A 72,089-nucleotide genomic window follows, 5' to 3' on the forward strand; every position below is an offset into this window, starting at 1 on the left:
TTTTCAAGTTGTCATTTCAAACAATCTATGTAATGAGTCTGTTCAACAAAATGTGTCTATTTGTCAAAATGAGTGTGTTCACCGCCTTCGTGGGTGTCTTAACCTGTTCTGTCAGAACCTTGAGTTTCAGTACTCTTTCAGTACTACTCATGCTTGAAGTGCGTTGAAAGAGCTCTTGTCTTAACCAACACTAGAACCATCGCAGCGGTGGAATCAACTGGAATGACAAAAGGTTTCTAACTTGAGTTTTCTGCCTGATTTCCATACGTTCCACAGGTTGACAACCTTTTCGTGTACATTAAGCACGAGACTATGTCGACGTCAGAAACGTGTAAACAAAAACCAGTTTTTCGCATTTTCCAGGCGCAAGACGACAAAGCACCGTATTGTCTCGCTGGAAAATTTTTTGTTTCGACGTGTGGGATATATTCCTCACCTTCGGCTCGAAATACAACCTTCCCACACCACACGGCTCAACAAAAAATGTCTCAGCGAGAAATTGAAATTGAGACAGTAACACGTACTATATGTGGTGAGATATGAGATGCAATGTGTAATGATTGGAATGACTTGCATCGTCGATTGGTATGACCTGTTTACCATTGAAAATTGTGAAAATTATTTTTTATTCAATTTAAAAATTGTCGATTACAAGCCGCTTATTAGCTATTGCCATTGATCATTCAACCACAATTTATAATACTCAAACTACATTCAGCAACCCCGAAAATCAGCTGAATCAACTGAAAAGCAAACAGAGCATATTATTCAGTATTGTGCCAGCTCATACGTGTGTATTTATGTAAAAGCTTTTTGGTTAATTTAGATTTTAGTTTGGAATGGAATTAAAATTAATTTGCATAAATATAGCATTGATAATTACCGATTAATGTAAACAATTAATGTGCAATTAAACAACACGGAATATAATATTTTACGTTCCGAATCAAACCAACCAAATTACAAATCGCAGAAATATTCGCTAATTACCTTAATGCCAGCAATGCGTAATTTCATTCAACAGGGAAAAATAAAAATCAAAGCGAAATTTCCACTCATCTCTTTTTTTCCTGGGGGGTGTGTGTGTGTGTATAAACATCACGCGAATATTAATGTGCATTTATCCGTTCTCACGGTGAGTCACTTAATATGCGCGTATTTATGAGCGATACAACATGTATAGATGTGTCACAACGTATTACCCATAGTTGTATTAAATCTCTGCAATTTTCTTTTATAGTCTTCCCGCACATATTATCCGACCCTCCGCAGCCACCATGCAACATTTTAACATACATAACGATCAAAATAATATTTTACGCAGCTGTAGTTCCGCAATGCTTAGAAAAGGCATAAAATATTCTAATATTCATAGCGTAACATAGAACACGACATGGAAGAGTGTAAGGCAGCATATGGTGGCAAAAAGGATAATAAATATCTTCAAACAAAGTGGTTGTCTCAAGAAGACGAAATATTTCGTACCCATTGTGTGTACAAATGTTTATATATATATGGATGGTATGGCTCTCAGTTATGTATATAAATTAAATATAAATATTCGTACATACACACAATTATATATAAGCCACCATTCGTTTCATTCAAAAGAACAAGTTCCTCTTTTCCTTTTAATTAATTATCCTCTCGTACACTCTATGTGTCTTAAATGCTGTAACAGCAGGTTCTAAAGATAAATATAAAATATTGAGAGATTTTTCTTAATTTAAAGTTCATTTTGTCTCGTAAGAGCTGGTTCGCTTTTTTTAAACGACATGAGCAAACTAACTCATCCAGCTGAAGCCCAACGAAAAATGGGTTAAATTCATGCAGTTTACTGTTTACGGCCTACCAATTTTAACGACTTTCATTGGCATTTCCTGTGGGTCACGTTTATTGTGTTCACATTTTTTTAACCCTCTCTATATTTTACGCAAGCTTTTTTTTGTATGAATGAGTGTATTAGTGGAAAAAATAACCATCAAGCAAAAATGATTTCATTGTAAATTATCTTGGTGGTGAAGCTTACTGAAAATTGCAAAACCGAAAAAAAACGCATGAGTAATGTTCGTTTTAATTTGAACAACTTTTCAGACTGAAATTACATTGTGTTCGTAAACCTTTTGTACATCAAAAAGGCTGGTAATTACAGAACAATTGAATCGGATACAGGCATGACAAAAATTCAAATTAATTATTTAAATTAAGCGCAAAAAAATTCACAGGGTTTTCAATAGTGTAAGTATAAAGTAGGTTGTTCGAATTCATGAATTTTGACCGTAACTAACCGAATTTTTATCTACAAAATGAGTCCCAGAAGTACTCATTTCAATGAAACTTCTATGAAAGTTGTCTTATGTAGTACGTAACATGTACTATTTTGTTGACTAATAAGTGAAATAAAAGTGCAGGAAACTCTGCACTCGGCGTCGCCTCCAACTTCGCCAACGGACCGAAACCCTAAACTATTCAATTGCAACACGTAGGCTTTTGCTGCATGAATAACTATGGTAAAACTAACAATCGTACCAGGGCCTATTTTTCAGATTTTCTAATGAATTTTAAAGAATTTTGATGAATTTGATGAATTTGATGAATTTTAATGAATTTTAATGAATTTTCAAGAATTGTGATCACAGTGCTGTATATGAAAGTACTTCCAGCATTTCTCATTAATTACAAAATAAAATAAATAACTAAATTCTACGTTAGTTACAACTCGTTTATGACCCGTAAATAAAGATTCAATCTGTTTCCGAGCATCATCGGATCTCTAGACGTTCACACATTTGCTTAAATATTTTCTAGCCTTTAAAATCGGCATCAGGGAATCTGGCACACAGTGCTAAAAGAACGCACTTTTGAACTACGTAATCGACTTTATGATTCCTTTTACAAAATGTTGGTATTGAAAAATTGTGTGCGAGTTCACATTTTACGGAGTAGAAACTTCTATGAAAGTTGTCTTATGTAGTACGTAACATGTACTATTTTGTTGACTAATAAGTGAAATAAAAGTGCAGGAAACTCTGCACTCGGCGTCGCCTCCAACTTCGCCAACGGACCGAAACCCTAAACTATTCAATTGCAACACGTAGGCTTTTGCTGCATGAATAACTATGGTAAAACTAACAATCGTACCAGGGCCTATTTTTCAGATTTTCTAATGAATTTTAAAGAATTTTGATGAATTTGATGAATTTGATGAATTTTAATGAATTTTAATGAATTTTCAAGAATTGTGATCACAGTGCTGTATATGAAAGTACTTCCAGCATTTCTCATTAATTACAAAATAAAATAAATAACTAAATTCTACGTTAGTTACAACTCGTTTATGACCCGTAAATAAAGATTCAATCTGTTTCCGAGCATCATCGGATCTCTAGACGTTCACACATTTGCTTAAATATTTTCTAGCCTTTAAAATCGGCATCAGGGAATCTGGCACACAGTGCTAAAAGAACGCACTTTTGAACTACGTAATCGACTTTATGATTCCTTTTACAAAATGTTGGTATTGAAAAATTGTGTGCGAGTTCACATTTTACGGAGTAGAAAAATGCGTCGTTTTAGCACCGTGTGCTAGATTACCCCACGCCGTTGAAATCGTGAGTCGTATATTGTGCCGGAATGGCTACCAAAAGGCGCATCGGGCGGATTGGCTGAAAAAGGCTCAGGGGCGCATAAATAAACTTTATTGGTCTGAGGGGCGCCAAAAAAGCAAAAGGCGCATCAGGTATCGAACAGTATGGCCAGTCCAGGCCTGGTATAGTTCAGATGAGGCTATTGTATACGTTCTAAGCGGAAACTACTTTATGCGGACATGGTTGACGTGCTTTATGTCTGTATTCAAAAACCGCGTAAATACAATTTCATTATGTTATATTTTACATAAATCTCGATTTCCACTTATAATAGACAGTTTGCGCGAATGACGTATAATTTATAAGTCAACTTGTAAGTTGGAATTTTTCATAATTCCTCATTACACTTTGACGTAAAAAGTAGAAATTATAAGCTATAATAAGTCATACGATTTTACGTATTCCAGGTAGCTTGCGAATAGTATCTTTATCATTGCGGAAAACACCGTTGCTATTCTTAATCATATAAGAAAGACGAACGTGAAAGCCCAGCTAGCTCTAACTACTTAAAAAGCTTGAATTTGAAAAAAATTGTTACTGATAAAACTATAAATAATTAAAATCGATACATTGTAAACGAAATACATTCAAAAAAATTAAGTCTAGTGTTTCCAGGCCGAGCAAAGCTCACTTTAGCCCTGCGTAGACAATTTTTTGTTAAACTTTTTATTTTCCAACAAATTTGAAACGGAAACGAATTTTAATGAAGCCTAAAGAAATTTAATGAATTTTAATGAAAATCGATGAATTTCACGAATTTTCATGAATTTTAATGAATTTCGTGAATTTTCATGAATTTTCAAGAATTTTAATGAATTTCATGAATTTTCAAGAATTTGATGAATTTAATGAATTAAAAATAGGATTATCGTACTGATGATTATATATCAAAGTTGTACAATGGTCGTGTCCATAAAAGTAAGAAACTGAAACCATACCGCAATTTCCATTTGTCTCAACTACAATCCAATGAAAAAACAGCTACTTCAAAATAATTCACCGAAATGTGAATGGAGTTTTGAATACGAAGAGTGACAATGAGAGAAAAATGTTGAAAAATCATATCGAGATGAATAATGGTTATGGCTATGGTTATGGTAACAATGACTGTCGTTATGGTAGTTGTCACACGGTAGTGAAAAAGGTGGTCGTTATCGTTGTTAAATGATATTTATGATAATTGGGTGTTCCGTACCCTCTCAATCGTGTTCAGAAATTGATTGGTAATAGTTTCATGTTATGGAAGTCGAAGCAGAGAGAGAGTCAGGTCAAAACATTGACCTGTAACTATGGATTGCAAACCAATCTAAGAAAATGTACTCGTGTTCGTGACGAGCAAAACTTGAACAGCTAATTTTGAGTTAAAGTGTAATCAAAATTGGGAGTCAGTCCAGCGTCCATACCTGGACTGGCGTGTCGTGCATTCAACTTAAAGTAACGCTTAAACTTTGTAAAGGAAGAAAACTCCACCTGGATCGGGCTAAAATTTGGAAATTTTAAGCAAAACGAGGCAAGAGCGCATTAGCATTAGCCCATATGGCAAGTCCGGGCCGAGATTTTTATGTTTTTAGCCCCGTACGAAGTACAGGGGGCTTATAAGATTAATATGCCGTTTGTAACACGTCGAATTGGAAGCAGACAGTAAGGGCAAAGCTTTTGGTTATGTTCATAGATGACGAATCCGCAATAAAAAAAATGTCCGTCCGTCCGTCCGTGACCCCTCTAGCTTGAGCAAATCACAACCTTTTTTCAAAATTCTTTTTTTCCCCGATTGGTATCGACAAAAGTAAGGTCAAGTTCGAAAATGGGCATGGTAGGGTCGGCCCTTCCAGAGCTAGGGCCCTATAGGTGTTTTTCAGTCTTTCGACGATATCTACCGAAATACGCACGTAATAGCTGCTTGTGATATATCAAATGAAAGGTATTGACGAGTAGAACAAAGTTGCTGAACATTGTTTTTGTGTAGGATGCAACGGGAGCTTGTTGGGAGGGCTCAAAGGTCGTTACTCGGCCCTAAGTGTTTTTTCCACATAAATCGAGTAAATCTCATCCGATTTTGCCAGATTTAGCTTTTTATGGAAGGTAATTGAATACCGAAAAGAACGTGGCGAAAAAAGTTTCAAATTTGGGCCCTTGGACTAAGGCCGCTACTCGGCCCTAAGTGTTTTTTGCACATAAATCGAGTAAATCTCATCCGATTTTGCTAGATTTTGTTTTATTTGAGAGATAATTGAATACCGAATAGAATGATGGCAAAAAATGTTTCAAATTTGGGCCCTTGGACTAAGGCCGCTACTCGGCCCTAAGTGTTTTTTGCACATAAATCGAGTAAATCTCATCCGATTTTGCTAGATTTTGTTTCATTTGAGAGATAGTTGAATGCCGAATAGAATGATGGCAAAAAAAGTTTCAAATTTGGGCCCTTGGACTAAGGCCGCTACTCGGCCCTAAGTGTTTTTTGCACATAAATCGAGTAAATCTCATCCGATTTTGCTAGATTTAGTTTTTTATGGAAGGTAATTTAATACCGAAAAGAACGTGGCGAAAAAAGTTTAAAATTTGGGCCCTTGGACTAAGGCCGCTACTCGGCCCTAAGTGTTTTTTGCACATAAATCGAGTAAATCTCATCCGATTTTGCTAGATTTAGTTTTTTATGGAAGGTAATTGAATACCGAAAAGAACGTGGCGAAAAATTTTTCAAATTTGGGCCCTTGGACTAAGGCCGCTACTCGGCCCTAAGTGTTTTTTGCACATAAATCGAGTAAATCTCATCCGATTTTGCTAGTTTTTGTTTCATTTGAGAGATAATTGAATGCCGAATAGAATGATGGCAAATTTTTTTTCAAATTTGCGCCCTTGGACTAAGGCCGCTACTCGGCCCTAAGTGCTTTTTGCACATAAATCGAGTAAATCTCAACCGATTTTGCTAGTTTTTGTTTTATTTGAGAGGTAATTGAATACCCAATGGAAAGTTGGCAAAAAAATTTGGGTTTATAAAATAATGTCGTAAATTGTTGGTTTTATTTGAGAGGTACTTCGTACGGGCTTTCGTAATTGCGCTATGCGCAATTTTAAAAATGAACACTTTCAGTAAATTTGACCATGCCCAACTTGACTTGCATTTTGGTAACAGACGCATTAGAGGGTTGTAGACGTATTAGGGTTCCGGGCGTATTACGGCTACGGACGTATTATGGTTACGGACGAAATAGGATTACGGATCGTACGGGGCTAAGTCGCAGCAAACGCTCCGACTGTTCTGATGCCTTGTTTTTATAATTAAATTATTGAGACTTTTCCAAAATTTTATGGACCCGACAAAAAATTTCACGACGTGCCTTTTCGACATTACAGTGCCAGTTAGGCACTGTTCGGAGTTCCAAGGTCAAAGGTAAGGTAAGCTTTCGAAAAGGATTCTTTTCATGTGTTGTGCGAGATAAAATGTTATGGATATCGGCTGTAGCACTCCACCCCAAAGAGCTTTCCTTGTTTCAGTTTATATTCGACTGTTTCGTTGTATTTGTGAAAAAGTTATGTGTGCCACGTGTTTGTTCTTTTTTTCAACAAAAAAAGTCTTGCATCATTGTGCCGCCGTTGTTTATTATTACATAATGTTGAGTGTGTATCGTATTTACGTTGAATTTCAACGAATAACACCTGCAAATAAAAATACATTCCTCTCTGTCAAGTGAAACCCGGAAAACCATAAAGCATGCAGAAGTTTTTCTCTATTTTATTTTAAATTCAAACGGTTTTTCATTCGTTGTCAAAAAATCGCTTTTTTATTTGAAAAGTTTTTTTTTTGTTTTTGTTTTTACTTTTTTGTTAGAAAAGTACCTCATTTTCCATACTGATGGTTTGCATCGAGAACTCATATCGTTCCCGAACCACGCCAACCATCAAACATGTTTGAAGTGTAGCGTTAAATTGGAAAGTGAGCTTAAATTTCATTTTATATTTTTATTTTTTTGTTCTGGTGTACTTCACATATATATGGAGCAGCTTTCGACTCTTAAAAAACGCATGCACAATGGATTTTATTTGAAAATGAATTGTTGCCATAAAACCGAGAAAAAAAAGTGAAGTGTACAGTATATGTACGTTCGGTTTAATTACGGTTTGTGGATTGAATTTTGCAATAAATTATTTCTATTTATCCGCTTCGGATGATGGTTGCAACAAGTTAATATGAAAGTGTGAAGAGTGAGAAGCTAGCTGATTACGCGATTCTGGAAATTTTGTCATAAATAAACCTTTCAACAACAATGGCTTACATTGCGAAATCGTGGAAAACATCGGTAACGTCTCATTATATTGTTACTGATTATGGGGTATTTGTTACTCTTATGGGCTTATACACCAAAAAAAATGCAGATTTTGATGTACATTAAAATCGACCAATTTTAACGAGTACCTCGTAGAAAGTACGTTTTAAATGTACAATTTACGGATGAGTAAACCATTATCGTCTTATCGTGTTTTTGGGAGTTTTATCCGTACATCGATGTACACTTGATCCGTACACTGCTGTGCGATTAATCTGTACTTATTAGGTGACAGTTGTGATATCTGTATTTGACACGTGAGACGACTACGACACTGCATATCCTCAAACAAGTTAATTTTGATGTCGTTAGCCAATGCTTAGATTTGATAAGTAAAAACTATTTGCTGGCAGAAGACTGCCAAAACGAATCATAATGTCGTGTCAGTTATCAATATAAACGTTCCTTTTTATAGATTTGACCGGCCTCGATCGGTATAATTATATGTTTGTTGGGCAAAATTCAATTGCATAATAAAACTTTAATAAAATTTAATCGACAAACATTTTGAGAATTAGAAACTGAAACTTAAAAAACACAACCATGTTACTGGCCCAATCAATGGTTGACTTTGCTTTTCAACCGTACATTTTAAGCTGTTTGAAATTACATTCACTCTTCTCAGTACCCCGTTAATTCAGCTAGTACGTCTGAGCCCTGCAAGTAAGAGATGCCGGGTTCAAATCCAGTGCAAACTTTTTTTATTATTTATTTTTGCTTGTTTTCTCGTCAAAAACCGTAAAAGCAGATGATGTGATATGATTGTATCATTACTAATCATTAATTAAGTTGCATTTATTCTTAAATAAACATTTAAACGTCATTGCCTGTCTGGCATTTGCTGTACGTTTTAAATGTACATATAGCAAACCATTATCGTGTTTTTGGGCGATTGAAACGTAGAACTTTTTTTCGGGTGTAGATTTCCAGTGCTCAGAGCCCGCTAGGAGTTACAGCTACCGAGGAATTTTAAATCTCGGGCAGGGTAGCTCTCAACGGATGTTGACGTTGCTGCATGCAGATACTTTCATGTTTGCTTTGAGCAAATATTTCAGTGAAGAACACAAACATTTTCTCCACTGAGCACTACAAACAAAACAAATGCGATGAGCTCTAGCTTGTATTCGCTTACATGGTGTATTGAAACTAAATGAAGGCAAAGATCTACGAGAATAGCTTTCAAAGGCCTTTTCGAGTAAAATTTCTGTTCGCAATGAAATTTCAAGTAAAAGGAAATAATTGGACAGAAAAGACAAAACCACATTCCCTTTAAGCGGTAAATCAAGTGGAAATTGTAAATTTTCGTATAACCACAAATTGTTTTAAATTGTTTTGTTCAACTTAGGTAACATTACCAAGGTCAAGTCTCGTATGGCCAGTTAAATTTGTTTATACAGAAAGGCGTACAAAGTTCGCTTCAAGTTCAAAAACCTTCTTGACTTGAAAAAGAAATCAGTTGATGTCTGTGGAAGCGCGTTCGAAGGGGTAGATATATGGGTTTTACACCTTCATGGGTCGTAAACGAAAACCACACTTATCATGTTTCAAGTTGTTCTTTCGACGCACGTAGCGTTATATAACTGCAGATAAATATGAAAAGTCTCATTTTCGTTTGTTTATTGGCCTCTGCTTAGCCCCGGACCAAAACCATTTACACGAAAACTATTTCATCTTTCTGTAAATAATTATTACAGCGGACTCTACTTTTTGCATCTTAATGTTTTAGTAAAGCCCTGCAAAGAGGCATTAGTACTGAATTTTCGAAAGTGCTTCCATGGCGCCTGTGGTAAATTTTTCATACAAGTTTTAAGTTTTGAATGTTAATAGCAATAGTACAATAGCACTATTGAGGACATCAAGACCATCAGTAGTGACGTAATGAAAGGGTGGTATAAGTTCATTTATCAATGAGACAAATGATGGAAATGGTGTGTGAAGTTCGAGGCGACTATTACTACTTGTAGCAGCAGTAGTAATTACTACTTGTAGTAGTAGTAATTTTTGTTGTGTTGGTAAAACCCATGAGAGGCATTTCCATTATTTGCTGCATTGTCTAGTCTTATAAAGTATTTCGCACAAAAACTTGAGAATAAGTTTCCCATCCGTGAAGGAAAGTTCACTTTACCTCACGTTTTTGTTTTGAGTAAAACAAATTGAAACGTCTTACAGTCCTTCGTAACAGTCAGAGATTAGCGAACGTTGATTGGAACAATGGAAACAGTTAATTTGCATTATGGCGAAAGGAAAGATGCTAATTTCATCAAAATTTCAAATTATAACAAACATTGAAGTCAAACATTGTTCCATACAGAAACGTCTGAAAAATTTGTACAATTTCTGTTAATGTACCGAAAATTATCTCATAAAACATTAAATTTATTTGCCTAATGTACCTACCAAGCATGCTGTATTATGTTGAATGATCATAATAACCCTAAACCGTTTGTACATAGTCCTCTCTTTTATTATTTTGCGTTTTATTTGTTTTATTATGTAGAAATTTGTCAACATAACTACTCCGCAAATAACTTCCCACCCATCCAGCCGAACAATACAAAGTTTTCGTATCATAATTTCATATTATAAAATATAATGACGATAAGGATCTTTCAAAAACGTTCTCCTATTATGATACGGTTTAAAGTGGTGCTCGGAAATGAAGACGACCATATTTTCAAGATGTATATTCACAATGGGATTATTATACGAATTCCATTCATATTTTCATAAATACATACACAATCACGATTAATCACTGGGAATATTGCTCTACAGCTTTAACAGATCGATTAAAAGTCTAATCCGATTTGTATTAGATAAATGGAAATAGATTTTTCCTCTGACAATTTATATGAAATATCACAAAAAAAAATACATTTCGCCTGCATATTATGCAATTTATTTAGAAATGGGATGAACGATAGGACAGTACATATATACATAGCGAATAGGTTCGATGCATATATCAATGGCCATAAATAGCGTCTAGCGTTGGCACGGTTCCAATTTTCGCTTTAGAAAATATACAGACATAAAGCACATTTTGAGTGTAATAAAGAAAACTACTTAAGTGGCGTTCATTGTTACGATGAAAGGATAACTTAACGCTTGAAATTCCTTCAATATGTCTGGAAGTACATAAATGAACGGTTATTGTGCTTGGATACATTTTTTTTGATATATATTTAGTTATCGTGACACAGTTGTGAGCCGATGCAGTGTTAAATAATGTTGAAGAAGCAACCATTAAAACCATTAAGACAAAAGAAAATATTTGTTGGCTGTAATTATAAACTGTAGCGATGTGAATCGGAAGCGCAATGATTGGATTATTTGTTGGAACAGTGTTTATCATGGCAATATAGAAGTCGGTGAGTATTATATCGTCAAGATGAAAATGAGATCTGCTACTTCAATTGATTTAAATATTTTTGACAACTATTCGAGAATCCTTTACTTCATAGCTTGGGCCGAGGGGTAACTCACTTCTAGATTAAATGGATTAAATGGATTAAATGGATTAAATGGTATTAAATGGATTAAATGGATTAAATGGATTAAATGGATTTAATGGATTAAATGGAATAAAAATTGGATTAAATGGATTAAATAGGAAAAAAGTTCATTTTACCAAATACTGTAAAAGTCTTAAAAATTGTTGATTTTGATCGAACCACGTACTACAACTCATACTACAATGTTAAAAAGCGAAAAAATCCACTTTTAGGAGTTTTTGGTGTAAAGTGGATTAAATGGATTAAATAAATTTAATACCATTTTTCACAAAAAAATTTTTCCTATACCTCACGAGTACTTAAACGAGCTGGGGATCGTGCAAATCTATTTTTCGCAATTACTTTACAAATTTTTCAGGTGGGTAGCCTAATTATTTCGGTAAAACTAAAAAATTTTTTTTGGATTAAATGGATTAAATGGATTTAATGGATTAAATGGATTAAATGGAAGTGCGTCACCCCTCGGCTTGGGCGTTTGCCAATGGCAAGCATCAAACCAGTATTATTATCTGGTCTATTACTTCCATCGATCAAAGTTTTTTAATCAGTTGATTTCAAATCTTGTACTTCAATTTTTTTTAACATGCATTTTAGTACATACCCAGGACTTGTCATTATTTTTGTCGTCGTCATCGATACAGATAAATAGCCGTATGTGACAGGTTAAATTGAGAGCTTTTTAGAAAATTGAAGTGAGCTCTTTTCGAATTCTGCATAGTGGGCTTTATGCCATTTCCTAGATATATCTCAACATCTAGGTCAGGATTCACACGGTTCTGAGAACCGAGATTTTTTCATATTGCTTACTATTTTTTCTGAACAGAACTAATATTTAATTATGAATTTTGAAGAGGAGCCACCCAACAATGTATTAAAATTGAATCCTAGCCACTTAAAAGCTCAGGATGCTGTGGATGTCTTCGAGTCACTTTTAGTTCGATTAAGTCATTTTATTGTAGCGACAAAAAAGACTGCTCACAATAGTGGCGCAGCCAGTAAAAAGTCGATCTTTTCATATAAAAAAAAATAAAATTACAATAAATAAAAATCATCAATCTTCTTTTTCCCCAATGTTCCCAAAATGCAAGCGGCATTTCCACGTTGTATCGCGATTGAGATTCTTTGTAAAAGATAGTCTTTCGATTTAGCTTCACCAGTTGCTTTTTTCATTAAGGAACCCATTTGTCTATGAATTTCTTCGTTTCTGGGCCCATACAACCTAGAGTCTCGAAGGCGAGTGGTGTTAGTAAATAATTTTGTTTTAGAGAAATATAATGGTTATGCTTATGTCTCTCAGCTTTGTCTGCGATTGTGCGAGCTTTCTTTGAAGAATCATTAATATAAGAAGCAGCCATAGTATCCCTCACAGTCACATCCCACAAGAGTGATTTACCATGACTCCACGGTATCAACGTCATGCCGTCTGGTCTTTTACCATCATCTCTTGAAACACCTGGGGGCTGTATAATATTTGGGACACCTGCACTAGAGAAAGCATGAGCGAAGATGTTATTCATAATATCATGTCTAGCTAATTTTCCTTCTGCGCATTTAGCGCATGATAGACCATGCAAACCATCTCTCTATACCATTTTACCGCAAATAAATTTGTGTTCCTCACATAATTGTGAAGCAACTCTAAGTCCAACAGCAATTCTGGCAGAGTTGTTATCCAATAACAATTCTAATTGACTCGATGGGATCACTTGCAGCCACTTTGAAGATTCTTTAGTTGATGACGCAAGTAATCGGGCACGAATCTTAAGATCACCATTTTCAAACAACTCATCGAATTGATGTTTGATCTTCGGAAGATCCCAATTCCTTTGTTCTTTTTTAAGCATAATTGTAAAATCTGATCATTAATTATTTTTAAGTTAAACTTTTGGAGTATGACACCACATAATTCTGACGACGAATAAACAGACGATAAATAGGCTGGCACTGCCAAATCCTCAACTCTCCTAATACCTATACCATCACAAGACAAAGGGAGAGATGCCTGATCCCACGACAAACCTTCTATTCTCGTATTCGTAATAGCCTCCAATGTCGACCGAAACATCTCATCAACAGATCTAAGATGATCGGGTAACAAGTAGGCTCTAGAAGTACGCATCAAGTAATTAAATCTACAACCACTCAACGACCTCTTAAAAACACACAAAGCAGGATGGACATCCATCAGTTTAAGTCGGTCACACATCAACTTAACTGATTTGGTCTTAGAAGAAAACATCCTCTCTAAACCTGTCTCAAATACCGAGACCTAACAGTTCCTAACAGTTCTAAGGAAGATTCGTCAACCTTCTTAATACCCGGTAACAAAGCTGATATATCAGCATACATATGAACTTCTTCTTCAGCATTGATAAAGAAAACTTCACATTTCTTCGCATTTAGGCGTAGTCCTGAAACGTCATAGAATGATAACAATAGTTCGATGATTCAACGCCAGAAGCGTTTTTAACTAACTGAACGATAGACATTTCATTAGCGTTAAGTCATTGTCTGATATTTCGCCGTCTTCCCAGCTCTAAAACTGTAGATTTTATGTATTTTTAACGGATTCGTTCTTTTCTGAATGTAAGCGATTCTTGAGGTGACATGTGATAAAGAAACAAATTGAAAAACGAAAAGCGACTTAACGGGACTGTGCTGAGTAACTTTTTTCTTAGAATTCCGACCGATACTCGGTGAAATATTAAAAAATAATAAATGACCGATATAATCATTACCAATAGCATAGCAAAATAATAAATTAGAATTGGGATGTCCCTGAGTACCGATAAAAATAATCAAAAGTACCTCTTTAACCGATGTGATAATGTGATAAAATACAGATAAGCGTGAACATCATCAACCATTTATCGGTAATTTACAATTCAATAATGGTAGCAATGAATTAATGATAATACTTGTCAATCGCCATAATACTAAGGAAAAAGTTCTAAAGTTATCTGCTAGCGCAGTGACCAGCACCGGAAAACTCTAGATGTACCTAAAATTTCCACACTAACGCAGACCTCTAAGAGAAGGTCTCCCGTGACTAGGTGAAAGGACATTTACTTGGTCACATAGCGGTAGGTTCTCCTTAAAATGGTCCAAATATATCTGCTAGCGCAGAGACTAGCATCGGAAAACACTTGAAGTAAAACAACAACTCAAGTCCTAGTTAAATGTCTAAGTATCTTTGCCGAAAATTTCAAAAATTCCACCTTCCTTACCAAATAGTTAGGTGTGTCCTTTAAACTGAAATTGAATTTATGTTTTTCTTTAAAATACATTTCGGTACGTGATATTTGCAGCGAAAATTTTCAGAGCATTTCGAAAATAATTGATTTTATCTAAACCTATCCCAAAAGTAACTCAAATCGCTACTCACGTTCATTCTCGTATCATACCACTCTATCTCGACAAAGTCACCGATATATACTATAATATTGCATGAAAATCTTCACATTTCCTTCCCGTTACATCCGTTGCCCATCCATTGCAACGTCACGTCAACATGTATAACACCATACATTTCTGTCTTTTTCTTCGTCGTACTTTTTTCCCATCTGCCTTATAGCACAATATCCATCAAGAAATCCTTATAAATGATTCTTGTGCGAGTGATGTTATGTACTTTGGTTACGCTTTCATGGTCCAACCGTTATACGGGAGGAAAAAAAAAGGTACGAATGATTGGCACACGCAAAAATGAAATTATTCATGTCAAATTAATCTCGAAAATAATATGGAACGCTCAAAATGTGGTGTAATAATATCCAAAATGCGATGTTGATATTTGCGTTTGGGTTATTTATGCGTTTCGATAAAATTTTGTGCGCATTGAGAGAGTGCCAGTCTTTCCGTTATTAAATAAATGTAGAATCACTACGACCGAGAAAGTCTGTATTACTTTCTGTAGAAATGAAGACTGTATGTTATATGTATATGCAAACTGAAGAGTACGTGACAAGTTCACCGTATTTTTTTTAAATCAATTTTTGTGGACTCGAACTACTGATATTTCCTCGAAAAACCACTTTGAGATTATGCTACTTTGTACATTCACTAAAGTTATACATGTAGGTAGTAAGAAGTGCCACCATATATTGTGATTTTTACACATAGAAAGAGTAGACTCGTCATTTACTTAGAACAGCGCGTAGATGGCATGGGTATCTTATTCACCTTAAGGCCCGTCATTGGGAAATGACAGGACAGTTTCCCGAAAATGTATGGAAAATTTTATCACAAAAATTCACCTTAAAGATTCAAAGAAACTCACCCATGATGCTGTCCATTGTATTCGTGCACCGTCTCTTTAGGTCCCCAAGGCATATTTAAACACTAAAACACTTTTTACTCGATGTAAAAACAAAATTTTGTTTTTTGTTTTGTCGCGACAAAAACACTGAAAATATTTCGACACAACCGTGACACTCCGCTATTATAAGGACTAGAATGAATGTTTGCTGTGTTCACTTCGGCGATAAAATATTTTCATTCAAAAAAGTGTCCGACACTTCAACGATGGTAGACATTTATTAAAATTGTAACCTCTCCCACTTCTTTAGTAAGCTAACAAGACTTCGCTGAGTCTAATTATGCCACCTCTTTGAACAAAAATATCGGCTGAGGTCAAATAATTCTCCGCTGAGCTTTAACAAACCTCCGCTGAGCTTTAATAATTCTCCGCTGAGCTTTGACAATCCTCTAATGAGCTCTATTAATTCTCCGCTAGGCTTCAGTAAGAGTCTGTCAGACCTTAGCACGTTGTAGTAAGGCAATGAAGCTAAGCGAACACTCAATAAGCAACAGCGGATACCTAATAATTGTTGCTATGATTTAATAAGACTCCACTTAGCTTTGGCTGAGTGTCCGATTCGCTCCATTAAGCCTTCCTGCAACTTGCTTAGGCCCAACGGACACTTCCTGAAGCCTAGCGGAGAATTATTAGAGCTCAGCGGAGGTTTGTTAAAGCTCAGCGGACAACTATTCGACCTCAGCCGATATTTTTATTCAAAGAGGTGGCATAATTAGACTTCGCAAAGTCTTCTTAGCTTACTAAAGAGGAACGTACATTTATTTACGTTCAGCGCAGTCTTACGAGAGGCTAAATTTTTAATAAATGCTCTCCCATCGTTGAAAGAATGTCCGCTGAGCTCTCGTAAAGCTTTAAAAAATGGTCGATGAGCATTAATGTATACGCTACCCTTTGTCAACCGTTTGATGATTTTTTTCAAACGTCCGACACTTTTTTGAATGAAAATATTTTACCGCCGAAGTGAACACAGCAAACATTAATTCTAGTACTTATAGTAGCGGAGTGTCACAGTTGTGTCGAAATTTTTTCTGTGTTTTTGTCGCGACAAACCAAAAAAAAACTTTTTGTTTTTGCATCGAGTAAAAAGTGTTTTGTGTTCAAATATGCCTTGGCGACCTAAAGAAACTATGCCCGAATACAATGGAAAGTATAAGAGGTGAGTTTCTTTGAATTTTTTCGGTTAATTTTTGTGATAAAATTTTCCATACATTTTCGGGAAACTGTCCTGTCATTTCCCAATGACGGGCCTTAATTTAGAACTTCCAGGCTAACAAATATTGAGTGCCCAATATATAGAGTCGAATCAGATAAGTTTATTTACGTTCTTTTGTTTTCCCTGGGGTCGAAAGTGGCTTATTACAACACTAAGGCTGAAAGGTAAATTGACTTTAAGCTCAAAAGCATGTAATAGTTCTTGTCCTTGTTTGAAACTTTTTACTTTGCCTAATCGGACGGTTGCAACCAGAGCTGTCGGCAAGGGCTGCATTTATACAAGGAAAAATATAAAGTTCCAAATAATACGTAGTGTCTATTCGTAGGCGCCTGCCAATAGCCAAATTATTATTAAAGATACTATTGGGTGGCGCCTGCCAATAGCATCTTCCTGCCAATAGCATCTTCCTGCCAATAGCATTTTTCCTTTCATGCTGACTATTCGCGGGCGAAATGACGTGACATTAGCATCTACGCAAACAAGAAGGGGTAAGTCAATGAAGTAATGACTCATTTCCCGATGGTGCTGTGAGTAAAATCCATTACAAAACTTGGGATGAAAATGAAAAGTCACTTTTTTATAAATGGCCATTTATGTAAGAAGTGATAAAAATTTGAAAAGTTGATCTGAGGCGAAACCGAGGTTAACAAACACACGAAAATGTGACTTTTATTTATTTTTTCGAATGTATTTTGTATGCCTCGAAGGCTTCGAAAGAAGTGAAAAGTACGGTTTTCGACGCATGTGGCATACGAAAATACTTACACTTGAGTCTCACTTGAGTAGCAAAATCCCTGATGCGTAACTCAATTCTTCAGCATTTACGCCACTTATTCAATGACCGTATAACGATGCTTTTTGGTTCGATTTTCATAAACACAAAAATTTTTCCGACATGTACAAAATACTTCCACAAGCAAACGTGTCACTTGCCAAATTAATAGGATCCTAGAAAGACGGCGGAAAAAAAAATTCCTCTTCAAATATGAATTATTTGTTTTCATATATGAATAATACAAAAATAGAACTTGGCAGAGCAAAAATTTATTGCGTTAAGGGATGCTAAATATGATACGTACAACATGGCACAGATACACAAAAGCTCTGGGCTGGGAGGTATTTTCTTTTTATTTGTTGCTGAATATATATGATTTCGGATGTATGACGAGGTGGGTATAAATGGTTTAATGCTTTTTCTAAGAGACGGGAGGAGGGCGTAGGGAAAGTACTTCGGAATTATATTGTTTATTTATCACATTTAAATTAAATGATTTACGTGGCTTAAGTTTGGTTCAACTACTTTTTGAAATGAGACTGTTGCAGAACACTTTTAGTGCTTCTAAAACGGTCGTTTACCTTGTGTCATCGTAGGTTATTATTATTATTTATTGAGGCGTACCAGACAACAGCAGACGTCTAATTGGTCAACATGCTGGTTTAAGCTGTTTGTTATAGCTCATATAGCGAGAAAATGTTATTAGACGGGTCTGTCAAGATTAAATAATTTAGGATCTAATAAATAATATTCCACAATCCCACGTAGATGTACTATACAGAGTATATGGGATTAAGAGATCATCATGTTGTAAGCGATGCGTTTTTTCTCTTCTTCTTCTTTTTGTTCACTATAAGTGTGTGCGTGGAAGAATGTTGTTATTTCCAGTAAAATAGAATATGGAAATTCAAAGAAATTTTCTGTTTTTTCTCGGAATTTCGTGGAACATTTTTTAATGCGTCGTTGTTGTTCAAAGGAAAAATGGAATTTATAGTGAAGCCATGAATTTTGTTGTTTCCTTCGTGAACGACTGAGATTTTCTTTTATTAACAATGAAACTCTATGGCAGCGAAGATAATTAAACATTTTGACAAACACAATAGACTCAGAGCCCATATACCACATCAGATCACGAATGGAGATTAGTCGATAGAACATTATGGAAACGCCGTTATTATGAGGAACCAGCAATCCAGTCCGAAAGGCGAGGAAAATCAACCATTTGCTATCGACAACAACGACAATAGTTATCAATGAATCAATACTGTTGAAAGTATATTCTTATAGTAAAGTCCATGGTAAAACAAACGAAGTAAAAGATTTTATCACAAAAAGTACCAGATTCAATAATTTATTGTAGATCACAAAACAATGCTAATAAATTGTGGGAGTTGTTATCGTCACTACTGCAAATGCCTGCAAGTCGGTCTCTTGAGCTCCAAAATTTAAAAAACAAATCATTTGTTACGACATTTAAATTTTTGATTGTCCATGAAAATATTGTTTGTGTGAAGTAACGGCAGACCGACTTGCTGACAGCGTCAATCACTAACAGTCCTGCGAAATAGTGCTCAAATCCACGATATATAATATAATTCAAAATAATGATTTATTATTCCGCGGATATCATTATTATGTGTAGACTGAGTGGCTCAGCTGCAGTTTGCACTTTGGAAGGAGGTGAATGGTACGTAAAGCGACTATAGCTCTACTTGAAATGGTGATGAATCAAACATCGGAGAGAGAGAGATGTTCTGTTTGCTCGTATGGAGCATCTGTTAATTGTAATTTACAGATTCACAGGATTTCATTTTTATTAAAAAGCTCAAAGAATCTCCATGTGTTGTGTCGATACCTGTGTCAGAATCGACAAACTATGATGTGGCTATCTCATTGTGCTAATCATAAGAAACATCATCCAGTAGATAATATCCACGTCATTAGTGCGTCATCAGCTAATGTCATGATTATCGCCTTAACAGAGAGTGCGTTTTATCATCAAACTCACTGTACTTTGACAGACACTGATTACGACTAAATAGGGTGGATTTGTTGATCCGAGAAAAAAAAACCAAAGGCACACAAGAAGGCATTTCAAACAATTTTCCTACGGATGAACGGATGCTTTAGAACTTTTACTTCACATAAATTGTGTGATATATTTTAAGCTGTCCTCCAAACCGTACTCTTACCATTTAATCTGTGGAGGTAATCTATAATGCATCTCTTGGTCTACAATGTACATCTACAAAGGAGTAACTAATGATGGTAGTGCAAAGAATTTTTTTTTTTTTTAATTAGAAAATGTAATGGAAAAGTGACGTTCCTGTAACAATTAAGTTTTCTCATAAATTCATTAAAAAACCTTCTTTCGCATTTTCTTTTTGTTTTTAATTTCGAATGGAAAATGCTTAGTAGCATAGTTCATGTACAATATTTTATTAAGCTTTCCGAATTGATGCATAAAATAAAAGGAATCTCTACTTGAGAAAATACTTTCCACAGAAGAGTAATTCTGTTTTCGATTTGATATTCCTCTAAACGCCAAAAGCAAGACTTTTTGTTAAAAAGAATATGTAGTCACGATACACAAGCCATTCACAAATTGCATTTTATGTTGCTTTTCGAAATAATTCGCTAAGTTAAAGGAACACACACAAACATACATCCACACCCACCCATTGAGAGAGCCTTTCATTCATACACACATTCATACACACATAAAGCAAATCATATTATCCATCCAAGGAGTTTTACTGTAAAATAATGTCATGTACAGATAAAAGCTCCATTTCTCTTGTTTTTCCTCATATGATAGCTCAAGGTATATTACGAAATTCAGTTTATGACACTGTATGCTATAATAGGTCTTCGAAAAGTATTCTTCGGTTGGGTGTTGTGTATACAGAGTGTAAATATTAGGTGTGTGTATGTCACAGAGCACAGTGAAAATGTGATATTCTTTTGTAAAATTTACGCTAACTATATTACGTGATGTATGCTTGGAAATAGTCTTAGAAAGTTTGTATTTACTTATATAGAGGGATTACTGTACGAGAGTTGAACAAAAGAAGCGTGCAATTCAGAGTGCATAAAATAGTGTGGTATTTCGCTTTTTAAGGATGTGTCACACAAAGAAAAACACAATTTTCATATACAGTTTTACTTCCACACTTTTTTTGTTGTTCTTCGCCCCATTCTTCGTTTCAAGTTTAGTTTTTTTTTTCGTGTCCTTTTGTTTATAATTCAGAACGAGTTTGTTGATAGTGTGTTTCACTTACATTTTGAATGTAAACTTGGTGTGGCAATATCTTTAGTTTTAAATGCTAAAATCTTTTTTAAAGGTTTAAAGAGTTGGTCGGTATTGTTTGAATTACGTGACTTTAATTCTCGAGACGTGACACTTATTATGTTACGAAATGTTAGTACGAGTCTTTTGTAAAATGCAAAAATCTACAGGAAATGGTATAAACCCAGTGCATTCTTTATGTGTTTTGGAAACTGTCTTTCATTGACCGAATTTATGCTGCAGTGCAGTAAAGCAGGATATTAGTAGTTTGTAAACTGAACAGCTAATGTTGAATTTTATAATCTCGTTGCTCTTCGTGGTTTCATGGGTTTCCTTTTATGTTTGGATTTCGTTTTAAATTATTCCTTTTATTTTCATCGTTGCTTTGAATAAATCTTTAACATCAGCACGTTGGGTTTCTTTTTTCTATTCCTTTTGTATTTCCTCTTGTGTTTAAATCGCAACTTAAGTGAACTTACATCATGGCTGCAGACGTAAATGGTTTTAATTCGGTGCACAGAGAAATCCTAATGGGAACACTATGACATTTCGTTGAGTGGATGGAAACGAAGCTAACAAATATTGGGATAAGTGGTATTTGCCACTGACTGTTAGAAGTAGAAGGGAATAGCCGTAATCTATATCAGGCGCAGATAATGTTACAACAGTTGAATGAGGAGTCAACAACTTTATACGACAGATGCTTCTCTGTTGAGAACAACCCGACTACTTATATTCACCGCCTAATATAACACGTATAGATACATTGTAATTAGGATGAGAACTCTTTGAATAAAGTTTAGTTCTGATTGTAAACTCAATACGACAAGTCGCATTTATTATTTCCATCGCTAATACTCTGCCATCAGGTTATGGGCTCAGCACGCTTCCACTGCGCCACTCTGCTATCATTCTCGATCTGAAGGTTTTTCAAGCAAAGGAGGAGTCAAGCAAAGTCGGCCTTAAGATGAATTTGTCGAACACGAAAATCATGACAAACGTTGACGATGACAGATTGGTGATAATGTCATTGAACGTTATGTTGAAATTATGTGTCTGGACAACCAAAGAAATAAAATGTAGAATTGGTCTTGCATTGTTAGCGTACGGAAAACTCAGGCTAATTTTCAAAAGCAAAATGAACAATAATCTGAAACGTAAAGTGTTCGATACGTGTGTCCTTCCCGTGCTCACATTCGGAAACGTTAGCATTAACAAATGCTTCCTAAAATAGATTAAGAGTGGCACAAAGAGCCATGTAAGCAAGTATGCTTGGAATGACGCTCAGCGATAGAATGACAGATCAATGGATTAGACAGCAAACAAAAGTCGTTGATGTCATGGAAAGAATAGCATCTTTGAAGTGGAGCTAGGCGGGATATATTGCAAGAAGGACGGATGAACGTGGGAACAAAAAGATCATGAACAGGAGACTACCTATAACACGACCTAGAGGTAGACCACCAGAGAGATTGAATGATGATATAAAGAGAACTACAGGCACAAATTGGCAACAAGTGGCAACGGATCCTTCGGAATGAAGGAGAATTGAAGAGGAATACGTTCAGCAGTGGATAGAAACAGGCTGAAAAAGAAGAAGAAGAAGAAGCCGTAAATAGAAGGGATTAGATAATAATAGAAGGAAATAGTACGTCCAAGGAAGGTAATATTTGCTCCTATTCTTTGCATGTCTACTTGTATCCTCTTCAATTTCCTATTATAGGCTCTCCACTTCCTTACGTTTGCTTCGATTGACATGCTATACCTTCCGTTAGTGATATATTTATACGCGCGGCGTTTCTTTCTGTTGGTGCTATTGACGTATGTTGGTTCAGGAATAGTCGTTCTATTTTTGTATTTCAAGCGCACAAATGTGAATGCGAATAGATTGACGAAAATAACACCCGATGTTGAAAATATATGCTGAAAATCAAACACACACCTAAAATCACGAAACCAAAACCATATCATTATCCAGCCACTGTGTGTATTGAACGGCTTCATTTGCTGCCATAAATTTAACTCCTTTAATCTTGTTTACTGATGTTGTATTCGGGAGATGAAAAAAAAGGCGAAAAAAAAACACGAAGAAAAGAAGAAAGTCACATCACATCGCCCATGGGTATCAAAATAGCTCGATCCACATAAATTTTTATTATTTTCATTAGGGGTTTATCTGCACTTCTATGCCATACCCTTTGGGGATTTGAAAACATATAGAAGTGGTTTCTCTTGTTTTTCGGTAAAGAAATCTCGTTCATATTACTTTGGGTGAATGGTGTGTACGTACTTGTATTGTCGATGGGTGGGTGTGTGTGGATGCATGTGTGTGGATATGTCACATTACTGTTTATGTGTTTATCTTTCCTTTATAAATGTGCGTATAAAAGGCGTAATATTGTCCGGAGAGTGTTGGCAAACTTCCGAGAACTATTGCTTTTATCAAGATATTTGTGCAAGGACATGTTTGTCTTCTGTATCCCAACAATAAATCACTATATTATAGATAATGTAATAATGGGAGGTTATTGTTTCGAAAGGAGCGAATTTTTCTGCTTTTCTCTTTATTAGAACTTTTCCCTAAACCGAATTGCGACGCAAAAATAACAAATTTCCACCTTGTGATGTGTGCACGTCCCGATTTCCAATTACCAGTTTATGATTAATTTTCTAGGAAGCGAAGAATTCTATTGTTTATCTCCCTTGCATAATGTTCAAACATTTCACGTAAATTGGATTGCAGCCTGAATTTAAAATATATTTTGATTGCCGGTTTTGGTTGTGGTTTACCAACAGAAAATATCAGTTGCATGGTCGTATACGCGAAAGGGTACAGGACGAGTGCGTTAACTATTACACAACACACTAAACAATGCCTAACAACGAGACCCCGACGGTGCACAAAGATATCAATGATTACTCCGAATAACACTAGTTCTATTACCTGAAGCCTATGAGTACTGTATGAAGATATGAAGGTCATACCAGCGTTGAGTTAACTCTACAAATTTCAACCGAAATTCACAGAAACTCTTTTGTTCTCCCCTCAAATTCTGTGGAATTTCGTAGAATTCTGAGAATGTGTAACGCTGGAATGAGCATTTAAAACATGAGTGGTACTCTAAATACTGAAACTGGACACTGGTATCACACGAATTTTGGCAATGCAATTTTTTTTGAGAAATAAATACAAAATAGGGGTCTATTTGGTCAAACATAAACAAAACAGCTGACCAAGCAACAAAAAAAAAATTGGGCACATTTGATTGGCATTTTCCATTTCCACCCTTGCTTGAAAATCTTGAGTCGATTGGTCTATTTTCTATTGAATTTTCAAGTAATTATACGAGGAAATTTATTGCCTGACATTACGTAATATATGTAACAACATTTCACGTTATTGCGTTGCAATCTAAATTGAAAATACATTTTGATTGTGGGTTTTTGTTGTGGTTAACGGAAGATAACTATTTATTATGTACGAACGAAGTATCGGTTTTTGTATATGATTACCATTCTACTCAAAAGACGAGAAATTATTGAATTTTATCGAGTTGGTTGTTTCCTGATTAAGAAATAAATTACTGGAGTTTTGCCAATTTCATACTACTTTCACTTTCAATAGGGGATAATGCTCGAGCAGGCACTTTAGCATAGGCACCCCATACGACCATATATGTTTTGTACTCCGCGAAAACTACAACTGCACATATCTCAGCGTGGATGAATGTTAAACCCAATAGACCCTATTTGCCCCGAAAGTACATGCTAATGACACTCCACACGACCTTGTACGGCTCGTGTAACTGGAGAAATTTCTGTAAGAAAAGTGCATGTTTTCGGTTTTTGATCACCTCACACTAGTCAAACTAGCTTCGAAGAATTTTTTTGAAAGTGGTTTTGGCTTCGAGGGTCTAATATAATACCTTTCTACGCCCATATAAAAAATGTTTACTGGAAAATACGTCCGAAATCGATCTTCTGTTTTTCAAAAGAATCCCTCATAAGGACTGACATAAAATTCCATTTAAACAAAACGGTTATGGTAAAATGAAAACATCCCACCTGACGTCACAGCCAATAAGAAATTGACGCGTTGGAATGCACTAATCTGCCCTTGACGAAAACTTTGGTTTCATATTAACAATTTAATGAATTCTCAAGGTAATCAACAAGGGAATATATTGCGTGTGCTTGCACAACATGTAGCAACATTTCGTTTTATTACGTTTCAGGACGGAAATTATGTTTTTATTGTAAATTGTAGGTTTTGGTTGTGATTTTACCTAAGAGTAATTATACCTAGAGAGGAAATTTCGAACAAAATTACGTAAAATACGTGGTCCCAACATGAAATACGAAATGTTTATTGGTATGTGTGTTTGCCATCTTAATAAATTAAGAGGGCAAATTGAACTATCAAAAGCGAAAGAGCGTCAGCGTATACATGTATTGGTGTAAAAGTATACGAAATGTGTATCTTATACAAACTGATGTTGGGACCACATTTTGTCGTATAATTACTCTAAGGATTTTACAACAGAAATAGTTATTTATGCATCTGTTGTGGACGGTACAATTCAGACAATTTTGCGAGTTATAGTCCGAACGAAGTGAGGGCGACAATCGAAAGTGCTTAAAATAAACCGTCCACAACAGATGCGTATACAACTTTTCATGACGCGGGCGTAAATTACAAGAAAAATTCCGAAATTTCTGCCCAAAAGGCATGAAAAATTATCTACATCAGTACCCTAATTATAGTACCTCTCATGCCAAGTGCGTTGGTTGACGTAAAACTTATGATTCATGATTTGACTCGGAATACATTTTGTATGGAGACCATGGAGTGGAGAGGTTACTTATAATTTCCATTTTTTACGTAGCGCCAACTTGTAAGTGGAAACTAGCAGCACTATTCATTAGTTTCATTAGGGTCTGTAAAATGTATGTGAGCTTAGATAACCTGATAGAATTAGGGATGCCAGAGTTCCAACCGTCACAATATGATATGTTAATAATTTCAAAATTGAATCTTAAAAAAATCCTCAAGCTCTTGAGATGGGATCGGAGGAGAGGAAACTTTTTTCGCCGTTCTCAGGCGCTTTCAAAGAATAATCGCATCTCCACAAATACATTTTTATTTCTTTAAGTGCTAAGCATAGGTGCTAACAAAAAAAAGTTGAGAAATGTGATAAGCCAATTTATCTCAGAATTGGTCCGTTTGCCCTAAGTTCGAAAATTTTGCAAAAGATTGAACATACTGTACGCACGGTTTACAATCTACAAGAAAAATAATTTCATTTAATTAAAGAACGAAAAAATTCATCAACAATTGACTTACGATCGAAAACGATTCCAAATTCAACGGAAACAGTTTACAGACAATTATCTGTTGCGGCTGCTGTAAGTATTCGACCAAGATAAGAATATTTCTTTTGCAAGATTGCGTTTGTTCAATCCAGTTGGACTCAAAAAGACAGTAAGACAACTTGTCAGAAGAAACCATTATTTCGTTGCCCAAGTACATAAGAGCAAATGTGTCGAAGAAGCAGTAGAATTCAACTATAGAGTAAAATCCATCCTGAATTGGATCGTCGTGAGAGCTCTGTGGAATTCATTAAAGTTCATAGTTTGGATTAACTGAATTTCGATACTTTTCAACTCACAAATGCCAAACTGTAGACTCCTCCACAGATAGAAAGGCTACTTGTGAATATTTGCAGTAGAAATAAACTGGAAAAGGTTGACGCAAACTCATCGAGAAGTCTGGCAAGAAATAAAATGTGTTAACGAAAATCAGTTGGTATTCAAACACCGCGAGAAAGAACCAACTGAACATTATAGTTTCATTCGACAGAAGCAATGAAATATTTTATTTTTCTTTTCAGTTAGTTTTTTCTCCCTTGTGAAAACCTCGGCTGCGCACTCAGTGGTACTTTCTAGACTTTTGATCGCTTCAATCAGATGTCGGAGGTAAAGCGTTTGTTTTGCTTGACGACTCGTCAAACTGATTGATTCTTGTCCCTCCGCCTCCACTGTTGTTACACCCAAATTTTTAAAATCATTGCCCAGTAGCTCAAATTTGACCACAAAGTTCATCATAATATACCAATTCATACTTGTGAGCAAACAACAAGTCACAGACAATAGAAATGATGCGGTAATAAATGCGTAAGCCATCCAAAATGCATTATCATCAGTTTTGTAGTCCAATGGAAAAGCGATGTTGAACATTAATTGCTTTGTAACTAACGGAGTGAACAAAGCAAGAAGAAACGATGAGAATGTCGTGGCCAAAAAATACTTCACGAACATTGTGAAGTTTGTCAATTTTTGCATAACGTTGCAAAATGCCTCATAATCGTCAGTACTGCTAGCACTACTTGATTGCATCAAGTCGATAACTTTGCGTTGCTTCAATATAATGTAAAATAAACGATAGGTCTGCACTACGCAAATTAAGGTAGTCACTCCAAGAAATACAGACTCGTCGTTGTCGTCCGTTATTAAGACTTGAAGGGTTGTTGATAGCGTGCATGACAAAAATAAAAGACACGTGAAAATGCGAGGGAACGAAGCCTTCCAATGCTGAGAGTTCCACAAGCCCAGAATAAAGCAAGTTGCACTCATTTTGCGGAATGTGTCTAACATCTTAAGTTTGTACTTTTTCTCCATCGCCTTCTGTAATTTTTTACCAGTTTGTTTAACGCAAATCAAATAGGCACTGACACATTATACCATTTTAAGAAAACGATTCTTGGATGGAATGAAACCATGCTACCTGTACCTGACGTCATAGCCAATAAGATGTGCACTTGCACCAATAATTACTTCAAGAAACTATTGGTTTTCCATTAACAATTTAATGAATTTTCTACGCAAGGAAATATATTGCGTGCAGGGCCTATTTTTGGGAAATCGAGCTTCCACAATTTGTCATAATTTGCCAACATTTTCTAAGATTTTCCAAAATTTTGCGAAATTTGCCAAATTTGGTAATGACAAATTCTGCAAATTCTAGCAATTTTTAGCAAATATTGGAAAATTTTGGCAAATTTAGGAAATCAATTTCCCAAGAATAGGCCCTGATTGCGTGTGGGCAACATGTAATAATATTTCATTTTATTGCGTTGCAACCCAAACAGAAAATACATTTTGATTGTAGGTTTTTGTTGTGGTTTTAGCTCTATTGGCTTTTCAGAAAATTATCTACAACTTATTATGATGCAATGTCTATCTATTTTTAAAGTTCCTTGCCAGTGGTCTCCTCCATAATTATGTTAGGAAGGTTTTTGGCAAACTGATAGATTATTCCATCATTCTGAATATAGAATTGTTCAATTGTTCAACGACACCCCTCGAAAATGTGTGTCATAATTTTGATTCTAATAAGCGAACGTTATTAGTTTTGGGTTGAGCGTTAAAAATAATTCCATTTACCAATATTTTCATGCAATTGGTACCGATAAGGTTGAGATTATTAAAATATTTGTAAAACGAAAAATTCCAGTGGTCCCAAAAAAATTATGGTCGAATATAATTGGAAGAATCTTTATAATACTGTGGCTAATAACACCCGATGCCATTAGTCTATTTATTATACTAAGGCTAATCATTGCCATCATCCACAGTATTATAAAGGCACTATTGGCACCCGGTGCCATTAGCTACAGTATAATAAAGACACTATTGACACCCAGTGTCATTAGCCACAGTATTATAAAGACACTATTGGCATTCGATGTCATTAGCCACACTATTGGCACCCAAATTTCCCAAATTAAATTTATAAAAAATTTAAAACCGAAAGCATTCTCATTTACGGAGTAGTTCCGAAATCATCCATTTTACAGTACACGGTTACGATAATCTGTTGCGTATCGTTAGTATCGTGCTGAAACAGTTTTGTACGTCGAAAAAAATGAAACTTGTTTTTTAAAGTGTTAGTCGATTTAACCTTTCTTGCCCGTTTCTCTTCTATTATACTCATCGAAGAGTATAACCTGAAGTCTAACTGTCTGGTGACCTTCTGAATGGCATGATGTATGGTTCATTTGATGCGAGTTACGATGAAAACGATGATTTTTCTTAAAATCCCGAAATCTATTTTTCTCCGAATGTGTGAAGAAGGAATCACGATTTTCTTCGGGGATGTTGCACTGTGCAGCATACAAAAAATATTGCCAAGGTTTACTGTATATTTTCGTACACAATTTTAGTACAATTGTTGCCATCTAATGTTTGTTTATAATTACAATTTCACAAAGAGACAAAAATACAATAGATGAAGATGCAGAAATTAGAAGAGCATTATCGGTGTCACTGGATGCGGATATGTTTTCAAAGAATAGACGTATTTCCTCAATCTCAAAGGCAATTCGTTTGTTTTTGAACAGAATACTGAAAGTCATTTCGTAACTTGTGAAACTTTTTATTTGTTCAAATGCTGACAACAATTACTCTCAGAATGGGATGAGCCGAATTGTCTAGGGATTGGTCATGTTCGAAAATTTTGCAGGATATTGAACATGCTGTACGCACGGTTAACTATCTGTAAGGAAAGTATTTTATTTCGAGAAAATTCAACAATAATTGACTTACGATCGAAAATGATTCCAAAGTCAACGGAAATAGTTTACACACAATTATCTGTTGCGGCTGTTTTAAGCGTTCGACCACGATAATAATACTCCGTTTGCAACATTGCGTCTGTTCTATCCAGTTGGACTCAAAAAGACAGTAAGACAACCTGTCAGAAGAAAACATTATTTCGTTACCCAAGTACATCAGGGTAAACGTGTCGAAGAAGCAATAGAAGAGAACTATAGCGTAAAATCCATCCTGAATGGGATCGTCGTGAGAGCTCTGTATAATTCATGAAAGTTCATAGTTTGGATAACTGAAATTCGAGATTTTACTTACAAATGCCAAACTGTAGACTCCCCCACAGATACAAAGGCTACTTGTGAATATTTGCAGTAGAAATAGATTGGAAAAGGTTGATGCAAACTCCTCGAGAAGTCTGGCAAGAAATAAAATGAGTTAACGAAAATCAGTTGGAACTCAAACACCACGAGAAAGAACCAACTGAACATTATAGTTTCATTGGACAGAAGCAATGAAATATTTTATTTTTATTTTCAGTTAGTTTTTTCTCCCTTGTGAAAACATCGGCTGCGCACTCAGTGGTACTTTCTAGACTTTTGATCGCTTCAATCAGATGTCGGAGGTAAAGCGTTTGTTTTGCTTGACGATTCGTCAAACTGTCCGCATCTTGTTTTTCTATTCGCACCACGACCAAATTTTTAAAGTCGTTGCCGAGCAGCTCAAATTTAACCACAAAGTTCATCATAATGTACCAAACCATACTTGTGAACAAACAACAAGTCACAGACAATAGAAATGATGTGGCAATAAATACGTAAGCTATCCAAAACGCTCCCTCATCAGTTTTGTAGTCTAAAGGAAAAGCGAAGTTGAAGATTAATTGCTTTGTCAGTAGCGGAGTGAACGCTGTGATAATAAACAAAGCGAACGTTGCGACCAAGAAACACTTGGTGAATGTCGTGAAGTTTGCCAATTTCTTGTTAACGTGGAAAAATGTTTCATAATCGTCAGTACAGCTAGTACTGCTTGCATACATCAAGTCAATGACTTTCTTTTCATTCCATATAATGTAGTACAACCGATAGATTTGTATTAAGCCAATAAGAGTAGTCACTCCCAGAAATACAGACTCATCTTTGTCGTCCGTTTTAAAAGCTTTCACGCATATTGATATCATGCATATTACAAATAAAAGAAAGGCGAAGATCTGCCGGAAAGAGGCCTTCCATTGGTCGATCTTCCACAAGCCCACAATAAAGTAAATTGCACTCATTTTCCGGAATGTATCAGACATCTTAAGTTTGTACTCCTTCTCCATGGTCTACTGCTTTTTCTACGACTTTGTTTAACGCTAATCAGATAAGTATTGAAATACAATGCCATTTAAACAAAACTGTTAGGGTCAAATGAAAAAGCATACCAACTGACGTCACAACCAATAAGAAGTCGACGTGTTTAAATGCACTTGCACTTATCTTTCCTTCAAGAAGCCTTAGGTTTCTCATTAATAATTTACTGCATTTGTAAAGTATAAGAAGCGTAGTGAGTGTGATGGAACAACATGTAACCACATTTCATTTGATGGCGTTGTAACTCAAATAGATTTTGATTGAAGGTTCTTGTTGTGGTTTTTTCCTGTAATGTTTCCGATTGTTGGAATTTGAAATCGTTTGGATTTGTTTTTAAGTGGTTGTCTTTCTAAGTGGTTATTTGAAGGATATCGATGAGGCTTTTCATTAGACGCTTGTGGCGATTACGAATGGCAGGCTGTTAAATTTTTCGTGGGATCAGGCTATCCTGCCGTTAGCTCTCGGTGGATTAGGTATTCGGAAAGTTGAGGAATTGGCACTTCCAGCTTATCAGTCTTCTGTGTATTCGACGTCCGATGATTTGTGTGATGAGATTTCGAAGAGATTTAATATTTAGGTGATCGATAATAGTGTTTTGAGATTAGCAGGTTCAGTTCCTATAGTGAGTTTGTTCCAGGTAGTGATGATGAGAGAAAAGTACAAAGGAATCGGGAGCTTCCGTTGGTTTGAATCTGGTGAATCTGTTAATCGTGCGAGATTGCTTGCTTCATCTATTAAAGGTCTTCAAAGTGGCTATGGGTTGTCCCGTCGAGTCAGCTAGGTTTGCTACTAGATAACAATACTGCGAGAATTGCTGTTGGTCTGCGTTTACGATGCCAATTGTGCGAGGAGGATAGGTGTGTCTTTGGTGAGTTAGTTAAAAAGGTTTACATGGCATATCATGCAACCTTAAAAGAGGGATAACGCCACGACATGATGCTGTAAACAGAGAGTTTTCTCATGTTTTTTCTGCGGCAGATGTTCCAAGTGTGTTGCAGCCACCAGGAATTTATAGAGATGATGGTAAAAGACCGGTTAGTATGACTCTAATTCCATGGAGTCAGGTAAATCTCTTTTATGGGATGTGACAGTGCGTGATACATTGGCTCATCCATGGTCCTTCATACATAAGAAAAACTTCTAAATAAGCATTATAGAAAACTTAAAGAAAATTATTTAATCAACCCGCTTGCTTTTGAATCTTTAGGTTGCATGGGTCCAGAAACAGAGAAAAAGAAGCATCAGAGGAAAAGCGTTCAGCAGCATGCATTCTTGTAACATTGGGAAGGAATAGAGTGGACAAAAAATCTTCTAAATCCTAATTCAATTTTCTTCCCATTCCTTTATTGTAGCGTAAAAATAGAGTCCTCATCTCGAACCATTCTAAAGTTTTGCTGATGGACAAATAATTGCCTCAATGTATTTCAGAACTCTTATCCAAAATTACGAAGTCTTCTAAATGACGGTTAGTATTTAACAAAACATTAAACTGCTTCCGTCTGCGCACCCCATATGTATTGTTCGTGTGTCATTCTCAACACCAAAATCAAAAACCTCACAAAAATGCAACGTTTCAATTATTATTGCTTTTACTGCTTCAGTATTTCTCCTTTCGCCCACAAAAACATCATTTCTATAAAAAAATTCCAATTTCGAAACAGTTTAGTTGGAAAAATTTTAAACGTGCATAGATAAAACGTACGGCTGAACCTAAAGTAATATAAAAACTTTTAATTGGTTTCCCATATTGGCTTCTATAATACAAAAACCTGGTGGTTGCGAATGAATACAGTATCCCATACCCATCATATATAATGTTTTGTTGTGGGGAAAGTCTATAATATTATATCATACGAAGCGTCCAGTTTCGTTTTATTATAAAAGAGTTATACCGTCGCATATAACTATATCTATACAGAGATGTGTGTGCATGCTGCCCCATATAATCATTTTCCCATGAGGCTTTTCCGATTTCATTGCAATACATGATGATGTGTATGTAACCGATCCAATAGATGCGATGATACAGTTATACAGACTAAACAACTTAAATTGCATTCACATAAAGGGTTTTGCCAATGCTGTTCAGCTGGCATTCTTTTAATTGAGATTTCTTCGCATTTGTTATGTTTTGTACACTTGAGGATCAGATAAGGCTTATTCGACCAGCATATGCAACCGGCTCTATCGTCACAGTGTTTTGAAAGCATTTAATTCGTCGTTTAAGTGTTAATTCGAAGTTTTGCGGAAAGAGCGTGAAAACTTAAGAATCGAAACCGAGGTTGACGTCGTGCCGTATGCGATTTTAAACACAAGCTAGGAACTATATTGTAAGCGAATTTCATCAAATGAATATTATTTATTGAATTTATACGCACTACACTGTACAGGAATTTAATAGAGTTGAACAAAGTCCTCAGCAAGACAAAATCTTCCACAAAATAAAAAACAAATTTTGAAAATTTTAGTGGGGGTTATGCAAAGTTCTCGGTGCAGAGATAATTTCTTCGAATTATTGATAGGCAACTACGGCACCTACCATAGATATATGCAGCTTAAACGAAAAAGGAAAGTCCAAAGTTTTTTACCGTCCTAAAATTTTCCGAATTTTCCATTTTCGTCGCAACTTTCTGAGATTTTCCGAAATGTTTAAAATAAAAATTGAGTTTTGAAACCGCATAATTCCTTACTTTCGATGTTCGATCTAAGCATAGACGATAATGATAATGATTATCATTTTTTATCGAAAATTATCAAAAAAGTATCGATAATCGATAATTATTGATATTTTGATAATTATCAAGATATCGATAATTCGATATATCGATATTTCGGTCCGAAAATCCGATATTTATCGATATATTCCGATATATCGGTATATTATCATGAATTTTCAGATAAATATCAAAATATCGATATTTTGATAATTATCGAATTTCGATATTTTGATAATTATTAAATTATCGATAACGATATGATTAATCGATTATCGATAATTTCTTTCGATTGATATTATCGATAATTTTGAACGTGAACGCTGTTCGATCCCACCAAAAATGGAGATAATAAAATACTTTCACAATTTTACAAACGTTGACATAAAATGAGTCGGTTTTATTTTGGAAAATGTGTTCTTACTATGTTGAAAATTGAGATTACTTAAATAGAAGTTCCACCACTCAGAACTCCGAAATTTTATCACTGTTTTTCACACAGTTTGATGTCTGGCTTAACTTTAAAAAAAATGTATCTAGCGCATAAATGAAAACTAAAGTTCTCGATTTATTTTTAAATTATGTCTAGACGTTTGGATTTTGCTTCCAGCTCCAACACAATATTTGTAGGCTTTGTTAAGCCTAAATTGAAAACATATTACTGTTTTGTCACACGTTGAATTCGTGAATACAGAACCCACATATTTTTTGTCCAAGATGATATTTCACAGCTTATCATATACGCAAGGAGTTACATAATGTACCAGGTAGCGTCAATTAAGACTCTTGGGTGGAGCAAGATTTTTGTTTTTGTTTTGGTAAAGTAGCTATTTCATATGCTAAACATCAGATAGCATGACGATGTCATACATTGTATTGTCGTCTGTTGTAAGAAGACAGCACCACTTCTAAGTTTTCCTCACGAGCGGGGAGGAAATTTAGGGTGTACAAACAATAGACAAACAACCAAATAAATCAATAAATCACTTCGACAAACACTCAAATAATCAAGTAGTCTACCACAACTCGTTCTGGAAAACATATAATGAAATTTACTATGCTGGTGCATGTAATAAGGCTACTACATGTATAGGCAATAACCTTTACATCACTCGCATAGTAAAACGTCGTACTACACACGGAAATTAAAGTGATATCTCGTATCACGATGAGTAAAAGTACCTCGGGCTGCCGCCCTCGGATACTTTTTCTCATCTGGATACGAGATATCACTTTACTTCCCTTGCATAGTAATGTACTATTGTGCACCGGTCAACTGAAATACGACGTATTTTGCCTTGATTTTTTGTTGTTATGAAATGTCAAGTTTTCCAGAACGATATATTGTGGATTTTGTTCGAAATGCTCAAAATGCGACAATACATTTCTTTTGCTATCTCTTGCTCCTCTCGTAAGGAAATTTAGGACTGGTGCTGCAAAAATCGTCATCTCCTGTTTTGGTACGAAAAATACTATTCATTCTCGCATTAGATTGACAAAAGTATACATTTCAAAGCTAGATATGCGATTAAGAAAAAAAGTCCTCGAAAAAGTCGTATTTCAGTTGTCCGGTGAACAATAGTTATTTATTAACCAAGAGGAGAAAATAGAAAATTCAACCAAGAGTAAAAGTTTGCGGCCAGAGCGAAGCGAGGGCTGCAATTTCCTCAAGTTGGAGTTTCCTATTTCTCTTCGAGGTGAACACAACGTTTTTCATGCTAGCGTTTTGTGGAAATCCGCATTTTTGCCCATTTTGAAGAAAATAAAATAAATAGCGTGTTTTGGTATTCAGCTATTTTAGGTGAGAAAATGATTATTTTCTGATCCAGTATGGCTGGACCCGCCATTTTAGGTTAGAAAATTATTATTCCCTCACCTAAAATGGCGCCTCTCAGAATGACAAAAAATTCCATTTTCACCAACGTCTCATAGTGGGAAAAAAGGATTTTCGTATCGCTAGCTTAAAAAAAATTATTTTCGATGAATCAGACTTCCTTTGTGAAAAAATTCTTCCCAAAATTTGTTAGTTTTGATACACAATTTTTGAACAAAAGAGATTTTATTTGTTTGTGTCGAGGTAGTACTTGCGTGAACGAAAATAACCATTTGAAGGAGATTTGCGGTGAAAAAGCACTCTTTAAGAGTATTACGTGGAATTTAGAGTAGAACAGAATTGCACTCGAAAAGATATTGAAGGGACTCAGAAGAGTTTCACTCGTAAATTGTATACCATTTCTAGAGATGAATGTTTAGCTTTCGTAAAGTCCAAAACAATGAAAATGACATAGCTCAGCAAGGACATTTAAATTTATTTATTCATATACGTTGATGTCATAAAGAGCTCATTGTTTCAACATTAGACATTTTGAGCAAATGACGGATAATTTGTAAGTCAACTTATAAGTTAGAAATTATAAGTAACCATCCAGAACTTCTTGTATGAGGATGTAGCTCAAAATTTTTAAATTATACGTCATTTGCGCAAACGTTCTCTTTAGTACTGCAACGATGTTTAAACATAAGTGATGAAAGTCGATGTATAAAGATGTGACATATGCACTTACGAACTTATAAATTGAACTTTGTAAGTAGCGACATAAGTCATAATAACCACCTGACTTATATCGCATAACTTTTATGGTTACAAAATAAATTTTCGATGACATTTTTAGCAATATTAACATACTTTTCACTCAATTAATTTTTCGTTTTAATAATCATAAGAATCGTGACAAAATCAATTATCGACATCCGATTCAGATGATCTGTTGTATTATGGTTAGGCGTATTGAATCAATGGAGTTTCGTGCGCTAGACTTTTATTAATCCATCGAAAGCACGTCGACTTGTATTTGAACTGTTTCGGTGGAGTCCATGGGTGATCTTTCGTTCGTTTGTTTCCTGGTATCTGTTGAATGTAATTAACGTATCCGATGGTATTTTTCCTGTAATTTGCTTTTGTCGTCTCGGCACTTGTTTTTATTATTGATTGCCGCGACGACGTTTACCGTGACCACGTCCAGTGGTACCCGAGCCAGTCTGAGTCGTTGTGGCACCTCTTCTTGATCGTATTCGTTTAACTTTGATGCTTCGACAGCATCGTCATTGTCGCAGCAATTTTCCATAGGAAAAAATGATATTGGACTGTTGGAACGACTGTCACAGGACAGTCGTCGTTTAAATGGTACATTCAATGGTATAACTTATAAGTTGGAAAGTTGGGATTGAAAAGTTAGCCTACAAATTATACGTCATTTGCGCAAACTGTCTATTGACTTTCGACAAGCATATTTTACTGCTTTACATTCTATGGTATTTTCAATTTTCAGTACTTGCTTTCAACCGCTACAAAGTGTAGTTATACAGTTTACCAGTGCTAATGGTTTCTCGTATTGTGTTGAAATGTGGTATGGATATTAATTTGTGACAATATTTGAACGTGGAAGAAAAGAGCGTCATCCATGATATACAGTATGAGCGAAAGACAAACAAAAATATTTAAACTTCTTGGCCCATCTATAGACATTTTCGTCATAGTAATAATTCTATTGTGCTTATGATAAGTTTTGGTTTAAAAGTGAAATGAAAGTTTACTTGAAACATTAATAGTCCAATTCCCGTCAGCATTTTAACGGGTTGTCAGTATAATAAATAATGTTTGTCAATTATTTAGCCAAATGGAATGTGAATTACTTTTGGCTGTACGGCGATTCTGCTCAAAATCAAAACTTCAAATCGTTGAACATGCTACATGCGACCTACACTAATGTGATGAATTCGTTCAAACAACTTCATGTTGGTTAAAGTTTCATTTTACGTCACGTCATTTCTCTTATATCATAACAAGTTTCAATTTTGACGATCGTGTTGGAATTTCACTTTTATGGCATGAGAATTTGAAATTCGATGACAGAATCAACATTACGAACAAATAAATTCATAATCCATCATTGTTGATCATTATTACCGTTGTTCAAACAGACTGAGACACAAATTTGAAACTTCGTGCGTTTTTTATCTCGATAAACATACCAAAAAGCTGTCAACCCGAGGCTACGCAATAAATTTATCAGCTGTTACTGATGGCGCAGAAATGTCACATTTGTCGACGGTTAAATTTATCAGCTACATTATTGCATATCCACCCGGAATATTGTACAGCTGAATTTTTTTATAAAAATAATTTTGACATTTCACACTTTTTCAAACAGCCAATCAGAACGCTTTATTTTTTCAGTGGTGTATTCTGTAAAGGGGCGGTCACTTTCAAGTTTGGTTAATCAAAATGAAGTGTAAACTTAAAATTGTTTTTACTTTACTAGTGAGGTAATGTGGCCTTTCCAAAAATGGCTAGACTAGTGAAAACGCCATGCTTTACACGTGAAATAATTTGATATCTCGTATCACGATGAGTACGAGATATCAAATTACTTCACTGGTATAGTAATGTACTATTGTTCTTTTAAATTATGTAATTGTTGAGTTTATGTGATGTATTTGTGAAACACACTAACTTAACACTCACGTAAATTGAAATATTCATGAATATGTTCCAATCAAAATTTTTGGAATTCGGTTTTCAAAAAAATGCGCCTAAATTTTTGAATGCTACTATGAGTCTTCATCTGTCAAAATTATTTTTACAAAAAAATTCAGCTGTAGTTACATGTACATTTCCCACCCGCTGAAAGCGGTCGTTACATGTGGGAACTTTTTTATTACATCACAAGTGAAGGAAAATTCATATTAAAATTCATTACATATCAGAAGATTTTCATTACTTATAAGCAAAAATGGACTGAAATCGAAACAATAATCGCGATGGTATTTTAGTTTTGATATCACAAACTTTGTCACTTGAATTAAGTGCACACCAATCTAAGCAAATTCATCAAAAACTTTCGAAAAAATAAAATACAAAACACAAAAACAAAAGTGACGGCCATTTTGTCTACAGCCATAATAGACATGTTGCATAATCGTGAAATCACATCAAACCATTTTTAAAAGAAATTTGATGTTAAAATAAGCATAATTTACCACTACACCTCATCGAAATATTCCTTAGGTTTTTTTTTTAAATTAATGAAGAACAATAATTTCAGAGGAAAGTATGACGTCAGACTAGTGCGGTCGTTCATATGTAATATGTAATTCAACTTCGACGAACACCTATGGCCAAACAATTAAAATTTTTGCATTTTTCACTTATTTTCAAAAACAATCAACACTTTTGTCTTTATTATCATATTCACTTCACTTCATAGCAAAATTTATTGTAACACCACCAAAATCGACAAATATGAATCAATTTACAATTATGAATCTAGCACTTCACAAAAACAAAACAGTCGAAGTAGTTTGTCAACATGTCACCAAAACATTAGTGTTGCCAGTGATGCTCGTAACAACAATATTCCCGGGTGGATAGGCAATAAAACAGCATACATTGGATGCTGCTTGGTAGTTCATTATACTCTGAATCTATTTTAAGAACTCGCGAGCTCACTCGTGTGGTTTGAAGCAACTCGTTTTGGAAACGGCTCTTTTGATTCGAGTAGTTGCATACCTCGCCTTCGGCTCGGATATGCAAACCCTACACTTGTCAAAACAACCGTTTACAAATCTTGTTGCTTAAAACCACACTTGTGAGTTCGGCTCGTATCACAAAATTGATCCCTCATGTAATGAACTACCTCTGCAGTATCCAATGTAATATACTATTAATTATCGTAAACGCAGAATTGTTCTATTTTGTGTAAAGAGTGTAATTAAATTTCTTCTACCACTTATCTAATAAATCCCTTTTGTTGAGAAAGAGAGTTGTAAAAGAGATGTTAAGGCCAGTTTATACTCGCATACATTTTTGTGATATATGCGACCATGAACTGGCCTTAATGTTACGAGAAAAAAAACAGAGTCGCAAGATGGTTCTGAAAGTTATATTCACCTGAAACTAGGGATCCGCGCGGATCTGCGGTACCAGTGTTTTGTTTATATACTTTGGAGATTAGCATCATTTTAATTGAAATATGTTACGCCTGCCTCAGCATGAGGCACTCCATGTTTACACTTTAATCCGTTCTACATACAAAACAAATTCCCGTTTTCGTATGAAGTAGACGTCCATTATAAATGGAAGAGCTTTTTTCTATCCATTCATGTTGGTTGTAATAATTTCAATACGCTGCCTCTAAATGTATGAATATATTTTCCAAACTTTCGAACGCAGCCAGTGAGCTACATACGCGATATAATAACAGTAAATTTATAATGCAAATGCAATGAGTTAATTCCACATTCGAACTTAATGAGCTCTACATACCGCTGGGATTATTGCATTGAACATTAAAAACCTTTTCTCTTGTGTATTTGATTAACGTTCATTGTTAACTGCTGCTTCTGGCATGCAACTGAACCACAAAGTCTACAGGATAATTGTAACGGTGTTAAAATACAATTGACCAAGCCTTCAGCAATTTGTAACATTTGGAAACTCATTCCTGAAAACATTCAAACTGGCCAATTCATTTGTCATATGACATGCAGCCAAGGCTAAAAAATGTAACCGATAACGAAAACCAAAAACAAGTTGGACAAGTCATGTACTTCCTTAAAAACACATTATTGGTGGGAACTGATCAGCTGACAAAATGTGAAAGCTTTTGAAGCGATTTGCGTTCTACGGAAGTGGTGGCTGGGCACTTCAAAGAGAATCAACATAAATCACAAAAACCGTCCTGCTTTGCACATGTAAAAAATCCAACTTTTGTATCTAAACTGTTATTGGAATTACACCAACAAAAATATAAAAACTCTGACCTCAGTAATTCATTCACCCATTCATTCTGATCGGTACCACTTTAAGAGGATAACATTCGTGGCCGTTATTGCGGTATTGCGGTGTGGGTTAGATAAGGATCCATGCTTCTTAACACATCCATGCTTTCTTGCACAAATTAAAGGGAAAAACCAAAACTGAGACAAATCACAAATCCGAAATATTCGGATTTCGAAAATCAAAAAAATAAAATAAACCGAACTGTTGTATAGTGACTATAGACTTGTTGTGGTTTGTAAATGCTAAATATCTAGATCTGAATCTAGATTTTCATTTGTTGAACGAAATTTTTGTGGAAATAATTACAAACCACAACAAGTTTCAAATCAGAAAACACGTTGCATTTCACCACGGCAGAGTAAAGTTAACCAGGCAGTAGTGGACGTTTGACAAGGGACCTGAATAATATAGTAGCCCTAATTTTTTGCGAATAAAATTTTTCAATTTATGTCAGTGTTCATTTGAGTTCATTTTCATACAGTGTATTAGGGCCCTTATTTGACGTTTCGAAAATGAACCGCTCCTGCCTGGTTTATTTTACTCTGCCGTGATTTCACTTTTTAGCCATATAAATGATAAGGTGGTATACGCCTGAGACGTGATAGAATGAACAAGTCAAACAAAATTGGTTCTACCATAGCACTGTCAGGCAGACAGTGCGTTGTTTCTACATATTCTCTCTCATATGTAGATACAAGCTGTCATTCACATGTTCATTCTATCTCGCCTCAGGCGTACCAACTTATCAATTCACTCTTTTTAGCGAATGCAGTGTTGTATGTTTTTAGTCATTCACTTGCAGCAAGTTAATAGCTGGGCAAAATGTTGTACGAATATGTCTAGTTCTTCGCTTAAAACAAGTTCGTTATTAATGTAGTTCTCACTTAATATTTTTTTGTTTCTCTCCATATGTTATTTAGTCATGTTGGCTGTGATAATTTTAACACGCTGCCTCTAAAATGTATGAATTCATTTTCCAAAATTTCACACGCGGTCAGCGAGCTCCATCTGGGATATAATAACAGTGAATTGATAATGGAAATGCAATGAGTTAATTCCACATTCGAACTTAATGAGCTGTACATACTGCTGGGATTATTGCATTGAACATTAAAAACCTTTTCTCTTGTGTATTTGATTAACGTTAATTGTTTATTGCTGCTGACATAATTTATTTATTTGATTTGAAAAATGTTTAATTAATCAGCCATATCAACATCAACCATAACGGTTATACTATTTGCACAGATTTTTTGGTTTTTTATTTTCAATACGCCTAATTCCTAGGAAAAATTCATATGCAATGCTTTTAACGAAATGGTGCGTCACTCACTGCATTTTTTTCTTTTTTAAAACACCTCTAGCTACACATAGCGACGCAAAGGACACCTAATTAAAAATTTTCTTTTCTTCTCCTGTCAACTTTGAATGTATATATACACTTAACAAAATTAACAAATTATCACATTTTTGTTTTCAACAGATTCTACATAATTTCTAGATCCACAAATTTGACAGTCTTGCTATTGAATGGTTTTTTGGTTTTTATCCCAGTAAACAGGTGCGTGACAAAAATTTCGACTAGGAAAAGATTCAAAAATGTTATTCAATATAACAGCTGTCAGTATGTGTGGGACTAGAAATATCAGATCGTACATAAAACAAAAATGTGATAATTTAACTGAATCTAGGAACTCTCTTTTAACACACTATATAGAGTGGAAATTTGACAATTTGAAGACAAAAAAAATTCTTCAAAGTGACCTTTCTCAAAATTATGTTTTAACAAATTTTGCTATCGTCCGCCGACAATAGATCATCTTCAAGATACGATACTTTCAGACGTAACCTAACTTAAGTTTCGTTAAATGTTTCGTTCATTTATTCATTTGAATGAGATTTTTTTAACTTAAGTGACATTTCTTAACGTGGATTTCAGACGGCCTCGAAGATGATGACTATAATAATATTAATGCAAGCAGTCAACGCTAACAACTTTGTAAACTGACTTTAGTCCCCTTCTCTCATAGGTCGAACATATTAGGCAATAAATGAGCGGACATGATGTGACAACATTATAGGTCGACACCTCAACAGTGTGTAAGTCGAGTCTTCACATTGAATTACTGAATTGAGACAATAATGACAAACAAACCAGGAAAATTAGGGTGGTAAAACTGTACAGTTACGCTGTTGTAGAAAATTTTGCGCTTAAAAAAAATTAAATAAAGTAAATATTACCTCGCCTTTGGCGTCTGGAAACTTCTCACACGCTAAAAAAGACTTTTAGTCCTAGGTACGAAATGTACTATTTCACAACACCCACAATGTTTTCACCGAAATTTATTCGACTTTAAAATTATTGTAAAATTTTTCTCAAATTCTGTTTATGAAACTAGAATAAGCACACTCTGAACTATTTTCTGACAGAAATTGAAATTAACCACGACAGAGTAAAGTTAACCAGGCAGGAGCGCTGGTTTGACTAGGGACCTGAATAATCTAGTAGCCTTATATTTTTTGCTAATAATTTTTTTTAATTTATGTCAGTGTTCATTTGAGTCATTTTCGTACAGTGTAGTAGGTCCCTTATTTGACGTTTCGAAAATGAACCGCTACTGCCTGTCGTGCTATCACATACGGTTATACATCGGTTATCGATAACAAAAATAATGACAAGCTCTGGGTAATATGTTTATTCATATAGTAAGGTGCATGTTAAAAAAATTGAAGTACAAGATTTGAAATCAACAGATTAAAAATACTTTGATCGATGGAAGTAATAGACCTGATAATAATACTGGTCATATGCTTGCCATCTGTAACAGGTTAAATCACTTATTCTTACGCGAAATACTACAAGTTTTCGACACAAAATTGTTTTAGATTAAAAAATTACTGTGGCGATTTGACATTTCATCAAAACAAAATTCACTGAACTAGTGAAAACTGGCTGAACAATAGGTACTGTAATTTGAATGTTGCAAACTTAAGACCTTATGTGCAATTTGGGTGGAAAATGGCGCAAATAACATATTTCAGAAATTTATAAAGTGAAAAATCTTTCCTGTTTCACGTTTTCTCGTCAAAAGAAACAGACATTAATTTCTAATTGTTAAAACGGGTATCTTTATTTTCAATTTTTAGCTACTTTATGCAATACAATTGAGGAAAAAATGCATTTTGGCATAGTCTATTCTCTATTTCCTCTGCAATTCTCTATTCTATTCCATTGTCTAGAATGACCTGACATTTTTGCATTTTGGACTATCCCAATAATTGGTAACTAATTTACATTTATTTGTCGATGTCAAATGTAGTTTGCATAAATGCGATATCAATAATTCATTCGTAAGCGGACATAATGAAATCGACAAATTGAAAAAAATGCAAAATTAGCAAGAAAATAAATAAAAATTATTCATCGAATAAATGGAATTTTGATTTATTTGTGGAAAAAAAAAATTGGACTGCGGTACAAATTAAACAAATTATTTATTTTGCGGAAAATTTTCAGATTTATTGTACATTTACGTCCTGTTTCAATATGACTAGCATTTTTCATCGTTCACTGCACTGACAGTGAATAGTGCAATCGAAGTAGCAGCCGACCTACTTTCATCAGATTCTGTCACTTCCAAACGATCACGCGTGCAAGTGAGACGCAAGATGTGGTTGAACGTGTGATAGAAAGAGATGCAAAAAGTCGTCACGTGTGCCATTTTTAGGAATGATTTAAGAGTTTTCTTCTGTCTGCGTTTTTTATCGAATTTCTTTCCATCCACAATTTTTCGCCCAAAACTTCTCATTCTACAGCTGCAATATGGAAGTAACTGTTTAATGGCAGTAACGGCTGGAAAAGTCTAAAATCTAACGAACCGAAAGTTATCAAGACTAAGATTAATTTCTGGACAGCTACAAATCATCGAACGCTTTGAGTCTGCCTTAGTAACTTTACTTGACCATGATGAGCCTTCTAGATTCGAAGTATCAAAATCTTTAGATCAATCAATTCCGGGAGTTACGGCTCGCAGATTCTTACAGAGATAATAATCCTTGAGACCAATGAATCGTCGATAATTACGACACTAATGCTCGAGTTATTTCAGTTAATCAGTATTCACTTGAAGCTCTGACTTTATACGTCTTCTTAAATGACATAAAAAGCCAAGTATAGCCGGTGAAATGAAATTTTGACAGAAAATATATGGGCATCTGTCAAAATTTTCAGATCGTGCGAAAAAATGTATGAGAATTTCATTTCTGCGAGTGGTTGTATACTTGACGTAAAAGAAGAAGTGGAATAAATGCCGTAATTCCTCTCCGCAGTTTTGACATCTAAGACCACGACATATTTGTGGAGAAAATCCGTTCGATTTCGGCAAGTCATTTTTCAAAAGAATCTCCCCCTCTCCATTTATTTTAAGTCCATTTTAAAAATAAGACTAATAAGAGGAAAGAATTCACTTTACCAATCGTCCGGTTCTGTAAAAAATGTATAAATTTGCATTGTGTCCCAGTGCATTCAATTTAGATAAGAAAAATAATTTTTGCATATCCAGCTGGAACAATTTAAAAAGCAACAACAGCAAACAACTAACTAGTTATGTTTAATGTTTGATACTTTATCTACTTCCTGTAGCAGTTTAAAAGTAAAAAATAAAAAAAACTTTTTCTTAAATATTTTAATTTTCTTAGATCTTTTCCTCGAGATTGTTGGATGATATGCAGTTTACTGCAAGTAATTTCATAGCACAGCACTTCCACGATAATGTGAATAAGTTTTATGCTTGCAGCTTTTAGCTAGGTGACCTATTTTTAAAGTGACTTCTTTCGCTATATTGCCGGTGACATAACATGCATACTTTTAAGCATATATTCGGAACAGATTTGTGAATGAAAACTTCTATGACAAAATCGCATGTTAAATCGTCTAAAGTGCTTTGAATCATCGAATTAGTGAAAGTTTTTCATTTTCTTTGTGTTAAATTAAACGTGCTTTGATGCTTCAACATTTGCTCAAATATCCTTCATCAAACCAAGAACAACCACCCGGGTACACAATTTTAAATTTGTGTCGTAGCTTGTTTCATCTCTCGTAACTATAGTAACAGAACATAGGTCGTTGATCGTAGTATACTGTCAAAAAAAAGCAAACAAACAAAACCTCAAATTTTACCGAAATTATACATTGCGTCGTACAATAGACAAAAACATTCTTTGTAATTTGGCAGTTCTCTAACCGCAGTGCATAACGAGTGCTCGTTGTTACAACACATTTTCGCAGAAAATTTGTGTATTTTTTGATGTCGACAAGTGCCGACAAATTTTTATTTTATTTCAATAATAGATGACAATTCAACAAAAATAATATTTTGGGTCTCTGGTCGTTTATCCAATGTCTTCATTTTGTGTTTTCATGCAATACTGCCGTAAATCAATCGTTCAGCCACTGGTAATATTGTGTAAAATTCAGTGACATATTCAGTGCGTGAAATAGAAACTTTTTCTTACCAGTTTGTTGATGCTGTACAATGTGGACAGATGGTTTTGGTTTCTGAATGTTCGGCGCAAATTGGTCTTCGGCATTCACTGCAGCTTTTTCTTGTCTTGCGTCGATTTTTTAGCTGTACGCATTTGAAGCAAACTCCAACGACTGGAAGTCGGCCTGTAGAATCTCTGATGACTTCGGTTTCGACTGATGGTTGGATCGGTACTGGCATTTCAACCGGTTTACCAATCATAAATTCAATGGCAACCCGTGTTGTGAATTTCCGATACACTGTAGGCGTTTTCGAACGGGTCAATATTGTAGGCATTGCCAATTCTTTGCCAAGGTTTTTTAAAAATGTTCTCCGGGAGTCGGATTTCTTACCAAATATCGGATTGTTATTTTTGTAAATAATGTATGCGGCTAAGCCAGCCAAATCGATGATATTATAAAAAAATGAGACCGGCCATCGTAATGTTTTTCGTTGTACTGAAAATGCCCCTGCCATTTTGTCCATTAGGTCAACACCACCTTTAGTTCTATTGTAATGTTTGATAATTTCAGGCTTCTTCTTATCGTCATCCGATATTGCATTCGTATTATGTAGAGTTGATATTAGAGTAACCGCCTTATTTTTCTTTGGAACGTAGGAGCAAATTGTAACATTTTCGTGAAAGCCGAACATAGTTGACAACGGCTCGCGCTGTTTATCAGCCAACATTTCCTTAGGAATGCAAGTTTTGTTCTTTTTAATAGTTCCGACCAACGTTAAATTCCAATCCGATAGACATTTGGCAAGCGGCAGAGTTGTGAAAAAGTTATCGGTAACAATGTTTCGTCCCGTATCCTTAAATTTTGTGACCAGACTCTTTACGACACGTTCGCCTTGGTTTACTTCACGGCCAGAGCTCGGCTGACCGGTATAAATCTCACCAAACAACGGATAGCCAGTCGATGCATCGCATGCCCACCACACTTTGATACCGTATTTTGCAGGTTTATTTGGCATGTATTGGGTGAACCGTGTCCTTCCTCTGTACGAATACAGTTGCTCATCGACCGTTACACACTCAGAAGCGTCGAAGTACTTGAACAAATTATGATTCAACATACCAAATAGATTCGAAATGGGCGCTGCTTTATCCGTTTTTAATCGCTCTTCTCGAGTGTGGAAATCGTCGAATCTCAGAAATCTCGAGATTTCCTTGAAGCGGTTCTTTCCAATGCTAGCTCGATAAAGTGGATGGGAATATTCTTTGAACAGCTCTGTGACGTGTTCCTTGTTTGAATGATGAACACCTGAAGTGATGAGAACTCCCAAATATGCATTGAACTCATCTGTCGTTAGTAGCTTCCAACTTTTCAACGGCTTATCGGGATGACTTTTGTTTTCTGCATCGAAAACACTTTTCGCTTTACGATTCGTCTCTGTAATGACAACGTTCCGCATTTCGTCATTGAAGATACAATTAAATGTATCGAGAATTGAAAGATTTTTGGTTGACTCCTTTGGACCGGTTGCGATTGGTGGAGTAGTTTTGTTGCTACTGGAAATAGTTGGTTTCGATGTCCATTTCGTCTTATCTTTTCCGTACCAAACATTGTTTTTAGATGTTTTGGAAGTTTTCGGGTCATTATCCACATCGCACTCATCTTCACTTTCATCAGTAATTAATCCATCATCCGAACTATCACTATCAGCCCATTCCACTTCAATCTCGTTATCATTGTACACATCTTCAATATCCGAATATTCAACTACTTTCTGATTAAGTTTTTTGTTTTTACACAACACTGGATTCTTCGATTTTCTTGTGGAAACTGCATCCGCATCTGAATCGTCATCCGAATCATCTTCTGAATTAGCTGCAATTTTGTTTAAATACGCAATTTGTTGGTCGTATTTTAGTGACCGAAATTTAGATCTGGTGGTTGGTGCCATGTTTTCAACAGATATAAATAATAACAGAAACGACATGACTTTCGCTACAATTCATTCGTAGACTACTCTGACGATTTTTTCGATACTTTTTTTTTGGAAATTCATGGACTCATAAAGGATAGTTATTTGAATTAGTTCTACATTCAAACGGTGAGAAAGTAATACACGCTGAAAGTAAAAGTTTTATTTGAAAATTATAATAATGTGAGTAGTGGGCAGTCAATACTCTGTCTAGCAAACAGATTAGGAACATAATTGTAGGCTGCCATAGAAAATTTTACACTTTTAAAAGTAAATGACATAAAGTATGAGTCGTGTGTGTGTCCATTTTTGTTGTGAATAATTTGTGTAACTCAAACCCTTGTGAAAAAAAGGTAGTCGACTGCGTTAAATAGAAGTTTGCTAGAAAGAGAGAGTATTGGGGTGGAGCAATTGCATGAAGATGCTACTTGCGAGGCTACTTGCAACATGGGAACCAATGGATTCAAGGGTATAAACTCGTCAACTTCAGGCTACAAACTATATCACCTCTGTGCTGTTGCCAATGCGATTGAGAAAGTTTTGCATGAATTTTTCAAAGTCTTGTATGTTACCGCATGGAGCATGTTGTGCACATATTTATGAATGTAGCTTTGTGTTACTAAAATGGCACAACCACAACTTTTCACTTCTAAAGCGAACAGTTAGAGACAGTGAAATTTCAGCATGAATTTGCTACAGCTGTTTTTCAGCTGATTCACATTACCAATCAAACCTGTCTATACGTCTTTATACGGTTTTACAACTACTGTAGCAGCTTCAACCGTATAAACAGTTTTAATGGTATGTGTGGATCAGCTGAAAAACAACTGAATCAAATTCGTGTTGAAATCTCACTGCCTCTCACTATAGGGAAACCCTGAAATTGAAATACTTTTCCAGAAAAGTTCTTTATGACGCCAACGTAATTACATTTCCGTTGAAATTCGCTTAGATTTACTCCCAATTCGTGATGTTACGGACATAAATAAACCTAATGCTTACCGTGGTTCGTACGGAACTTAGATTACTTTAGTCTGCAAGCAAACTTACACACTGACGGTCACATATTAGCATAAAAATGAAAATTTCTTTGAATTTAATTACAAACATGCCTGCATGATCTGCATGCACATTTTTTTTTAAAGACAGGCCACATTAGGTATGTATGCAAGAACATTGGAATATGTATACATTATTATAGCAAGCTAATTTTTGGCAACGAACGGCATGGAAAGCTTTTGGATCGTTCGAATGATTATTTCAAAAAAGCGCACATTTTGCAATATTAATTTTTTTTTTCATGAATTAAATGAAATTCATCCAGCACCACGGTACCAGTGACTGTATTATAACCGAGATAACGATCGATATTCGGTTTCGGTATCATTTTGTATGGAAACGAACCGTTACATTTTACTGAAAAATTATTGAATTCTGTTAATGGTTATTGGCAATTTTATGGATAACATACATGTACCTCGCACATAACGTAAAATACGTCGTATACATGGCAAAGGGGTTAAACTCCAGAATACATAATATTGAACAAACACAGTATTATCGATTTGCAAATTAGATTTGTTTAGCAAAATGTGTATTTCGAAAATTTGTATATTTTTTTACAGCGAAATATGGCAGAAGGTTGTGCTGCGTTTTAATTGGATTTTGATTGGATTGTTTAATTCAATTTTTTTATGTTGTTTATCCGATTTTGAGACTTGCACACACACGTTTTTACTATTTATGTTTGGTTGATACTTTTTTATTCTTAACTACGGCACCGTTTCAATACAGCCAATCAGTGAGAATGCATAAAAAAGCTTTGAAAAATTCTGTCATAGATCGGGAGAACCATATTTTCTCAGTTCATCAAGTCAAATATTAGTATTTTTCCTAAGGCATGCTAAAGCGAATGAGAGGTTTCCAGCACGAGCCGGAGGCGAGTTCTGGAATCGAATTCGCAAAAAAAAGTCCTTTAGCATAAGTTAGGAACAACTACTAGGGCGGGAAAATGGACTTTCCGTCCCTAGCAAAAAGTCTTTCTTTCCTTAGTAAAGGAAAACGTCATACTACACACGGGAAATAATTTGATATTTCGTATCCAGATGAGTAAAAGTGTCCGAGGGCATACAAACAAAGGAAATAGAGAATAAAGACTCTCAATTTTCATTGAAAGGTGAGTTTGTTTAAATATATGAAATCGCTATTTTCTCCGCTCCGTAGATTAGTAAGAGTCCTAACTGGACACAAGCCCTAAAGTATCATCTGAATAGATGTGGATTGTGGATAGCACGACATGTAGTGTACATATCAGTGCGTTAGTTGACAGGTACGCATGGATTCTATTGGAATTTCATGTGTGTGTATTGCTAGGGTTGGCGGACGAAGTGTTTTTGCATGAATATAAATGAATATTTTGATTAAAATTGTGTAAATTTATGGTGATTTTGACATTACAGCTGATGCAATCTTGTTGTTGACAAGGTTTTGGGCACACGATGTGTTGCCAAAGCACATCTAGTGCGCAAAGCAACCCCATTCACTAACTATAGTTAGCAAAATAGCTATTTATCACAGTGGTAAATTAAAACACATATCAGTGTTTCGAAACACATCATTATTATGGTAGATGATACTATAATTTGCGTTATCATGGTATCGTCCAGTCCCTTGTGTCAGAAAAACGGCTCCGCTCGCTTTACGTTTTATGGCATGGATATTTTCTTTTGAAAATCGCTTTTCCGGCTTTTCTATAAGTAAAATTCAAATGTCCACTGAATAAGACACGATTTATCGACAAATTATTTTCCCTTGAAAACCTGATCCATTACCCACATTTCGTAAAACCCTTTTTTAGCGAAACAAAATGGCGTCGATTATTGGCTTTCCCAAAAAGTGACCCCTAAATTTTGAGATAACCTCACCAATTCGAAACCGATTTCATGTGTAATGTAGATGTAATGTTGGATTTCTTTAGTTATTTAGTGATATTTCTTGAGAGGGCTTGGAAAAGTGAACGAAAGTACGCCGTTCAGCCCAAAAGGATTAGGTCCATGTCTTCAGGATCGCTCCCAGGACTTATTGAAACACGTGGTTTCTTAGCATCACATTCAGATTTATGGAATTATTCTAGCGATTTAAAATTAGATTTTAGTGGGTTCAATAGCCTACTGTGATGAACTTTTGCATGTTCCCCACAAATACGCAAAGCGCAAGGTATATATTGCCTAAAGACCTTGGAAGTGGAAGTCTGGCTTTCAGTTAAAATTAGTGTGGTGAACTTGTAGGACAATGTTGTGTGTATTCGATTTTTGTTAGCGATCAACTGAAATGCTATTATATTGTCAATTTGTTTTTGTTTGGCAAAGTCCAAGTCACAAATTGTGTGTCGTATTCGTATTTTGCAGTATTAACTCGGCGAGGATTATTTTGTTGAAAATTGGAAAATTTGGCGTGTAGGCTTACATCAAGTTTGTTGTCAGAAATGTTCGGACGAAAAATGTCAACTTATTTGAGAATTTTTTAATTCTTTTAAAGAATGTGCGGTGACACACGGCCTAATTGTACTAATTGTACTGTAATTGTAGATCTCTAATAGTACACATGGAACAAGGCGTGGGAACGGGTAGGTCGACAAAATGTTATTGCTGGAATCGATGGCAAATAGGTCACTGATAAAGAATAGTTTGGGTGATAAGTGATAAGCTTGATTTTTGGTCATTCTCGGGCTATGGGCATCCTAATCTCAAAAATTGTGTTTTTTCACATATTTGACATCGCCTAGCGGAAAGTAGTACAAATTAAATTATAGTTTCTTCGGCAATTCGTCAGAGTATTGTATTCTGCACAAAATTCTCCAAACAAGTCAATTCGCTAAACAAACGGGGGTGGTCAGTACCAAAATCGAATTTTTCTCATTTTTCGATAGATTTGAGCATTTAAACTTCAGATGTCAACGGCTAATCGTTACATAAATAATGACCGGTTAAACATATATTTTTGTGGTTCCACGCCGCCTCTCGGCTCGAGAGTCTCGAGTAGGACTATTTGATTTAACATGTACATCTCCCTCAACATTGTCTCAGACATGCGTCCTTGATACAAACAATTCAAGGTTTTAGCCTTATTTACACTTACTTCTTTCAAATTTATGCTTTTATACTTTCACCAATTCGTTATTTTTTCGAAATTCGAACGGGATAACAAACAACAGCTTTTGCAGGTAACGAGATCAAAATCTAAGCCAGCAATTTTTTAAATTTGAGGGTGGGCGTGGGGTCAAGTAAGAATTCACGCAGTAAGTACGTTTTAAATTTCAAAAATTTTGTTGTGTCGAAAACTGATTGAAAACTGCCACCCTACAAAAACGATAGGTACGTCGAAATAAACAGTGATGCGTTTTATTTTGAATTTTGAAGCGCACTTACAATGATAATTGGTAAAGCTAGAGCTAAGCTTTGCTAAGAATCTAATTCAAGCCTTAAGCGCGCCCAAAATATTCAAATTTTCATCGTGATAAAAGTGAATTTTACGATACAGCTTTACAAAAACGATACAGTCTTTAACATTTCAAATGTCTCACTGTCAAATGTTTCTGAGAATTTCATTGTGTCATTGCGAATTCACAATGACATTCTTTGAAAAAAATGACAGTGCGACATTTGAAATGTTAAAGCCTGTACGTCAAAATAAACAATAATGCGTTTCATTTTAAAGTTGAGGCGGACATCCGATGTTAATTGCTGTATCTTGGAATAATTTCGATTTTTATCGAAAAATTTCTCCTCATTTTTCCTTAATTTCAACTAACAATTTCCTTATTTCTCCTTATTTTTGGGCTAAAATCTCCTTAATTCCTTTATTAGGAGTCCAAATTTATAGTGAGAGGCCTGTTTCTTATTCTTCGGACTTTAAAGCGTGCACTTCGAGGTTGACAAACATTTTGAATGATCTACTCAAAAGACAAAGACCAAAATGTTTAACTGTCTGTCGACACCGTGCTATTTTGATCAGCCAGACATATTACAAATTAATTTACATTTTCGTTGGATTATACCTTTATCCTGTGGGTGGTCGTATAATACATGTTACCTTCACCGTAAAAATTGATACAAAATTCATTTTCATTTTCCAATTTATCATTTCCAAGACATTTGGTATAGAAACAAACGAAAAAAAAAGTAGAACTGAAAATTCCCTTAATTGCGTTCTTATACAATATTAAATCCAGCGGGACCGCAAAAAAAAGAATCGCCAAATTATTAATCATCGAAAAACACCACAAAATTCAAGAGACAATGGATTTTCTCCGGCCTAATACCCGAAAGACAACTAATTGAACAAAAATATGTGCACAAAAAAGAAATACAATTAAACAGAAATTAATCCATCTAAAAACCATTTTGAGTACACCACAATATTTTACCTGTACCTTGTGGGAATTAACGGAAGAGGAAAGGGAAGAAAAAATTTATTAGAACGCATAAGCCCCAACAAAACAGAACAACACAAAAACCACTTTCAAAATAGATGGTTTTGTTGTCGTTACATCTAAATTCATCGGCGAACGACGGTGCGGGTGTTTCATCATTGTGAACACATATATATACACAAAACGTTGATTTGATGAAGTTGTACAGTTTTTAGCGTAGAACGTACGACACGCTCTGGTGACGCTGGTTAAATTTTAATAGAATGGGACAAAAATGGTCTATGTTGCGCGTTGGGTGGCAATTTCGAAATTCTAATCTAATAACCGGGATTGGGTGGTGTTTATTAACAAAAGTGATTGTTTTCAGCAAACACAATTTGCCAGAGACTTTGACGGAAGAAAATCACAAACGTAAAAGAAGCGAACGTTTATTTAATTCATCACTCGGTTTTAGCACAGATTGTGAGAGAAAGCCTCTGATTGTTTGGAAACTTAATTTATGCTACGCCAATACCTTTTCATACCATTTGAAAACTTTGTTTGCATTAAATGAATCTGCTTTCAATTACTATGCTTGTTTTTCGTTAATTTAGAATGTATAAACTTCGGTAAAGGAAAAGGTAAACAAGAAAATTTTTTGGTTTATTATATATCACATGAACATTCAAAGTTGATATACATTTGCTACAAAAATAACTACAGTCAAATGCAGTCAATTTTCAGCATAAATTTGCTTCAGCTGTTTTTCAGCTGATCCACACATACAATCAAAACTGGTTTTCCTTGTTCATACGGTTGAAGCTGCTACACGCACGCGCATGATAGTGGTAAAACCGTATAAAGACGTATAAACGGTTGTGATTGTTTGTATGGATCAGCTGAAAAACAGCTGAAGCTAATTTATGCTGAAAATTGACTGTCTTTGACTGTAGCCGGGAAAGTTGATATACAAAATGTTGGTACAAAATTTTCTCTTCATTCATAAACAGAATTATTATTTGCTTTTCAAAATATAAAAGTGGAAAGTCCACATAGAACACTCGTCGAAAACATTATAAGTAAAGAAAATAAAGAAAATTCGATGCTTGCATTCATGCAAATGAACTGTCTAAGCTAATTTTCATCCGTGGGAACAAATATAGGTACATGTCGCTGGCACCGCCACCATTTAGGGCTGTGTCGAGTTATGGCTCATTTTAAAGGGCTGACGAATAAAACCGGTCCCGAGTTTAGGGCTGTCGATTTACGTGAGTTATACCGTTTTGAAGTTTTCAAGCATGTCACTTAAGTGTTTTGTCATAAACTGAATAGGTTTTTGACTTTCCACTCAATCTATGATTTGGGGCTAGTTTAGGGCTGACGATTGAAACCGGTCCCGAGTTTAGGGCTGCTCAAATACCACAGTTATTCAATTTTTTCTCGAAAAAACATGTCATATTGGCAGTTTTGGATGTTATTCATAGTGTTCCTAGTTGAAAGTATATATTAACGTTTGGGGCTAGTTTAGGGCTGACAATTGAAGCCAATCCTGAGTTTAGGGCTGCTATCCCGCCAATGATATTCAGCTTTCTCTAAACACAAACATGTCATATTAGCTCTTTCAACGATATTCAAAAAGCGTCTGACTAAAATTATAGTCTATCGTTTAGGGCTCATTTAGGGCTGATGATTGAAACCGGTCCAGAGTTTGGAGCCGCTCAGTGACCAAAGTTATCCGATGATTAAGAAAAAAAGCATGTCATAATGGGCGTTTTGTTGATATACAATGTGTTTCTTAATTAAATCATAGCTTCACGTTTAGGGCTCATTTAGGGCTGACAATTGAATCCGACCTCAAGTCTAGGGATCTTGAACGAGTTATTCGAGTTATCACCCATCAACTGTTCCATTGGAAATTTTCAAGATATCTGATGATCAGATTTCAAGTCTATGACGTGAATCCATCGTTGTCTCTGAGGTATTTTTCAACATTATTTCAAGACCAACTACGATATTTATTTTATTTGAACAGTTTCTCCTCTCGAAAACTAAGACCAAAGGCAGTGCTATACTCTAGTCTTAAGTGCATTTTAGCATTGTTAGAACAATCATACTCAATAAGAGATTCAATAACTTTATCTGATTTGTAGCGATAAACAAGCCTCTACCCCTATCGCTTAATTCAACATTTTTATGGATCTTTTAATATGAGAGTATTACTTTCAGAGTAAACCACCTCTCTTAGTCTTTGATGGATTGCTAACCTAAATACATGTTTGGTTCCAAATTTTAGTAATAAACTAGCTCAAAATTGTTGATCAGTTGAAAATTAAAAATATTCTTCAGATATGCTAGAGCCCTCACAGTCCCTCTATCCTTTATCTCTACGGCTAGATTAGAACACAATACTACCAAGTCGTAACTTATTAGATATGGAATAACTTCATCCGCTAAGCGACACAAATTCGTTCTGTAGTTCCAGAAATACGAGAACAATCATAACTTAGTTTATGTCAAAGTTTTAAGAGTCATATCGCCAAGACTTCGGGCGATTATGGAACAAGCGGTCTCCGATTTTAATGAGTGATAGCTCATTGGATTCGTCTTTCAATTCTAGCAAACACGTATCTTTCATTTTTCGAAAAAAAAAAATATTTTCTGTGAAAAGCGTTCAAAAGTAAAGACATGTCAGAGGGTAACCAATAACTCAAGAAAAAATTATTTTAATTTTTGGAATGTTGTACGAATGTCGCCAAGATTTCAGGGCGATATGACTCTTTAAACTTTGACATAAACTAAGTTATGATTGTTCTCGTATTTCTGGAACTACAGAACGAATTTGTGTCGCTTAGCGGATGAAGTTATTCCATATCTAGTAAGTTACGACTTGGTAGTATTGTGTTCTAATCTAGCCGTAGAGATAAAGGATAGAGGGACTGTGAGGGCTCTAGCATATCTGAAGAATATTTTTACTCACGTAAATCGACAGCCCTAAACTCGGGACCGGTTTTATTAGTCAGCCCTAAACGAGCCCTTTAAAATGAGCCATAACTCGACACAGCCCTAAATGGTGGCGGTGCCAGCGACATGTACCTAACAAATATAATTTAAAAATGAAAACAATGAGGCGAGACAAAGGCGCACATCAAAGAAGAAAGTGAATGGCTTTGCCTTTCCAGTATATCTGAAACTAGTTCCAAATAGAAATGGATTCAATTTGAACATTTGTCTCTTACTGGCCATTTAGAGAGCAATGTAAATGTGACAGATGCGAAATTTCAACGCGAATTTTCATTCATAATTTGCAATTTGTGAATGAAATTCGCGATGAAAGTGTAAAACAGGTATGGTCTATTGTCCGCCCGGAGGACATAAAAATTTGATTTTCGTACTTAAACGCGCTCACTTTCATATTATTTTGACATAAAATGTAAGTGCGTTTAAGACGAATTCGCCGATCGACCATACCTGTTCTAGACTTTCATTGGAAATTCGGAGTTGTAATTGTGCATCTGTCACATTTACATTGCTATTGTGGTATGTGGCCTAGAATGACTGTTGCATAAAGTAAGTCAGACAATGACACTATTTTGATTATGAAGTAATGAGAACACGAAAGTGCAACATAAACGAATATTATTAATTACAATGTTAAACTTCCGTGAAAAGAGTTTTTAAACATGAAAGTGTAACATGAGTTCCACTTGCATAATATCAGAAAAGTTAAGTGTATAAAAGACTGTTTTATTGTAATGATTTTAGTTCCTAATAAAGCGTTGATTGACAACGAAGTCTCCGTTCGGCGTTTTATTATACTCATCAGGATCCCTGGGTAACCAGGCAAATCCCACACTATCTAACTCAGCAGTTAACTATTGTTGTAAAATGTACTTCATCTTCCTGCTCGCAAAATTCGAACAATTATCCTTCGCTATGATTGAAACATTCATGTTATCACTTGTGAGGTTGGTAAAGGCTTTGACCTAGGACAGTAATGACCTTATTACTTTCCTAGTAAGGTAAAATATTTTAGACCCGAAAGCCCAAATGAGCCGCACTACGTTAAAAACATTGCTGTGGTCAATGAAGCTATACATAAGGTATGCATTTTTCCAACTCACTGTCTCTACCTGAAAGAGCGTACGAATTATCGATTTAAGTTGGTTGCTTTGACTGTGAGGTAGTTACTTTAATCGCAACTGAGCACTGAGGTCATTCTTTGTTGGACCCAGACCCATTTGCTTTTCCTCAGCCATTACTTGTTTATCATTTTAACACCTATTCGTGTGGTTTAGTTAGACTCCTACATCTACACAATCGTATGCTTTCCATTCAGAGCCCGCAGCAGCTGTATTGGTACACCAGATGAACCTCGTGATATGTGTTTTTTATCAACGATACATTCTCTTGTTCCCACGAAAACGTGTCGCTTAAAACACAAAATCCCAAACCGAGCTGCAATGCGTTTAAGACGGCTGTAAAAAGAAACAAAACAATCGAAGGCATAGATTAGGAGATACTACCACAGTCTGTGGTGTTGGTGTGGCATAGGCCTGTACGATGTGGCCAAATATACGATAATTGCAACAATTCCATTTTTAACCGTCTTGTGAATCAGAAAATTTCTGCATTACAGTTTGTTCACCTTGAGAAAACACAAATTTAGATTCATCAGAGTGTTTCCTTGGTAACCTTGGCATGTAGTTGAAATGAATAAAAGTGATTACCAGTTGATGATATTTTGGCGCAAAATTTGAATTCGATGAAAAATCAAAACCAGTCAGGGGATCCGACCCACCCAAAAGGTGAAGCCTAGTTTTATGGCATGGCCATCATATTAAACACGTGCGAAAGTAGATTATGTATCTGCTTGAAAATTTGAGTAATTTGATAACTATGACTTTCGATAAACTCATAGTGTAAGCAGGTGTGATTACTCCACACTCAAGATTTCACATCATCGAATTAATGACGTGAAGTATCAATAAAACATTGTTGCTTCTTCACCTATGCATATATAGTTACTTATCTTCGATATCACGTGTATAACTTTGTTATCACTTTTTGAACATTAAGTTTATGTTCCCAATATTCATTCTCAGTAGAAACAACAGTATCAGTCGAAGAGTTAAATTTGAGTGAGAACAATATCCGATAGAATTTGTATCATGGGCAAGGACGATCCCAAACCTATCAAGACGGCTGATACGTATTTCTTTCAGTACTTCGTTGCTTTCTCAGGTGCCTTCTATATACAATTACCTGCTTGCTCTCCTGTTTCATTGTTATTTGATTGTGATTTACTGTACAGCTTCCCTGTTATCCTTTTCGGTGAATGTTGCGTATGGATGGACATCACCAACGCTTCCTCTATTGATGAATCCTGATAAATCTCCAATACCCATAACTAGCGATGAAGGGTCGTGGATTGTTGCCATTTATGTTATCGGAACAATTGTAAGTAGGTACAAACGGTTGATGCTTGTGTACATGAGCGATTAATCGTAATAATTATTATCCGCTTTAGTAACGATACCCGTGGCTTATTCGATGGAAAAGTAAGTTGATTTTGTTTGTATGACTAACAACAGCCGTTCGAATACTTGTCCTCCAATTTTATGCAGACTTGGTCGTAAAATAACACTTTTGCTTGGAGCTGTTCCACTAGTCATCGGATGGATATTGATTGGTGTTAGTCAGTCCGTTACGGTAATTTATATTGCCCGAGTATTATGTGGATTTACGCATGGATTAAGTTATTCCGTGCTGCCGATGTATTTGGCCGAAATTGCGTCGGATAAAGTTAGGGGTTCAATTACAATCATGTTGACGGTCATGGCTAAATTTGGTATTTTATGCTCGTATGCTATTGGATCGTATACAGATTACCGAACAACGGCTTGGATAGGTAAGACGAATGGTATTGCATAATGATAGCGTAGTAACAACGGATTCAAATAGGTATGGCACCTCCTATTGTGTTCGTAATATTCTTCATATGGTTACCAGACTCTCCGTATTTTCTGATTGGAAAAAATCGAGACAAAGATGCTTTGATAAGCTTAGAAAAGCTCAGAGGTCACAAAGATGTCCAAAGTGAATATGAGATGATGCACAGTGCGGTTAGAAAGTCTGAAGAGAACAAAGGAACGTTCAAGGAAATCATGTCATGGGACAATTTGCATGCTATTGTCATCATTTTGGGTCTCGCAGCCGTACAACAGTTGTGCGGTAGTCAAGCTGTTATATCGTACGCACAAATCATTTTCGATGAAGTCGGCAGTGACCTTGGAGGAGCTGAAAGTACGATTGTCTTAGCTGTCGTTCAGTTGGCAGCAGCTGCCCTATCTTCGGTCACCGTTGATAAATTTGGGCGGAAACCGTTGCTAATGTTTTCGGTGTTGGCTCCAGCGATTTGTAATACAATTGTCGGTGTCTACTTTTATTTACGTGCCAATGGTCAAGATGTTAGCGGACTGGCATGGCTTCCGATGACAGCGATAATGATATTTATTGTTGCATACTCGCTTGGTCTTGCATCTGTTGCGTTTGTTGTATTAGGTGAAGTGTTCCCGAAAAATTTGAGAGCAACAGCTGGTGCTGTTTTCACGATATTCGCTTCGGCCATCGGTTTTGGTGTGGCGAAAATGTTTCAAATTGTCTCAGATGACATTGGAATTTACGCTACGTTTTGGATTTTCGCCGGATTCAGCTATCTGTTCGTTCCGTTCATTTGGTTCGTTTTACCGGAAACCAAAGGGAAATCGTTGGACACGATCCTAGAAGAGCTGCGACCGAAAAAAAGGGCAACGAAAATGATTTAGAATCTTAACATTGTAGTGAATCGAAATAAAGTAAACTAGAAAACTGTAACCAACTGGTCTATCATCATAGTACATGTAAAGGTGCGGGGCAGTCATTAAAGCTATAAAAGGAGAATCGAAAATTTTCCGTTCCACAAAAGGTTAAGTTTAGCTCACTTAGTATGCATTTATTATGTAGGTGGAAGCACGGCTTTCAGGGGGTATAATGTACCTATGTGAACGAATAATGCGATTTGTAATCGACCAATGATACAAAACTTTATTTTACCTGGAAGCCAGACTAATTCCAGGGGTGGCGTTATCTAATATGCAGAACAATCACCAAAACAAACAAACAGAGCATAATTACTCTTCCCTTTCCCATGGATCGCGTGAAGCGAAAGTGGAGATAAAATGCTGTTTCAACCTCCGGAACCAGTGGCGGTCAGAGGTTAGCGTGGTCTAACCATCTTCAGTCGTTTCCACTGGTCCGTTACACGAGACAGCAGTACACTTTCAGTTGAACGAGTTTCGAAAGTTTACAAGAGCAAGCTCATCTTCTGATGGAAAATCGGGAAATAAAGTGGAAAACTGCTGTGAAAACACCCAAGCGCAGCAAAAAACAGAAAAAATTCATTCAAACAGAATCATAACAAACAATTTCAACAAACAAACGCAATAAACGAACCCAACTAAACTTGTGACTACTGACTTGGTCTCAATGCATGGAAAAGACGATCCAAAAGGTCGAAAGGTCTGGAGGTCGAAACAGCATTTTGTCTCCACTTTCGCTTCACGCGATCCATGGGAAAGGGAAGAGTAATTATGCTCTTTTTGTTTGTTTTAGTGATTGTTCCGCATATTAGATAACGCCACCCCTGGAATTAGTCTGGCTTCCAGATAAAATAAAGTTTTGTACCATTGGTCGATTACAATAATGCGAGAACAAATTCCTTGCTCTATTGAATTAAGAATTCCAAAATACAAACACACATCGAATGATTGATTGCAGAGTAGCCCTACTCTAGTTAAAAAAATCCGTTTAAGAACTTGCGTTGCGCGACACAAAAACAATTGCGCTGCAGTCATAATCTTCGTAGTACAAATTGATTGACCGAGGTCACTTTTAATCGTAAATTGTATTCCGGAGATGTTTATGCGAAGGATTCGACTCCAATAATGTTTGCTTTTCGGTAAGAGGAGCGGTAGACCTTGTAATTAAATCCTTGAACTCAGACATAAACTCATCCCAGGTCATATCCTAATACTTCTAATTAAACTGATAATAAAAGTTGTATTTTAAGGTGTTCTACCAAACTGCTAAACCTTGCTAAAGTTCAAATGGCCAAATATTATGAATTGTTTTATCAAACAAGCTGAAATAATCTTGGTCCCAAAAATCCCATTAATTCAATTATTGCCCAAACCGTCAGATTTTGCAATAGTATAACGTCTTTTTTGTATGTTATATCTGACTTCTTGACTGCATCACCGCATCGTCTTTTCACATTTAGCATAACGTAGAAAATGAAACAAATTCCAGATTGTTGCCTCAGGTTGTTCTACTCAATTTGAAAAATACCTTACCTGTGTGGTTCCTTTATCAAGTATACCAAGAAGGCTTGCATAAGATCCACAAAAACCCTTTCAAGTCGACCTGAATTCAATCGGGTGAAGTTGTTTATTTGAATTTTTATTTCGAAGAAGTATACACAACTGTGTGGCAATCAAATTAAAGCTTTTCTCAGACGAAAATCTTTTTCGCATTTTCGCTGTGATCCTTTTTTTCACATTCAGTGAATTATATTACCTTCACAACTAATAATGAGGGAAAAGAGTTTCCAGTCTAAAGAGAAATAAAATCGAAGGTTCGGAATTATTTAAAGCAGCACCGTTACCATTCGCAATACAAATTTACATTATACAAAACGGCAATAAAAAATGATTTTGTTTTTTCGTTTTAATAAAATTTAATGGAAAATAACCTTCAATCAGCAGTGTTTGTTCATGTATCAATGAATTAAAATTTCAAATTCAAATATTCCGATAAGTAGCATATGAGTAGGTGGTACTCATCAGCATTACAAGCTGTTTACGAGGCGATGTAATTATCGTGGGTTACCGATACTTTGGAGGCTTTCAGAATAATATACTGCTAGTGAGGAATGAGAATAATAGACGTGGTGGTGGTGTGCGATACTTCTGTTTGAAAGTCAAATATCGATAATTATCAAGAAGTATCCCATGTCTACGAGAAATGACATTTAAATGCCAGAAAATATTAATAATTATTAGCACACTCTTACTCCATCCAACTTCCAAGCACTATATAGAATAACATTTAGGCCGCCAGCGCACTTAAACGGAGAGGTCTCCGTTTAGGAAACGGTTCATCCGTTTACTTGACATTTTGAATGCTTGAGTGTTTTTCAATCAAATTTTATTTTCACTTAAAATGTTCTATAAAAATATAATTTGACACTACCCACCCGGAATATTGTTGTTACACGTACATTTCCCACCCGCGGAAAGCGGTCGTTACATGTGGGAACTTTTTCATTACATCACAAATGAAGGAATATTCATATGAAAATTCATTACATATCAGGAGATTTTCATTACATACCAGCAGAATTTCATTACTTATCAGCAAAAATGTATCACATAAAATGTTCTTTAGCACTGAAATCGAAACAATGCTCGCGATGTTATTTTAGTTTTAATATCACAAACTTTGTCACTTGAATTAAGTGCACACCAATCTAAGCAAATTCATTAAAAACTTTCGAAATAAAAAACACAAAAATAAGTGACGGCCATTTTGTCTATAGCCATAATTTAAATTTTTTCAACTTCGACGAACACCTATGGCCAAACAATTTAAATTTTCGCATTTTTCACTTATTTTCAAAAACAATCAACACTTTTGTCTTTATTATCATGTATTCACTTCACTTCACAGCAAAATTTATTGTAACACCACCAAAATCGACAAATATTACGCAAAATATGAATCTAGCACTTCACAAAAACAAAACAGTCGAAGTAGTTTGTCAACATGTCATCAAAACAGTAGTGTTGCCAGTGATGCTTTTGGGATTAATGTTAAGAAGAAGTGTGAGCCGATTTCATGAGCAGACTAGATTCGTTTATAAACGTTGCAATGCAACAACAGATTTTTTTTGTTGGTTTTTTGCTGTCGGTATTTTTTATGTTTATTATTAGTCTGGCAGTGAATGAAATAGCGCGACATAAATGTTGTGAAATTATACATTAATTTACAATAATCTTTTGGTATTCAAGAATCTGCTAGTGTCTTCTTGAACACTTTTGGTTTTGAACTGTCAGGTCCTTGGGTGGAAAAATGTACTCGTAACAACAATATTCCGGGTGAATAGGCAATAACACAGCATACATTGGATGCTGCTTGGTAGTTCATTACACTCGGAATCAATTTTATGAACTCGCGAACTCACTCGTAGGGTTTTAAGCAACTCGCTCTGGAAACGGTTATTTTGACTCGTGTAGTTGCATACCTCGCCTTCGGCTCGGATATGCAAACTCTACACTTGTCAAAATAACCGTTTCCAAAGCTTGTTGCTTAAAACCACACTTGTGAGTTCGGCTTGTATCACAAAATTGATCCCTCATGTAATGAACTACCTCCGCAGCATCCCATGTAATCTACTATAATTGATTGAAACTATTATCACCATTTATTTTACACATTTGACTGAAATAATTCATAAACAAAAAAACAGACATTCCACATAAACATGTTGTTGCAAGTTTTGGTAAAATTTTTAGTGATGTCTGTGAAGTACCTGCGAATTCTACATTATAGTCCGGTCGTTGTGACGATCATTTCACATGACTTTTTAGTGATTTTAAGAATTATAAAAAATTCGCAGGTTTGAAACTGCGAAATAAAAAGTTCGTTGTTTTGAACCTACAAAAACCCATAGTGAAATTAGTAAAAATTCATGGATTATATTAAACCGGGAGATAAAAAAATCAAAAAGGGAAATATTTTTGGAGATAAAAAATTCACAGTTGGAGATATGAAATTCATAAAAGGAGTTAAAAACAATTAATATAGGAGATATAAAAATCAAATTTCGAGATAGAAAATACAATCTTGGAGGTGTTAATTTTTTTTCTCTCGCTTCGTCTAATAATTAGTCTGTGTAACTCATTGCAAATAAAAAGCGTTTTAACACGCCGAGCGATCCGGCCCATTGCCCCGGAGCGCAGCGGAGGGCCGCAATGCGAGCCGGGCGCCGGAACGGTGTCGGTAACTTAGGTGTTAATTTTTTTTCTCTCGCTTCGTCTAATAATTTTTCCGGGGCAGAAATGTGCTGAAATTACTGCGACTGGCAGATGGAGTGTTTATTAGTCACAAACCCTTAAAGGGCCTTTTTACATAAAGCAAAGTCAGCTTTTAGTGACCATTCCCTCGAGCAGATGCAGAGTTAGTTTCTTCGGCAAAGAATTATTCTGTATTGAAAGAGTGGTTGTGTGGAAGGGACCAAAGTGTAAGCTATTGAGCTATTGTGTGTTACTGACCACCCCCTCGATTTTCGTATATCTCTTTTAAGCAAATGTAGAGTTGATTTCGAACAGGTGTTTCTCAATAACAGGTGTCTGCCCGGTCTAGCTTGCCAGGATGCGACGTGGCACGAAGTGCCACGGGATGCAGACTAGTTATTGAAGAGTTGTAAGGTTGCAACTTCATTTCAGCTGCGGTCTGTTTTCTAGTTTTCGAACTCAAGGAAGATAAAATAGTTACAAATGTGAGTCGTTGTTCAAAATCCAGATACAAACCCTTGTGAATGGGTTAACACAATTCACCTTAATATCCATCTTAAGATATATAGTTCCACTGTTCTAACTCAAGTAAACAACTTGAAGCGCTGCAGGCTAATTTTTTAAGATTTTTCGATTTACCACTCATGTGTGCTAGATTCGTCTCTAATGATAACGATCTTCAACTTTTTTTTACAAAAACGAAAATAGAAAAAAAAGTAAGATTTTGCGGTGAGGGTCAAACTTTAAAAGTTTAGGCTTTTTATAAAGTCGAACAACTATTACTAAAACCAATACTTTAAGGTATAGATTCTTAGAAATTTTATATTGTATCAATACAGTTAGAGACAATGCAATTTCAGGATGAATTTGCTTCAGCTGTTTTTAAGCTAATCCAAATATAAAAACAAAACTGTTTATAGGTTTCTTTCATCGTACAGTAAAAACCCAATGAAAGTATACTCAATAGGTGGGTAAATCCACGTATTTTGTGACAGTGATTTTTCTCTTTCACTCTCACAACATCACCACTGTATTGTAGCGATAGCGCTCTACAATATCCATTTTCACATTTGGTAACATGACTTACGGTGTGTTTTTTCGCATCTTCTTTGGTGCATATTCGTACATTGAAAAGAGACAAAATTCTGTTTTGGTAACATGACTTACGCTGGAATTTCCCAGGTATGGTCTAATGTCAAAATTTCTATGGAGTGTAGGAAATAGCAATTTCATATAAACAAACTCACCTTTCAATGATTTTAATTGAGAGGTGAATTTTTTAGATAAAATCGCTATTTCCTCCGGATTGTATGGACATTGGAAAGACTGACTCGAAGGAGTGACGAGAGCAATTTCCTCAATCTATTTTACATCATGAAAACTAAAAAGGTGTTTCATAAAAAGAGGCCCTAGAAACCAAAATGGTCCAGGGCGCTGAATATGCTGGATGCGGCACTGTGCCTGCCACTACAATTTTGCACAATTAGAGCGCTTGCTATGAAAACTGACTCAAGTTTCAAAAATTTGTATGCACATTACATGACGTAATAAAATTCAAAAATTGAGATAATTTTCACTAAATTTTGGAATTAAAAAAATTAATTTTGGAAATAAATAAAATAAAAAAGATGATAAAAAACTAAATTCTGAAAATGAAAAATTTAGTTTTGGAGATAAATGAATATATTTTACAGATAAAAAATTTAATTTTGAAGATAAATATATATTAAAATGAAAATTTTAAATTAAAAATTGGAGATAACGATATTACAAAAATGGAGATAAAAAAAATTAAAATGAAGATATTAAATTCAAAAAAGGAGACGGTATGACTCCAAATTTAATTTTATTATCTCCTGTTTTTAATTATTTATCTGCAATTTCAAATATTTTATCTTCGACTTTTAATTTTATACCTCCATTTCTGTTTTTTATATCTCCTTTTTTGATTTTTATATTTCCTTTTTTGATTTTTATATCTCCCGTTTATTACTATCCAAAATTCATACGTTCTAAATTCGCAGGTTTGAAACTGAGAAAAAAATCGCAGGTTGGAACCAGCAGGTTTCGGCTTCCGGAAAAGATTTGTAGGTTCAAAAGTGTAATAGGGAGAATTGAAAATACATTCCATTACCGTGAAATTTTTATGAAAAATTATTTGGGCTCCAAAGTTTAAAGCCTTGGTAATTTCAAGCCTTCGTCGACGAAATAGTACATAACGGCCTTGTTTGGAGATTTTTATTTTGCTGGGAGGGAGGTTTGTAGTTAGAGCCGAAGGCAACGGCTATAATCACACCCGCCCTGAACAAAAATTAAGTTTTACCGAAAATGCACCCAAAAATTGATCGCTGTTCTGAATGGAGGGACCCTAGGGAGTTCAAAACGATGGTCCGTTAAGCTGGACCAGATGCTTCCCCATCCCATACAATTTTTTCCTTAGTTGTATGGGCGTGGGGAAGCATCTGGTCCAGCTTAACGGACCATCGTTTTGAACTCCTCTAGGGTCCCTCTATTTAGAACAGCAATCAATTTTTGGGTGTATTTTCGGTAAAACTTTATTTTTGTTCAGGGGGTGTGTGTAATCCCTCGTGGTAAAATAACAATCTCAGTGGTCCCACTAAAATTTTCGTGTCCTACCGCAGGACACGTTGGACATTTTTTTGAGATTTATTTAAGAAAATAACAGACATTCCAACTATGGTTCAAAGTAGTTATTTATGCCACTACAAACTTTAGATGCCTCTGTGGCATAAAATGTTGAATTTGACTCAATGCAAAGTTTTTTGTTATTAAATATTAAGTAAACATGCACTTAGGCCAGTGGGCCCATTGTGCTACTACTTTGTTATGCTCACGATGTGTATTATGACAAACGGCCTATTTTAAATTCTAAAATATCAACTATACTAGATAGGCCCTTTAATAAAGTACTTTGCACCTCGATTGTTGCATAAATAACAATTTTTCTATTTACGGTTTCTGTTTTTTCAATTCTTCGATTTTCTTCTTCGTTCGCTGGATTGGAGCTGTTAGAAGAGTAAAGTAAACCAGGCAGGAGTGCTTGATGTGACTAGGGACCTGAATAATCTAGTAGCCTTATTATTATGTCAGTGTTCATTTGAGTTCATTTTTATACAGTATATTAGGTCCCTTATTTGCTTGCTTATTTGACGTTTTAAAAATGAACCGCTCCTGCCTGGTTTAATTTACTCTGCCGTGAATTTACAGCTTTGCTCAAACATTTGTTACTGTCGATCAACAATTTTTCCGCCACATTTAACGTTGCCAATTCCTGACCAATCGATCTATCGATTTCCCTTATATTTTTTCCTTCGCTTTTTTGTCCTTATGTTCACGATCAACTCTTTTCAGCTTAGAATTTTTGAAGATCTAAATAAACCCGATAGTTGGCGACAAAGTGACAGCAGACAATCAGTTATGGGAATATTTATATGCATCAATAGCATCCTTGACTGGCATTATTTCGCGCGCTTTCTCAAAACGTAAGTTACGTTACACATACATCCATGTGATCTTTCCGCATAAAGTTGCTTTGACATTCCTTATCTACCCTATATTATATCGATGGTGCTACCGAGCTCCGATATCGATAGCAGTCAACAGACCATCTGTACTGGTAGTGAGTAAAATTTTCTTGGCTCGATTTGTTAGAATGTCAGAGATGTAACGTACAATTTAACATTTAACGTACAAACAAATAATTTCGTATTAAATGTCAATACCATTCAACTTAAAATGCTATGCAGAACGGTACTAGGCTTCAAATTTATATTTGATATGGCTTCCGATATGGTCAACTCATACTCTACGACTCTACCGATCCATTTGATGTTACCTTTTTATTTAAAGCTAAATGCTACGAAATTTCATTGCAAAAACATTTCTTTTTATATCGTCGCATTTTAACGTGCAGAGGGAGCAAAAGAATATCATAAAAATGTAGGAATTTTTTGTGCTATATATAGCGGCTACTACATACCCATTAAAATATTTTCGATTAAATTGGCATTGTTTGAATACTTTCAACGCCAAGGATGTTGAATGTTATTCGACCGTTTCTCATACCCGCCAGCTGTCCTCAAGCATTCGATGTTTCCATATCCGAACTTTTTAAACAGTGAAACAATCGTTCGCCCACATTGTATTTATAGGCCCGAACGATTTCTGTTGTTAAATTTGCTTTAATTTTCATTCGTATTAGGGCACCAGCAATTTAGAAAACTTATCGCTCCACACAAAATTGTTAATTCACCCTCGTTGTCGCTTTCGAAAACATTTTCATGGTATGACGACAGACTGGATATGTGTGGGGGCGGGCATGTGTGCTGTAATACTGTTCGAATTTCGAATGGAGTATAAATATGCAAGAATGAATACGTATACGACATTTCCGTTGCTTTGCAAATATCGTCGTCAAAGGTAGAAGAAACCGACATTCAAGATTGTAGATGTAGAAGAGGAGTAAACAAACGTACACGGAAACGTTGAAACCCGTACGGTGCATTTACATAAAAGGGTAAATCAAACGTACACTTTGAACATTAACAATTCCATTTCGAACCGATTCTACGCCCGTAACATTCTCCGAGTTAACTTCCTTAAAACATTGAATCTGACATTTGTTACGCTTGAACGCCATAGGAAATAGCTTGACCACATCGATTTATTTCCTTTTGTTTCCTTTTGGCACAAGAAACACAAGCGAATATATTAATTCAGTGAATTCAATATCATGGAAATTTGTTACAAACGGAAACTATTGACTTGTGATTTATGGATTCGTAATATGTGTGGATACACCGGTAACATGGTGCGCCGTTTTTCTTATTTTTCTTATTCAACTTTAGTTTTTATTTGATTTTTTTTTATGCGCCGTGTATATACCTTGTGTACTGGTTTTTCCATCTCTCGTTTCGATACAGAAAAGGGTTTCATTATGGTAATGCGATTGATACAATTCGATTTTCAATTTTCCAACTTTTTTTTTCTTAAAAAAAGCAAATTTTATTTGCCAGATGTCACGCATAATCTAAAGTTACGACTTGATGTTCAATTCGTAGCTGGCAATGCATAAAAAAATGTGTAGCAATTTTTGTGACCTCTTCTGCTTGTATAGCGAAAGAAAACTAAAATAATTTTTATCGACTTTCGTCTTGTTGAGTGCTCCTTATGGGAAAACGTAACTTGAAATTAGATTCAGCAGACGAATCAAATTAAGAGTAAAAATTGGATTAGTTCAGTTGCATTACGAAAATTGAGAAAAGATTCACTGAAACAATTGATGTAAATCTGAAAATGCATGTGACCATTGTAGCGTCTAGTGGTCTTTGAATTTTAAATTATCTAGCTGGTAGCTACATCATACATGTAGCATCAATAATTATTTATCGAATCTATTACTTCTTTCCATCTTTTTCTTTTAAAAAAAGGTTTTGACACAAAATCTTTTACTTCATTAGTTCAAACATCCGATGTGCTATAAAAGCCTTAGTGTACCAGAGCTATTCGTTTGTCTTCGCTCTCGTTAACAAATGATCACTTTAGATAATTATCTCTGCAAAATCTGCTGCGCTGAGGGATTATTTTACAAAAACAGCTTACAAGACGCATTTTCCAGTGGACTCTGTTTATATGTGCATAGAAAGGTATTCGACCCTAGAAGCCAAAATCACTTTCTAAAAAATTCTTCGAAGCTTATGTGGCTGGTAAACCGAAAACTTGCACTTTTCTTACAAAAATTTCTCCAGTTACACGAGCCGTATAGGGTATTTGATATACTTTATTAAATAAGAACTGAAGTTAGATTTTCAACGACACTCACTCACTCACAATTTCCAGTTATTTTAATCTAAAAATGTTGTCTCGTATTTAGCAAGTTGATGAAATGAAAAGGAAAGTAGTTAAATCCTGTTTTTAATGAAAAGAACACTTCATATTCAATAGTGACTCTTAGTGGGGATATAAACACCGAAATTGCCTAAAATCAATCTTCCAAAACAGATCAATAAGTACAGTTTGTTCATGCCATTTTTACACAGTTTTAGATATGTCAGAGTTTTAAATGTACCCAGTCAATTAAGTTCTTCCCAAATTATGAATTTTTGGCGCAAAATTTAAAATTTCTATCGCGAATTCAAATATTGCGCAATTTGGGAAGAACTTAATTGACTGGGTACACTAAAAACTCTGACATATCGACAATCTTTAGAAACTGTGTAAAAATGAAATGAACAATCTGTAACTATTTTGTGTGTTGTGTTAAGCGACCGGCATACAAACACACATCCTCTTGTTGCTCGAATTTTTAATAATCGTTTTTCGAGTTTTGCAATTTAATCGTTATTTTCTTGCTTTTGATTTTCCTAGAGTCGAAAGTAGCTTATTACATTACTAGGGAAACAAGTGAATTGGTCTGTCAAATAAAGCATGTAAGGGATCATTCATGAATGACGTCCGCTTTTTTCAGTGCTGCCAGCAGGTTTGAATGATCCCTAAAGTACATTACAAGACTCGGTATAAAAATGAAAGGTCACGTTTTCGTGTGATTCTCGGGTTCGCCTCGGATCAACAAACTTCACACTAAAACTGGACTTTTCAACCTTTCATCCCTTGTCATGTAATAGTATTTACATGACTAGAGATAAAAAGATGAAAAGTAGAGTTTTCGTGTGAATTTTGTTGATCCGAGGCGAAGCCGAGGTCAAAAAAAAACACTAAAACGAGTCTTTTCTTTTTTTATCCCGAGTTTTGTAATGGATTTTACATGCTGGGGCGTCGAAAGACGTGCTTGAAACATGAAAAGTACGGTTTTCGACACATGGAGCTTGTAAATAACTATTGTTTACCTAGGGGAAGAAAATCGGAGATTCAAACAAGAGCAATGATTTGTGGCCAGAGCGCAGCGAGGATTGGAATGTTTTTTTTAGATATGAACATAATTATCGTTTTTCTCCAAAAACATCAATTTTTCAAAACAAAACACAGCACAGGCCACCAATAGACATTTTCTTTACCGAACTGTCATCAGGCGAAGCGTCAACAAAACATCATTTTCTCGTCGTCTTTCGAGTTTAGAAAATAGAGGGTTATTCACACCTCACTTTAAACTCCCATAAATTGATGACAAAAAAAATATTTATTTAAAAATGGAAGCAACTGGAAAACGATAAAGAGCTTAAGTTAATCGAAAATGCAAGATATTGTCTGCATTCCGTAAAATTTACTGATCTACGCATGCATAATATAAGATAAAAGAGTGAATTCTTATTGTAAATCGAACCAGTGAACACAAACGAAATATATCTACTTCAACTGAAAGCTCTTTTATCTCAGGAAATCAATCAAATTTGTTCATTTCCAATGCATGAATTTTTGAAACTTTTATTTGTACAAATCAAAAATGAACTGAGAGATAATAAAGCTAAGAGAATTATCCTCATTGACGTCGATCGACCTTCTATAGATATAAATTGTTGGAATGTTAATCAGCTACCCTGA

At 35.3% G+C, this 72,089-nt stretch overlaps 3 protein-coding genes and 1 long non-coding RNA gene across 5 annotated transcripts; 1 reads left to right on the plus strand and 3 right to left on the minus strand.

Moving 5' to 3' along the window:
* Positions 1-26,231: 26,231 nt before the first annotated feature.
* On the minus strand, positions 26,232-31,019 carry LOC119066493 (odorant receptor 94a-like). 2 transcript variants are annotated; one of them, XM_037169004.1, is made up of 4 exons: positions 30,985-31,019; positions 26,752-26,851; positions 26,427-26,690; positions 26,232-26,365 (listed from the first exon to the last, which is right to left on the minus strand). In XM_037169004.1, the coding sequence occupies exons 1-4, from the start codon at positions 31,008-31,010 to the stop codon at positions 26,312-26,314; spliced, it is 444 nt and encodes a 147-aa protein (XP_037024899.1). In that variant the 5' UTR covers positions 31,011-31,019; the 3' UTR covers positions 26,232-26,311. The 2 variants fall into 2 exon arrangements, with proteins under 2 accessions (XP_037024899.1, XP_037024898.1); XM_037169003.1 differs by lacking the exon at positions 30,985-31,019 and adding an exon at positions 27,012-27,822.
* Positions 29,529-31,075, minus strand: LOC119066494 (odorant receptor 94b-like). The gene is made up of 4 exons (XM_037169005.1): positions 30,268-31,075; positions 30,008-30,107; positions 29,687-29,950; positions 29,529-29,636 (listed from the first exon to the last, which is right to left on the minus strand). Exons 1-4 carry the CDS (start codon positions 31,008-31,010, stop codon positions 29,583-29,585), a joined length of 1,161 nt encoding a protein of 386 aa, XP_037024900.1. The 5' UTR covers positions 31,011-31,075; the 3' UTR covers positions 29,529-29,582.
* A 10,868-nt stretch (positions 31,076-41,943) lies between these two features.
* Positions 41,944-51,742, minus strand: LOC119066495. The gene is made up of 3 exons (XR_005085760.1): positions 51,654-51,742; positions 43,274-43,278; positions 41,944-41,954 (listed from the first exon to the last, which is right to left on the minus strand). It is a non-coding gene; the product is annotated as an uncharacterized LOC119066495 (long non-coding RNA).
* Positions 51,743-58,628: 6,886 nt separating this feature from the next.
* Positions 58,629-60,334, plus strand: LOC119065984 (facilitated trehalose transporter Tret1-like). The gene is made up of 5 exons (XM_037168191.1): positions 58,629-58,701; positions 58,772-58,921; positions 58,988-59,018; positions 59,085-59,368; positions 59,422-60,334. Exons 1-5 carry the CDS (start codon positions 58,629-58,631, stop codon positions 60,282-60,284), a joined length of 1,401 nt encoding a protein of 466 aa, XP_037024086.1. The 3' UTR covers positions 60,285-60,334.
* Positions 60,335-72,089: the final 11,755 nt, after the last annotated feature.

Source organism: Bradysia coprophila, chromosome IV, assembly GCF_014529535.1.
Source record: "Bradysia coprophila strain Holo2 chromosome IV, BU_Bcop_v1, whole genome shotgun sequence".
Classification (NCBI taxonomy): Eukaryota; Metazoa; Arthropoda; class Insecta; order Diptera; family Sciaridae; genus Bradysia; species Bradysia coprophila.

Excerpts from the sequence above, each read along its gene's own strand:
- LOC119066493 (XM_037169003.1), bottom strand. The coding sequence starts at position 27,760 with ATGGAGAAAAAGTACAAACTTAAGATGTTAGACACATTCCGCAAAATG. Across the intron at positions 26,691-26,751 it reads GAGTCTACAGTTTGGCATTT|AGCTCTCACGACGATCCAAT; the intron begins GTGAGTTGAAAA and ends TGAATTCCACAG. Across the intron at positions 26,366-26,426 it reads ATTTGGAATCGTTTTCGATC|ATTGTAAACCGTGCGTACAG; the intron begins GTAAGTCAATTG and ends TTTTTCTTGTAG.
- LOC119066494 (XM_037169005.1), bottom strand. The coding sequence starts at position 31,010 with ATGGAGAAGGAGTACAAACTTAAGATGTCTGATACATTCCGGAAAATG. Across the intron at positions 29,951-30,007 it reads GAGTCTACAGTTTGGCATTT|AGCTCTCACGACGATCCCAT; the intron begins GTAAGTAAAATC and ends TGAATTATACAG. Across the intron at positions 29,637-29,686 it reads CTTTGGAATCATTTTCGATC|ATAGTTAACCGTGCGTACAG; the intron begins GTAAGTCAATTA and ends CTTTCCTTACAG.
- LOC119065984 (XM_037168191.1), top strand. The coding sequence starts at position 58,629 with ATGGGCAAGGACGATCCCAAACCTATCAAGACGGCTGATACGTATTTC. Across the intron at positions 59,019-59,084 it reads GTGGCTTATTCGATGGAAAA|ACTTGGTCGTAAAATAACAC; the intron begins GTAAGTTGATTT and ends AATTTTATGCAG. Across the intron at positions 59,369-59,421 it reads CCGAACAACGGCTTGGATAG|GTATGGCACCTCCTATTGTG; the intron begins GTAAGACGAATG and ends GGATTCAAATAG.